The 60,050-nt window shown below is 40.0% G+C and overlaps 2 protein-coding genes across 2 annotated transcripts; one reads left to right on the forward strand and one right to left on the reverse strand.

Annotated features, from left to right (window-relative positions):
- Positions 1 to 15,282: 15,282 nt before the first annotated feature.
- On the reverse strand, positions 15,283 to 27,761 carry slc39a1 (solute carrier family 39 member 1). Its single transcript, XM_083997293.1, has 4 exons — positions 27,525 to 27,761; positions 24,768 to 24,898; positions 22,584 to 22,886; positions 15,283 to 17,373 (listed from the first exon to the last, which is right to left on the reverse strand). Exons 1-4 carry the CDS (start codon positions 27,637 to 27,639, stop codon positions 17,020 to 17,022), a joined length of 903 nt encoding a protein of 300 aa, XP_083853419.1. The 5' UTR covers positions 27,640 to 27,761; the 3' UTR covers positions 15,283 to 17,019.
- Positions 27,762 to 29,140: 1,379 nt separating this feature from the next.
- tmem208 (transmembrane protein 208) lies at positions 29,141 to 42,772 on the forward strand. Its single transcript, XM_083997398.1, has 6 exons — positions 29,141 to 29,353; positions 30,035 to 30,130; positions 37,049 to 37,108; positions 37,205 to 37,341; positions 40,234 to 40,318; positions 41,889 to 42,772. Exons 1-6 carry the CDS (start codon positions 29,348 to 29,350, stop codon positions 42,024 to 42,026), a joined length of 522 nt encoding a protein of 173 aa, XP_083853524.1. The 5' UTR covers positions 29,141 to 29,347; the 3' UTR covers positions 42,027 to 42,772.
- Positions 42,773 to 60,050: the final 17,278 nt, after the last annotated feature.

A 60,050-nucleotide genomic window follows, 5' to 3' on the forward strand; every position in this document is an offset into this window, starting at 1 on the left:
CATTAAAACAACAAATATTTATCTTGGAGACAGAATAACAGGCTTTAACTTTAGCTCCTCATGACAGATCCAGATGTTACAAATCTACACAAACTACTCAACAAACCGATTTAATTGGGCATCTGGCCACAATGACCATTTAGACCCAAACAGAGTCTGAAATCTCTTCCTCCCACAACCACCTCCAACAGTTTTAGTACAGTAGCCTAATGTAGTCAATATAAATATATAGATATAAAAGAGTGAATAATTATTCATTAGTTTGACAGTGTTTCTTAAAGGTATAATATGTAGGAATTCCCCCCATCTAGCGGTGCGGTTGCATATCTGAACGTATTCTTGATGTTGCATTCACGTGAAATGGGGCAGACGTCAGACAGACAACAGACGCTGCATGTAACAGGATAAACAAGCGTCTATGTAAACAAGTGGTCCGCCAGCACGAGGCAAAACAATACAGGCCTGACAACATGTTGTCATGGTGATGTGGTATTGTTTTTTACCGTCTTTCTCTGGTGGAGTAAAATGACATCCGGTTGGTTTGCCGACGGCCGTCTGCCTGACTGCACCTGAATGCAACACCAGTGCCTCCGTCCTTCCTCACACTACACAGTGGTGACAGTTTTAACAGGCCGAGCCCACAGCTCCGCTCAGTTTCCGTGGTTACCTACAGTCACGCTGCCACTCAACGTAAAAAATGGCGATGCAACATGGCCGCCTCGGTTCGGTGCGGCGCCCACTTATGTATTTGTAACGACTTGTAACACAGGGTTTCCCGCAGCGCTTTTCTGTTAAGGCGGCCGCCTAAACTAACGTCTAAAAAAAATTAAAATGCCCCCCCCCCACCCCCCCCACCCCCGTCGGACGATCGCCTCCATTCATCTCCGCATCCTCTCACACACCACAGAGAAGCGCGCATGCATCATAACAGCAGCGCGTGGTGAAACTTAATAAGGCACGCCGAACCACCCCCGGACGATCGATCGATCCGCTCGCGCCCCCCCCCAACACCACCTTAACTAACACATTTTCTGGGGGAAACACTGTAACAACTCATTCTAAGGTATGAGAAAGCTTTGATTTGTATGCGGCTGTGATTCCACTTCAGTGAAATACGCATTTATGAAAGACATATTTGATTTTTGCTAATAAAAGGCCAAATAATACTGGGACTTTAAATGTAGATATAATAAAATAAAATATAATAATAGCAGGGGTAATCCCTACTAAATTTGCCAATAACCTTTACAAATGAAACTGTAGAGGCCCCAAGGCGGAGCCCTGTGAAACACCACAGGCCAAATGACACAGAAAAACCACATTTCTCAGGTAGGAGTGGAAAAAACTGCGCTTATTGTTCATACTGGGTTGTTTTTCTATCAATGTTTGCGGCTAACCGTGAATTCAACAAAAAACTTCAACAAAAAACTTCAAACAAAAAGCAGATTTTTCTACTTATTTCAAGTGAAAATTTGTTTGAAACAAGTGAAAATGATCTAAAAACAAGTTAATTTTTAGGTGATGAGTCTTATTCTAAGTGGAAAGAGATGAGTTTTGACTAGAAATGAGACATTTTGACAAGAAATAAGACAAATATTCTTGGAAAGATTTTGAGTTTTTGCAGTGAATCAAGTAAAGTACTTTACTGTGTATTCTCCAGCACAGACATACAGTACTAAACTCCGGGGTCAGATGTAGGACGGTCATCTATCAGAACAAAGACAGAAACCACAGTCATGAATTGATGATGATAAAATTTCCAGAACACGTAATAAATTCCCTTCATATGAAAACAGACGTGTTTTTACTGAACATAATAACATGACCTCTTCTTGTTTGCAGAATGCTTCATTGCATCAACTCATGGCTGCACACTCACTGAATGAGCAGAGAGATTTGTTTGTTTTATTTTTTATTTTTAAATCTTTATATTATAATTATATTTCATGCAATAAACAAACTCTGCAGACTAATTCACAAAATAAATCAGAGAATACAGCACAGCACATCAACCAAGTGTGCTTCACGTTGTTCTTTTCAATCTGAAGTGACCAATCACACGATGAGTTGCACAGTTCTTCTGTTGATCAAGTCATGAACTGAGAGCCGGACAGATGGTGAGAGTCCTTCCAGATGTTGCTCTCTCCACAGTTTGACCTCCTCCTCTTGCACTGACGGCAGCGTTTGTACTGTGTGAGTTTATCTACGAGGAGCTGACCAGCAGACCTGAGAGACAGAGAGAGAAGGAAGAATAACAGAGGAGGTGTAAACACATGCTGCATCTGTCAGGAAGTAAAGAGACAAAGTTCAAGTGTTGAGCAAATTCTGACGACAAAACCAAAAACACATTCCTTACCAGAAACGAAAAAGGTGCTTTTTACTCTAAACTGAAACTCATCTGCACCGCAAGTTTTCTTTTCTATTGATATTACTGTAATTCACATTAAAGGGATAGTTCAACATTTTTGTCAAATTGGCCCCTTGCCATAATCCCTATAGTCATAGCAGTAGGTTCGTTACCTTTAATTGTCGGTGCAAGCTGTTTTTAGAACGGCGGAGCAGAGCCGTGAGCTGCTCAGAGCTACGCTACGGAGGCTCATGGGATTTCTTGGTTTCCCTCATCAAACTCATCAAATACACAATCCAACAACTCCACAAAGCTCTGGTGGACAAGTTGTGAGCTGCACATTCACCACGCTATGAGATAATAACACAACGTTACCAGACAGAGTTGTTTTAGAGGGAAATACAGAGACTGCTTGATGAAAAACTGTCCCTGAATGCAACGTGCATCAGCGGTTTGCATGAATTACAATTAAAGGTAACAAACCTACTGCTATGACTGAGCTCAGGTCTCCTGGGTTTCCCGTTCTTTTGCTGCTGCTGCTTTGTTTCCCTTTTTCACTCTGAAACTGTAGAAAACTAAAATAATACACTGGTATTGATTTAAATATTGATAAAAAGAGTGTTTCATGTTTAACTTTATGTCTTTTGGAGATCATTTCATCTTCCACTTGATGAACTGTTCACATTAACACACATTTGGACCAGGGCTGCCCAAACTTTTGCATGATGCCTCTGTATATTTGTAAAAACATGAAGCTGTTCCATCTCTGTTCAAGTTGTTTTCTGCTTCTTGAAACAAAATTATCTGCAGGTTCTTCAAATCTGCATCATGGACGGATGTGAGAAGAAGATCTTTCTGTTTTTTGGATTAAAATAAAGTAGCAGAAGTTGGGAAACCTGTTTCTCTATGCATCATAACCCCTCCCCCCCTTTTTACACTGCAAAAACTCAAAATCTTACCAAGAATATTTGTCTTATTTCTAGTCAAAACAAATCTCATTATACTAAAAATAAGACTCATCACATAAAAAGTAGCTTGTTTTTAGACACTTTTTACTTCTTTCAAGTGTATTTTCACTTGAAATAATCTGATAGTGGGGCAAGTTTTTCTTTCTTATTACAAGCACAAAAAACTTGCTTTCACTGGCAGATTTTTCTACTTATTTCAAGTGAAAATTTGTTTGAAACAAGTGAAAATGATCTAAAAACAAGTTGATTTTAAGGTGACGTGTCTTATTTTAAGAGTAAAGAGAATAGTTTTGACTAGTAATGAGACATTTTGACAAGAAATTCTTGGAAAGATTTTGAGTTTTTGCAGTGTATTCTTATATTTACTCCTGTTTGGAAAAAAATTCTTACACTCTTAAGGACAGAGGTAAACAAGAGGTTAGTTCCCTAAACAGCAATTGCGGGTTTACCAGAGTTTTTCCATGATATGGCTATTGTCCTTTTTGCCTGTAGAGAACACATGTTTATGAACATTTTTTCATGATGCTTAAATCTGTCCCTCTGGGTAAAGACCAGAAAGAGCCAATAGGTTCCAGTTCTAATCTAATTGAAAGAATCTCCTGTATGTTCCAGTTCCTCCTGTAGATCTGTTTTCCATGCATTAATTTTAGACTCAGAAGAATCAGGAGAAAACTATTTCAGTAAATCATAAAATTAAGAAATGATGCCTTTTCCAAAAGGATTTTTTGTAAAAATGTTCTCCAGTATTGTTAGTGGGGGGCAAAACATATAATGGGCTTGGTTTGTTTTGATAAAGTTCCTTAGTTGAATATATTTTAAAAAATGTTTGCGAGGGATGTTGTAGGAGCCATTTTTTTATGTTGTGTAAGTATTTTACTTTTCCACAAGGGTGCAGTATTGTTTCAGTTGCTTTCTTTTACCCCAGCAGCCGCCCCAGCTGCTTGAGATCAGGAGATGATTAGTTTGAGTTGAGTGGACACAGCCAGAGAAGTAACAGAAACCTTTTCTTTTGTCAACTTACTTTATCTTTTTGTTGAAATAAACGGGAACATCACCCAAAGAGGTCACCTTCGCAACCTGTCTTTTTTATTCCCTCTGGAGTCGAGTCAAGAACCATCCCAAACCACCATCAGGTGACAGATTTAGTTTTTTATTGAATAGTGACCACAGATGTTATATTTTCTAATCAACTCCTCAAAGGTTAAAATGTTCCCATCATTACCATAGGTTTATATCCTTTACTTGTTTTATCCCTCTATCTGCCCACAATTTGAAACCAGCATCGGCTCTAGTCTGAAGAAGTTGTTGCCCCAGATTGGGCTGAAGTAAGAAAGGGAATTTCCTAAAAAAAAATTTGCTTCCGCTAGTCACTAAGTTGGCGGTCGTTAAGTGTGGAAAGTGTCCATCAATCCACACTCAATTTTCTGGCCGTTTGAGTGCGCCAATTGAGTGCACATAGCGCACTACATTTTTCGGGGCTTTGGCAAAAACATCCGGGGCTTGAGCCCAAGTAGCCATCCCCTAACCGCGCCCCTGTGCACGTCAAACTGTTTATTCTTCGGTATTTCCACAGAAACACCGTCTCTCTGATTTACAGGATGAAGCTGCACGCTCCAAGGTGCTGGACAACATGTCCAACTGTCCAACAACGTCCCACAGTTAAAGTTCAGTGAGCACCACATGTCGACAGTTGCTTCATATCTAATGAGTCAAAAGTCTTGTAGGTTCTGTCTTGTCTTGTTATGACTTGTTCTGTCCTTACTGTCCTCTCCTCTGCTGTCTTGTTTTGTCCTGTCCTCTCCTCTCCCGTCCTCTCCTCTCCTGTCCTCTCCTCTCCTGTCCTTCCTGTCCTGTTTACCTCCTGCAGTCCTGTCCTCTGCAGCCGGTGACAGCCTCGTCCTCCTGTCTCTGTCAGCAGCTCTGTGTTTCTGCTGAGCGGAGCAACAGACCGTGGGCAGGGTGACGGGCCTGATGGACTCTGGTCTCTGGAGCCGGGACAGTCCACCGGACAGGAAAGATCCCTGCAGAGACAACAGAAACACATACAACACTACACTACATATCCCTCATTATTTAAACTATGCAACATGCAAACACATTATGCATTTACTTACATTCTTCTTGGCCAGCAGCAGCAGCCGGGCGCTTCCATCCAGTGTTGATGAAATCACAGTTGAATTTCATGCGGACCTTTAGAAGCACATCAAACCAGATGAATCAGATTTAATGACCAAACCTCCACAATATTAGACACAGTGGAAGGAAAACAGCAGCAGCAGCAGCAGCAGCAGCAGCAGCAGCAGCAGCAGCAGCAGCAGCAGCAGCAGCAGCACCTTGTTGTTCTTGAAGAGCAGAACTCCGACTCCCTGGAAGGTGACGGACACGTTTTGGTCGGAGGCCAAAGCTCTGACGAGGATCAGGAGAGTTTCTCTGACGCAGCGCTCCACCACGTCCCGACTGAACCCACTCTCCTGAGCCACAGCTGCACACACACACACACACACACACACACACACACACACACACACACACACACACACACACACACACACACACACACACACACACACACACACACACACACACACACACACACACACACACACACACAGAGAGAGAGACACACACACACACACACACACACACACACTGCTCCTTTGTTCACCTGCTTGAATTGAGAGACAAATCTTAATCCAGTTTATCTGTTTGTTTTGTCAGTGCAGTCCAACATTTAGCTGCTTTTTTTTTTAATGCTTTATTTCTTTATGCTTTAGGTTTTGTACAGAAAATGCAAATATAGGTTATAGTGAGTTTTTGAGTGTTACAGCAGTTGCCTGGATTTTGTTTTACAGTATTTTTGAAAGGACTGGCTGAGTGTGTTTCTTTGCTGCTGGTCATATTTATTGATGCATTACAGTAATAAATACATTATATATATATTGCATAATTGATTGATAACCTGGAGCCAGAGGCCTGTTCTGCTTCAGACCCAGAGACTGAACCAGTTTCCTGGACAGTAGGAAGACGGGTCGTCGGATCTCAGACAGTCTGGTTCCCACGTTCAGTTTCTGCAGAGAGAAGGTGAAAGTCCCGAGACCAGCCAGGTGGACCCCCTGTTACAGAGGATCAATCAATTATTGATTAGATAGACAGATGGATGGATGGATGGATAGATAGATACAAGAGGTGTTTGTCTCTTCTGCCTCTTTATACTTCAGAGGAATAAACCTTTATTGACTTGTGCTTGATTTTTTAAATAATATTTTACATAAAACATATGAAGATCTGATGAAATACCTCAGGTTACTATGCAACAGTATCAAGGCTGGTTAAATACAACTTACACATTACAGTAATATCTTAAAATGATAGACAGACAGAGAGATAGACAGAGAGATAGATAGATAGATAGATAGATAGATAGATAGATAGATAGATAGATAGATAGATAGATAGATAGATAGATAGATAGATAGATAGACTGACCTTGTGTGAGTTCCTCCAATTCCGCTATTCACTATCACTTAATCTCCTTGAATTGATTGATCTGGTAAATATGATTTTCTACAGTCAATTGTGAAATAAATGTGATGAACCATATGAAATGGTTGATAAATGTGATGAATAGGCCTATATCACATGTTAAAATAAATGAATAGTCTACATTTTGTGAGCTATTTAATAGGCTAAGTGTCACAATCTACTACATTCACTTTATAGCCTACCTTTGATGATGAGGGGTTTAAAGTATCTTTTTGGACTTTTACACCTTTATTTCAAGAGGACAGGTGGAGAGAGAACCGAGGGGTGAGCGCAACACGCAGAAAAGGACCAGCGGGGGAATCGAACTCGGACTCACTGCGGAGAGGATAAAACTGGTGTGGGCTTGGACCAGGTGGAGCCAGCTGATCTGGTTTGATGGAACAGTTCGGGGCTTGGTTTGGAGTTCTCGCTAATTCAAGATTCAAGATTACACCATAAGATTACACCATAGTCGTTCTTAGCGACTTTGATGGAATAGACAAACTACTCCCCCACACCACACAGACCGTGGATGTTGGATAAATATTCACAGGGCTCTCAAGTTTTGAAGTGAGTTCAGAGTGAGATTTTACCAGCGGCAGCGGGGATTTGGTTGAAGTGGGGATGGATGTCTGACAAATGACCATAAATTCATTCAAACAAAAATATTTATTATTTATGACTGGAATAATATAAGTTAACCACGGGCGTCATGCAACCCAAAAATTGGAGGGGGCACAGTGAATGCGAATGTGCTATTGCGCGAATGTGCTATGTGCTATCACTTATTTTGGGCACTTATACAGGACTCTACACTAGTATTTGTTAGTTTATTTTTAGAGCACAGCACAATGAAAAATGTTTAAGTAACACATAATTTAACCTTTAAATAATGTTGAGGGTCTAAACCATTTTTCCTCAAGTTGAACTTGTTCAACACAATATTTGATACAGATGCAATGGTCTTTCCTGCCACTAAATCACAGTAGCATTGACTGATTAGTTGAACGCAGCCTGATGTAAACATTAAAACTCAGTAACCAATCACACAGGCAGCTCCATGTTGTCCCTGTGTGATGTTCAGGGACAGGTCAGGACAGTCTGAAGACAGAGCTCTGAGGTTGAAGTCTATAATAATGAGATGAGATGAGAGACACCTGTGACTGTGACAGGTCTACTCTGTAGCTTCGTCTTGACCACATGTCATGACCACAGGAAACTCCGCTGTTCTCCGCTCCACCGCGATGAGCGCTTTCTTTTTTTAAATTAAGCTCCTACTGTAAACTGGCGCGGATCCGGTGTGTTTATCAAAGCTTGGTCGCCGTGCTCAGGCACCAGCTCGGTTTGATCTGCGTTCATGAAGTTAAGAGGCTGCTTTCAAACTCCTCAGGCAGTGATCAGTGTCGGCGGCTTTTTGACTCGTTACTCACTGGTCGTCGGTGTTTTAGCGATGGTGCAGGCTGAGGCCAGTAGGCTACAACAGGTAACAGTGTTGTTGTCTCTTCACCTCTCTCGTGTGATCAGTGCGCCCTCAAATCTGTTCCACTGTTAAAGCGACGGGTGGACGTCACCGTGGTAATTTAAATGCGTGAGAAATACAATGTGTGGCGTGTGAGCGTGTGAACGGGTGGGAATGCGTGTGTAACGTATAGCCCCCGCATGTACTAAAGCCGGGTTTCCACCGAATCAACAATCTGGGCAGCTCAGCCTACATCATAACAGACGCTCTGCTGTGCTGAATGAATCACCACTGTATCAGGATACGTCATAATTGTAGGCTAAATCTACTTCCGCCCTGTAACTGCGTGGGAAAGAGACCTACTCTACAGTCTCTACAGTATAAAACCCACATTTTCGGTGACAGTGAACACATCATCCACCGGCAGCTGTTTCATCCAGATGTTGCTTAAGATGCTTCTGCCGCTCGCGCTCATCCTCGTCACACTGCCAGGTAACACACCTCCATCATCTAACCACTGACACTTAGGTGCAATAGCCTAATAAAAATAGCCTACTAATGATAATAATCCGGATTATGACTCAGCACTAAAAATGTTACTAATCTATTATTATAGCTACTTCTATCTATGCTTTAGCCTGTTTTTGTTTTCTTCTACTATTTATCCATATTTTATCTGTGTTTTCTTTCTCATATTTATGATTTTACTTTCCCCATAACAACATTATGATGTTCCTTCAGTTCAGTTTTAGAACATATTACCTGTTTTTGTCAATCAATAAAGTTTGATTGATAAATTTCCCTTCAGTTACCTATCTTAGAAGCCCTGCAGATAGTGAAAAGTCTTCAATTTCATTCACAAAGGTCTCAACCTATTTCCATGACATGTTTTTTTTTTATCATGTTAAATAATTTAATTCAATTCGATTCAAACAACTTTATTAATCCCACAAGGAGCAATTACTTAGAGTTGAGAGTAAAATTAAAAATTAAAATCAATAAACTATGCTATATATCTTAATAAATTATTGTTTGGATTATCATTTCTGGAAAGTGAAATATAAATATATATACAGTATATTTTTTATAAAATGAACAGAAACTTTCAGAGCAGATTGTCAGACTTTTATTTTGTAGTCTGTAAACAATAATTAAGAAAAAAATGGGGGGCTCTAACCGATGGGACCTGGTCAGTGCTTTCATTTGCTCACATTTATTTTTAAATTTTTCTGTTCGAGAGCTTTGTAATAAAATAATTTTGCCTGTCATAGTGATTCTGATATCACGTCAGTAACAACCTTTTGTGTGGCTCTCTCAGGTGTGTATCATCCCCCGAGATACAAAGAGATCCACATCATGGCAGGTGAGCTGGTGGTGCTCCATTGCCCTCGTCCCAAATGGTTTAATAGTGATGAGTCCAAGCTGGTGTGGACCGGTCACACAGCCCAGGGAAGTCATGTGATCTCTGATCTGTCACCGGCTGAGCTGATGCAGAGGAACATGCTGCTTGATGGAAGAAGTCTGGTCATTCTCAGGGCGTCGGTGAACCACCAAGGGAACTACTCATGTCTTCTCAGGTAAATCTGAACTATTCATTAAAGCAGAAGTAAGCAGAATATTTGTGTTAATATAAGTCTTAGATAGTTCTATCTTCCGACAGCCATCACTTATATAGAGTGTTTGGTCTGAACCACGGGTCTGTCAGTCACTCTGCTCTGCTCTGAGCCAAGGAGAAAACTTTCCTTGTATCCTACAACCTTTATCCAATGAGGAGAGAGAACGGCATAAAGGGGCGGTCCTCTCTGTGTGTGCAGCCAAGGGATGCGCGTGAATGTGGTCACCGAATACAAAGTTTTCATGGCACAAAAAATGCGGAAAAAAATTCCCTTTTAAAATAATTGGGGGGAGGTGGAATCGTCTACTGCTCCAGCATACTTTCACCTAGAGACTCCATTTAAACTTTAAAACAAGTCCCGTTGATGTGGTTTTCACTTTTGGTTCAATGTGGTTTCACATTTCAATAGTTTTTATAGTTTCTGATCAATCACTGTTCAACGACCATGATCTCTTTTGGAGGAATTTTGAGATCATAATGGGTGTGTATTGCACAGAATGTTGCTGCTCAACAAAGCAGAGAGGATTTTAACTGAGAGCTTCTGAGTGCGGCCAGGTCCCACTGACTCAGTAGAGACCCCTGCGGCACTAGTTATATTTACTATCTCAGTGTTAGCATGCTAGCATGTGCTATTATTATTTGCCAATTAATGCACACAAAAAACAGTTGAGGTCTTTGGAATAGGATCATAAACCAAAACATGGACAAATGAAATGTTTGACCTGATAGAAGTTATCATTAGTTAATATGTATTTCTTGTATACCGTGACAGGAATACCAGCAGCCAATCCTGGTTCAAGCTGACGGTACATACAGTGAAGTCCAAAGAGTATGAGAAGTGGAACACGTACCCAAAGACATGTGACAGTCAACAGTCCTGCAGGCTGCACTGTCCTGCAGTCAATGTCCCTCCAACTATTACCAGAGTCGACCCCACATGGCTCAAGGTAAATTTATACAGCAGGTTTGTCCTGTTTGTTTGTGATTGTTTTATACAGATTTATTTAGAGTTCAGACTAAAAACTGGTCCAGAAATGTAATCTTTCCATCTTGTAGGAGGGTGAGAGAGTGGACAATTATTTCCGAAGTGTTGAAGAGAAAGACAGCGGTGACTACACCTGCACCTGGTCTTTCCTGTATCTCAATCAGACCTATAATGTGACCTTTACTGTGGTGCTTAAGGTCAAACCAAAGGGTAAGAACATCATTTTGTCAACATGTTTAACTCTATTGAAGTTGATATGTTCATAAACTTTAGTAAATCATCTTCTTTCTTTGCACAGAACCTGGGAAAACTTCACCGGACAACACAGATGAGTTTAATGTGACTATGGGTGAGCTACACAATGTTTTTATATGTGGATACACATCAAGACACTTATTATTACCTTCTGAAATTACCACTTTTAATCTTCTGTGTTCTGCTTCTTCCAGGTGAACAGACGGTGATTGAATGTAAAGCTGAACTGCACTCAGAGTTAGACCGAGTGTGTTGGTACAGTGGAGAATCAAAGGTGGACAAAGAAGACACCAGCTCAAGAGTTTTCTACAATATCACAAAGTAAACACTGCACACACACATGCACCAGCTATTACAACAAATTAAGAAACATCATTAACTCAGCACACATAGAATAACTTGTCTTCCTTTCATGATGCTCCTTCTTTTCTTTAGCAGGGAGAAACATGGTGATGAGTGACGGCTTCTCTGGTCTTCAAGTGCTGGAGGAAGATCAACACCTGTCAACTGGTCTCTGCCTCCCAACCCACGACCTCGGTCTCTGTCACTCTGCGCCCCCGCAAGTCTCATAGAGTAACGAAAAAGGAACATTTTTTACTTCACCTTTGTGGTTGCTAACCGTGCTGTGTTCAATCAGCTGTAAACTAGGGATGGGCAGATTGATATTGCAATACGATCCTTCAGTACACTGGTGTGACTCATTTTATTGCATACTTTTTTAGAACATGCCACATACTGCTGTATTTTATGATTTTTAAACTGTAAAGTGTCTTTGAGCATTTGAAAAAGCCCTTATAAATACAATTTTTATTATTATTATTATTTATTATACATATTTCTGGCGGTGAATAGAAATATGGTTTATTGTTGCTTGTTGAATACATTTTGTATTTCAAACAGACTGTGGTTGTACTTATTGATTTGTTGTGCTGGGTGTAATTTTTGTATGGATTTTTATACAGATATTGGTGTTTATGTATTTATGTGTATATGTGCACATGTGATGGTAAATTTATATGTGTGTATATACTGCATGTAGCATGTCAACACTTCATACTTAGAAATTTACTAAGATGAGTAGATGGCTGGGCTGCATCCGTTACTTCAACTTATTTTATGCCACTTTTTGTTGTAGACGTTGTTTGTTGATGTTTTTCTTCTTCTACTTCCATGTCTACTTTGCTTAGATGTATATTATCTAATGTATGAATTAAGTCTTTTTAATAAGGGGTAGACAAGATAAGTTAGCTTCTTTCTGCCCCCTTTCATTCAAGAGTTACAGTATTGTCATTTTTTAAAAGAGTTTTATTTTTTTATTTTTATGCTCGATAAATAAATGAAATAAATAAACTAAATTTTATACTGTTGTTTTGCAGTGTATACAGTATATGTCAAGAACACAGACACTGGCGGACACAAATGCAGGCAGGCAGACAGTATAGGCAGTTATCAAGGTTGTTTATTATTATTTATTATCAGCCTGGCAAGACAGCGTTTAGCACACCACCATGAAGCAGAGTTATCCCTCGGGAAATGAAAAAAGGAGGAAGAAACAGCCTGGCAAAATAATACACGTGACAATATGTTGTCATGGCGATGTGGTATTGTTTTCCCGAGACACCACATGGCAGCAGCACCGAGCTTACCCGCTCCATGGAGATAAGAATGATATGAACGGCTCATTCAGAGCTGAAAGGAACACTTCACTTTGTTGATGGGGGGATTACTGGTTAATGAAAAACAGACTGAAGAACGTTTGAAAATAAGAAATGCACTAATGCTAGATTTAAATATGCACTTTGCTACATTAAAAATGAAAATATGAGGTCAGATTCACAAGGAAGCTGCAAAAAAATAATGTTAGTGACTTCTGGAAAGAAATAAAAAACTATTGCAAAACCATTTAATATAGATGGTGTGACTGATCTTGATGAAATTGCACGGCTATGGCGAAAACAATATTATGAACTGTTAAACTGTGTAAAAAGTAATGTGTTTGTAGTTGATAATGTAGAGTTTAATGATGATGTTATTGTCACTTCTGATGGAGTTCATGAAGCAGTTCTGTCAGATTCTCATCCAGTCTGTGGAATCATTTTAGAACATGTACTGTACTCTGTATTTTTCTTTATTACTCTTATTCTGTCTCTCTCTTTTTTTATTGTGTTTTTATTATGACATGGATCCTCTTGGGTCTGAAATAAAGAATGAATATAACAAGGCCTGTGGTCTGGATAATATTACAGCTGAACATGTTACAGTAAGTTGGCCAGTGCCCTCTGGTGGCTATGTGCTACACAGGCTTTTTTGTTCAGTGTGACTATGATTTCTGTTGTGCTAGTGCCTGTTATCAAAGATAAAGTGGTGAAGCTGAACAGTTCAGATAATTACAGGCCAATAGCTCTGGCCAGTGTCATGTCCAAGGTGCTGGAGACAGTTCTACTGAGTATTGAGAGCTTGAGAGGTTAATTTGATTTTAAACAAAAGCATGGCACTGATTTATGTATTTTTGCACAAAAGTAAATCTTAGATAAATATACAATAGGCAAAATACTACAATGTTCTTGTGCTTCATCAATAATAGCATCAGTAAAATCATGGTTGTTAGAAGCAGAGAAGACAGACAGTCAACCTTCCCTGACTTCCATCTGTCTGCCGGCACTGCAGTGTGCAGCGAGATTAAATATTTGGGGCATATTATTGCTAATGACTTGTCCGACGATAAAGATATAAACAGGCAGCGTCGTAACCTCTATGCACAAGCAAACACGCTGTGTGGTAAGTTTAGCATGTGCTCTGTATCTGTAAAGATCTCACTTTTTAAAGCGTATTGCACCCTTGTACATTGTCGCTATAAACAAGGCAGTATGAGAAAGCTCATAGTGGCTTATAATGACAGCATGAAGCTACTGCTGAGAGCCTCAAGAAGCTCCAGTGCAAGCCATATGTTTGTCAAAATAAATAAATAAAATCCACTGTTAGATAGAGAGGGCCATTCAACTTTAGAATATAGGTCACATGATGAGTGTTGCAGCTGTCGCCTGTAATAAATCTCAGGGCGGATGTAGAGTTGTAGCTGACGCATGCCTGTATAAAATGTCTCCATAATCTAAAACTGACATAAAAGTTGCCTCAATAAGTTTCTTCCTGCAATGAAGAGGAAAGGATTATTTGTTTCTGTAAAAAAAAAGGCAGAAAGAAGCCAGATTAGTTAGCATATTAGACACATGAAAAGCATAGATTTGGTTTTACCTGCATCCACAAATACTAAATGACACTGAGGTCGAGTTCACTGATTCCATACAGTATGTTGTGTATAAAGTAGCACTATCACAAATTCCAATACTTTGTTCGGCCACTAGATGGGGCTGGTGGTGCAGCGTATCAGATATAAACATCCTCGTCCTCTTTATATAGCAATTCTGCATTCTGCATTTGTTCCACAGGCAGTACACCGTTGACTATATTTTGTGTACAGATAGTTATGGCTCCCCTGGATCTATTTATTGCATATTTCAGTTTTCTTTATTGCTATTACTGCTGTATTTGTGATAGTGCTACTTTAACATTTAGTGCATTTATGATAAAATAAATGTTTATTTAAGTTAAATGAAAGAGCAATTTGAGTAAGTTGAAGTTATAATTCAAACACGTCTACGTAATTATGCAAAAGTGTATTTCATTTATTACAACTGGTCTATAAATGTCCAGTTCAACTCTGCAGACCAACGACTGAAATGAAATCAGTGGTCATAAGGCACATAACAGTAAATATACTGTAGGTCTACCTGCAGAATGACAGTGTTTTGCACATTACCAAGCACAGTTAGGTCGGTAGTTAAAGCATTTCATGTCCTTAAATGAAAATTAAATAAGAAATTCTGCACATTTGCACAAAATATTAGCACAATATGTTTGAACATGCCCTAATAATAAACCTGCTGCAAACACACACACCAACTTCCTGCTTTCAGATCGACTCCAGAAACACTGTGACCATCACATGGCCGACTTAAACCAGAACATGTGACTACACAGATGACTAATACCTATAGAATCACATATGTACAGCTACTGGTGGAGTTTCATGCAGATTCATATACACATACATTTTTATGATTACATGTTTTATTTAGTTTTTGTCATGTGTAGAGTATAAACATCAGTTTACAGAATCAGTTATTGATCTTGCATATTGTCCTGATATGTCAAGCTTTTGCATTTACCCACATTTAAAACATTTAAACATTTAAAACAGAGCAATTCACATAAAGAAGTTGCATTTTGTCTCTCATGAGCAAACAAACTGATCCAGACACAGCGGATAACAGACTGGGTGAAACTAGGACAAAGGTCAGCACAATGTAAATAATAACGATCAGCTTACCTAACTAGTGGGCTGTTAAGACTCACATTTTTCAAGCTCAATTGCGTAAATTATCATTGATTCTTTGTTGGAAAAGTGCAAAATGATCCTCTCTAGTCTAGTGTACCAGGGAGTCAGTTTGTTCTCCAGAAGCATGTACCGCATGTTAATATCTTTAAAAAGAAAAAGCAGCCTAAAAGTACATTTAAAAGCATTGCACTAAAATGTCAGTACAGGTACGTACCATAAAAACCTGGGTCAGTTAATAACAAATATACAGAGACCGAGCGTCGTGCAGACTGCATCAAACACTTCAACAACAAAAGTGAAGGCACAAAATCTGTTTTTTTGGAAACAAGAATTGAAATGTAAACATTACACTGATGAACTGCCATGCCTCAGGTAGTTACAGGGTATCATGTGGATATTAAGGTCACATACGGTGGTTTAACATGAGCAGTGATAAATGAGGGAAGTCAGTGATAGTACGCCACGTCTTTTCAATCTGTAACAATGTGCATCGTTGCAGTGTGTGGTTCTGCTTTACATAAAATCCTCTTAAAGGGATAGTTCAACATTTTGGCAAATTGGCCCATTGCCATAATCCCTATAGTCATAGCAGTAGGTTCGTTACCTTTAACTGTCGGTGCAAGCTATTTTTAGAACGGCGGAGCAGAGCGGCGAGCTGCTCAGAGCTACGCTACGGAGGCTCATTATGGGATTTCTTGGTTTCCCTGCATCAAACTCATCAAATACACAATCCAACAACTCAAAAACGCTGTCGTGGACAAGTTGTGACCTGCACATTCACCACGCTATGAGATAATAACACAACGTTACCACACAGAGTTGTTTTAGAGGGAAATTAATGCAAAACCGCTGATGCACGTTGCCTTCAGGGACAGTTTTTCATCAAGCAGTCTCTGTATTTACCTCGAAAACGGCTCAGTTTCGTAACATTGTGTTATTATCTCATAGCGTGGTGATTGTGCAGGTCACAACTTGTCCACGAAAGCGTTTGGAGATTTGGGATTTTATATTTGATGAGTTTGATGAGGGAAACCAAGAAAGAAATTCCTTTAGCCTCCGTAGCGTAGCTCTGAGCAGCTCACGGCTCGGCTCCTCAGTTCTAAAAACACCTTGCACCAACAAATAAAGGTAACGAACCTACTGCTATGACTATAGGGATTATCGCAATGGGCCAATTTGCCAAAATGTTGAACTATCCCTTTAAAATAAAAACATATACAGACATAAATGAGCCCAAGGAGGACCTTTGTGAAACTTTTTAAAAGAATAAAAAACATCAACATCTGTCGTCATGCTCCCTTTGACGTTAAAAAACCCCCAGAGTTGAAACGAACACGTGTCAGCAAGTTTCTCCTTTAACTTCTTCTTTTCTTTTCTCGTTCGGTTTCGTCTTCCTGAAAAAAAGTGGTGTCAGTAGTTGGCACGAAGCGTGTGCGGTCAAGTCGCGTGCGTAGCCTACGTCCTGACGGCTCTCAGCCCAGGAAGGTCAGCGCCGCCATGATGGTGAAGCCCAGCAGGATGAAGAGCACCTTGAGCAGCTGCTGCCCGGGGGAGTTGAGCTCGTGGGGGAGGATCTCCAGGAAGGTGATGTAGACGAAGGTCCCGGCCGCGAGCCCCTCCAGCACGGCCTGGATCAGCGCTCCGGCCGCCAGCTGCGCCTCCACCACGCCGATGCCGATGCCGATGCCCAGCGGCGACATCACGGCGAACACCAGGATGTAGACGCCCACCCACCAGGGGGGAACGGAGCTCTGCACCAGCTTCACCGACAGGCTGAACACGATGATGCTCTTGTGGACGAGTATGGCGATGCAGATCTCTAGCACCTGGAGACACAGAGAGGATTTATGTCAGGAAGCTGGTCAATAAAACCTGGACTTAAAGGGATAGTTCAACATTTTGGCAAATTGGACCATTGCCACAATCCCTATAGTCATAGCAGTAGGTTCGTTACCTTTAATTGTCGGTGCAAGCTGTTTTTAGAACGGACATCAGCTGGTGTCCAGTTGAAACTGATTGACTGATCAGATCTACAGGTTGTTATTGATCAATAACACATAACAACATCTGTTGTTCAGGGTTTAAACTGTTGGTGTCGACATTTCACAAACATTTAATTAGAAAATACTCAATCAATGATGAAAATAAAGATCAAATCTGTATTGATGACACACACACACACACACACACACATATTGATCCTCATTGACAATAAGAATCATGTTCCTTCATCAATATTCAACTTTCTTCTTCTTTTTAAAACATTAATCACATTATATTATATATTCATTAATATGTATTTAAAGGGACAGTTCAATATTTTGTCAAATTGACCCAATTACATAATCCCTATAGTCATAGCAGTAGGTTCGTTACCTTTAATTGTCGGTGCAAGCTGTTTTTAGAACGGCGGAGCAGAGCCGTGAGCTGCTCAGAGCTACGCTATGGAGGCTCATTATGGGATTTCTTGGTTTCCCTGCATCAAACTCATCAAATACACAATCCAACAACTCCACAACGCTCTGGTGGACAAGTTGTGATCTGCACATTCACCACGCTATGAGATAATAACACAACGTTACCTTGTCTGCAGAGACTGCTTGATGAAGAACTGTCCCTGAAGGCAACGCACACCAGCAGTTTTGCATGAATTTACCTCTAAAACAACTCTAAAATAACTCGTGTTTTCTTTTTCATTTCTAGTTCTTACTGTTAAATGTTTTGTCTTTATATAAAGCACATTGAGTTGCCCCTTGGTATAAAAAGTACTTTATAAATAAAGGTGCCTTGCCTTGCCTACACGCTGCTGTGGCGATGCAGGGACAGACACAACTACTGCAGGACAGGAGACAGTAACAAGAAAACCTGCAGATTTATTCCGTTAGACCTAAAATATTAGGAAACTAGAGCCCCAGGTTGAATTTGACTGGAATTGTCCTTTAAACACCAAAGCGATGTCAGGTGCTCAGATGGTTCCTGTTGCTCTGCAGCACATAAAGGATCAACTTCTGCAGCTCAGCAAAAACAAGACGGTGTCCAGTTACTGTAGAAGCTGAATCCAACCAACTCAGTGGAAGCTGACGACCACGTTGTTGTTAAAGCCCTGTGATGTCGGATTTACTATTCTTTGTTCTTACATAATATTAATCTTCCCTAACAGTTTCTTTCTGTTATTTTGAATGGTGTATTTTAATGCACCCAAGAATTGTAAATGAAATATTTCAATCGGATTAATGAGTACAGTTGAGATTGTATTTCACAATCACTTCATTCATGAAATCTAAAGTTATATTTCCAAACAATAAAGCTATAGCGACTATCCTGCCCTCCTGTAGTCACTCTGCATGGGAGTGGGAGACTGTTTTTGACGCGCTCAACAAACGACTGTCCAATGCGCTGGTCCAGGTTGGGTGAGGTTCCCATTTAATAAACAAAAAGATTACAACAAAATATGACTTAATTAATGCAAAAAGAAACTAATAAAGTGCTGTGGCTGGAAACAAAGATATATATAAGAACATGACTCACCCACCGCTGCTGCCCAATGACACGGCGTGGCCAGTACGGCAGCCATCTTGGGAAGGGCAACTCTATCTTCTGCTATAATGACCACAACTTGCTCAGTTTTTGTCCGATTTCAAAACGGTTTGATTTTTTATGAACGTCGATGCAGTTATGATGCAGCATCACGGATCATTTTAATCATGTACTTTTGTTTATAAAAGTAACATTATAGTAACATTATGCAAATAGTTAAAGTACACTGCAAAAACTCTAAATCTTACCAAGAATATTTGTCTTATTTCTAGTCAAAATGTCATTTCTAGTCAAAACAAATCTCATTATACTTAAAATGAGACTTATCACATTAAAAAGTAGCTTGTTTTTAGACACTTTTTACTTTTTTCAAGCATATTTTCACTTGAAATAAGTAGAAAAATCTGATAGTGGAGTAAGTTTTTCTTTCTTATTACAAGCACAAAAAACTTGCTTTCACTGACAGATTTTTCTACTTATTTCAAGTGAAAATTTGTTTGAAACAAGTGAAAATTATCTAAAAACAAGTTCTTTTTTAGGTGATGAGTCTTATTTTAAGTGGAAAGAGTTTAGTTTTGACTAGAAATGAGACATTTTGACAAGAAATAAGACAAATATTCTTAGTTATGATGCAGCATACTTAAAATCACGGATCATTTTAATCATGTACTTTTTTTTGGTAAAAGTAACATTACGGTGACAGTATGCAAATAGTTAACGTAATAGCTACATACTGATTTATTTTTCACAGACTTATGAATCGTTTTTTTTTAGTGAAGATGACTGCATCACCTATCTACTGCACTGTAACTGCAGCCAGAGTCAGAGCAAGTTGCCCGTCCATATATGGCCAACTGTGAGCTACGTGCAATCTACCCCCTTGGTAAAAACCGCATGATCCTAAACCCCATGCGTCACCTGACTTTCTGCACCCGTGTGATAAAGGAAAACACTATACTGCCACCTGTGGAGACCTGACGAAAACCCCGAAAGACAGACAAATAAACAGACGTGGCTCCTATAAAAGCAACAGTGTGTTGTGTGTGTCATCTGACACAGCTATATATTGATGAAACATCCAGAGGGCAAACGGCCCTGACCGTCATCTGACCGGCACCAGTCAGATTCCTGCCAAAGTGTCCTGAAGCTGTAAACTTCTTCTTGTCAATACGAGTCCAACTTTATCTGAACAGTGCAACCAGTGACTACACAGCACATGATGTCAAACATATGAGAACTAAAGAAGATGAAATGTTCACTGAGACTGGAGAGAATGTCCTGGTTTCTCATGGGCCATGTTGGTACAAAGAGCATTAAGCTACTGTACAACCAGCTTATATTATCTTTACATGAGGCTAAAAATGTCATGTGACAAAATCATGTGTGTGTGTCGCAGTCAGGTGTTTTAGTTTAATGTGGATGAAAACAGAGCAGAATGAGGAGTTCACTGTGTGCTCAGTCTCAGACTGTGTGCTCAGTCCATCTATTTATGGGCAAATATATGAATATAATGACTGAATATGACTCTTATATTTCTGTCCATGTCTAAAATGTATCACTTACTGCTGCTGTGAAGCTTAAATTACACTTAATATGAGTTAATTACATTTTTATTGATCAATTATAATAGCAATGTCCAGCTTGTATTCATACAAATGCTGAAAATACAACATCAGGGCTCCAGTCTGCCACTACTGTACATGGAGGAATTTTACCCCTGAAATTTGAGACAGCACAAGTAAATTTGTCATTAGGGACGTCACGATTATAGATTTTCTTGTTACAATTATTGTCAGAGAAATAATCACGGTGTTACAATTGTCATGATTATTAATATGCATTAATTAACTTCACAACACTATTAAAGTGTAAAATCAAATATAGTCAAAATATAATTACATTACTAATTATTAACACAACATATTTTAAGTATCTATTAAAATATGAGCAATTATTAATCTCCCAGGGGAAGTGTTTGAAATATTCAAGTTAATAATTGTCATCTAGACCAAATGTTTCAGTTAATTTTAATCATTTTAGCATTTAAATTCCTACCAGTTCAATGTTACGTAGGTAAATGGACCAGTATCTGTGCATTCACCTTTACTTTGGCGAACATCTGTCAATACAGTTGTAAGTAATCAGTACAGTAATCTTTTTTGGAGAGTGACGGGCCGTAAAAAAAGAGCGAAAAAGTTTTTCAAACATCTTTTGCTTAGGCATACTTTCACCTAGAAACTGTAGATGCAAGTCTTGTGTATTGGTGTACTGATCCACGTTTCGATAGGTCATGTACTTTTTTATCAATCATTGATCAATGACCATGATCATTTTTGGAGAAATTATGAGATTATAATGGGTGTGTATTGCACGGAATGTTCGTGTCAGAGTGGGTGACATCATCAGCTAGAGTGGGAGGAGTTGTCTGAAATCGTCTGAAACTTTTCTCTTTCCACACTCTTCCCAGACACAATTTACACTCTACACGCATGTTTTTTTCCAAATTTGCAGACAGACTTGTTCTGTCTCTCACAATGTGCTCAAAATATCAGAGAGACTTACAGAATTTGAATTATCAGCCTCTAAGTGCGGCCACGTCTGTCTCTGCTCCTCATTGACTCTAATACAAAGATTTTCTGAGAGAAGCAGAACGGACCCCTGTTTTAAACTCGCAAGTGTCTACAAAATATTTACTGTAGAAACACCAAAATTACACCAAAGTGTTCAGGAAGTCCTTACGACGACCACGGTCTGCTTCTTTTTCTGATAGGAGCTACCATCTTGTCAGAATAAGTCCAAATGTGAGACCAGTGCAGAGGCAGAAAATCGCTCTTTTTCTCCACGTTTCTGTCTGTCTCAGCCTGGGGGGTGCCTATCGTCACTGGCGGCAACCACCTCAAGTTGCCGTGGTAACCTCTGAGCCTCAGGCCAGAGCTCGTTAAGGTTTATAAGCAATAATCCACCTGGAGCTCGTTAACATGTTTACAAACACACACATCTATCTATCTATCTATCTATCTATCTATCTATCTATCTATCTATCTATCTATCTATCTATCTATCTATCTATCTATCTATCTATCTATCTATCTATCTATACGCAGCTCCTCCATATCAGTGCTTATAGAAAGATGATCATGTGTCTGTTCAGCTCTGTCTTGACCTTAAGGTCGTGGGTTTGATTCCCATGTTGAGTTATATCTATCTATCTATCTATCTATCTATCTATCTATCTATCTATCTATCTATCTATCTATCTATCTATCTATCTATCTATCTATCTATCTATCTATCTATCTATCTATCTATCTATCTATCTATCTATCTATACGCAGCTCCTCCATATCAGTGTTTGATTCCCATGTTGCCAGAGATAGTAAGTCAGGGCCGGCAGTAGCCCCCCCCGTGGTCCTATCAAAATTTCCCAGAGGAAATTTTCTAGTTTAACTTTAATAAACTTCACTTAAGCACCACGTGAAGTATTTTTTCCTCCTCTTACCTTTGAGTCCGTGTTCTGCAGGCCGATAGCCAGACCCTCAAACACCGAATGGAGCGAGAGTGAGAGGAAGAGCATGAAGGAACGAAAGGGCGAGTGAGCCTGAAAGTCGACGTGGACGTGGTGGCCGCTGCCCTCCAGGTCAGGGCCCGGTCCGTGGCCGTGGCTGTTCCTGTTGTCCGACAGCAGCGGCGCTCTCTCCTCCGGACCGGCTCCCATCTCCCTGCAGTTCAGGACGAGCTTCTCCAGAATGAGGACGGTGAAGAAGCCGGCGGCCATGATGAACTCTGGGAGAGGGAAGCTGGTCTGTGTCAGACCGACATGGAGGTTAAGATTTCAACCACAGTTTCACTGACACAAATACAAACACAAACCGTCCTGTTCTAGTTGCTACTGCGCTGCAGCGTGGGACTGGAAACCACAACCAAATGGTCCGTGTACTTCGCGGCCATTCGATTTTAAGAACTGTCAAAAAACGAATGTAAGCTGGTAGTTCAGGACAAGGTTACAGTTTTTCTCAATCGCTTTGGTGCTTTTCTCACATCACTCTTAACATTTGCACAACAGTTAGTGCATTTCTCAGAACAATTATTGCAAACTGCAAAACCTAGTGGATGACCTGCAAAAGTGCGATACATTGTATCTCTTTCAACCTTATGCCATTGTTTGTAATCACCATTACACAAATGTCTTGTTCTTGTAGCAGAGTAAAAAGGGCTCAGTCTCTTCCACCTCTGTGAGGTTGTCTTGTGATCCTATGTGATGCAGAGTAAAATTACAGTAATGTACAGTACATGTACTGCATCAACCATTATTACTGTAGTGTACAATACTGTCAAAGTGCTTCCTACTTGTAAAATGCTGTAGTACAGTACCGTACTGTAAAGATGGGAAATCTTTACTGTGATTGCTGTAATACATTACAATACAGTAAATCTGTTCTCTAGTGAAGCTGTAAGTCTAAATGTAAATGTAAAAAAGTTCTTGTCCCACTGTATCTTACAGTAATGCCTGACACAATGACAGCAGTGCAGATTGTTTAGTGCTGAATACATACCTGTTGTTCCTTACTGTAAATGTTTGAATCATTGAATTCACAGTGCTTCTCCCAACATGACAGATTTTGAAAACTAGTTCAACAATTTTGTATGTAATGACTCAAGCAATGAAATGAGGACTATTAGTTTTATAGGGAAAGACTATTCAGCGTTCAAAAGTATAGTTCATTTTGACTGACATGACATAAACAAATGATAATGTTGTAAAACAACAGAGAATTGTATGAGAGCAACTGATACATGTCCAAAAGCATTTGCAATTTGTTCAGAGGAAGGAGAAACTGCTACTATGATGTGGACAAATGACTACATGTTGTGGAGGTTGAACTAATAGTTATGAGAACTTTCATTCTGATCTGAGAATAGCACCAAAGCGATTGAGAAAAACTGTAAGATTTCAACCACAGTTTCACTGACACAAACACAAACAGAAACCGTCATGTTCTGGCTGCAGCGTGTGACCGGAAACCACGACCGGAAGAGCGCTTTCATAAAGGTAAACAAATTTATTTTTTCCAAAATGGTCTGTGTACTTCGCGGCCATTCGATTTTTCCTTTAAACAGAACTGTCAAAAAACGAATGTAAGCTGGTAGTTCAGGACAAGTTTCTTCAGAATGAGGACGGTGAAGAAGCCGGCGGCCATGATGAACTCTGGGAGAGGGAAGCTGGTCTGTGTCAGACCGACATGGAGGTTAAGATTTCAACTAATTCAAAACCTGTAAATATTGACAAATCCATTTCCAATTAAATCGATTGTTAAAGGGATATTTCAACATTTTGGCTAATTTGCCTATCGCCATAATCCCTAGTCACCTTTAATTGTCGGTGCAAGCTGTTTTTAGAACGGCAGGGAAGAGACGTGAGCTCGTCGTAATGTTACATAATTATATGTACGTTATTATTTCCTAGCGTGGTGAATGTGCAGGTCACAACTTGTCCACCAGAGCATTTTGGAGTTGTTGGATTGTGTGTTTGATGAGTTTGATGAGGGAAACGTAATGGGAAACCACATGCACCGATAATTAAAAGTAATGAACCTACTGCTATGACTATAGGGATTATGACGATAGCAGAATTTGCCAAAATGTTGAACTATCCCTTTAATTGCATCAATTTTCCTTCAGGTACCTCTATCTCCCGGGCTTCCAGCTCCACGTTGATGTCTGAGAGATAATCTGGGATGATGTCGAGGAGACATGCTGCCAGGAAAACTCCACCAGCAAAGCAGCTGATCAGACTGAGAACGGTGCGGTGCGTTTCTGCAAAGACAAAAACATTCCTCATGTTTCAAACACAAGCGACACACAGAGTCATTCATCCCTGTTTCATCTAAAGTCATGTTTGTTAATGATTTTTTTTTCTCGTTTTCTTTTTTTCTCTGATATTTAATTTTCTTTACTACTATTAAAGGTGAAAAGGGGCGAAAAATTTCCAGTAACTTTCCAGTAAACTTGCAGAAACTTTCCATGGGAAGTTAAGATGGGGAATTTGGGAAATATTCCAAATTGGAATCTTAATTAATTAAATTAAGTAATTTATACAAACTGTATCATTATCCAAACATAAATGTAAATATTTTGTTTTGTCATAAGCAGACATCCATGCAAAATAATACAATTAAAAAACAAGAGCATTTTTTCCACCGAGGGCACTGATCGCTGTGAGCGCCGAACTCCATAGGATCTGAATGGAAAGCAGACGCCCAGAGTGTTAAAAGCGCGTCTGGTGGACACGTTTTGTAGAACTTTATCAAGTTTTAATTCTTATATGAACAATCAATTATTTTACTGAACAAAAAAAACATGAATGTTGAGTAAAATATTACCCATTGAAAATGTTAAATGAAAGGAGCTTGTGCTTTGGGCTCAACAGTGTGTAGTGGCCTCCAGGGTTCAAGAAATCCTCTGTGCATGTGATGTGATGGAGGAATGTACAGTTCATGTAGGGGGGTTATGGCCTCAATAACCCTGGAGTAAGCAGTCTGCATGTGATTGAGGAATAGCATAGATATTCAAGTGTACTTGCATTAAATCTGGTTGTTTTAGCCAAGATCATGCTACAATATACAGCTCTGGAAAAAATTAAGAGACCACTTTAAAATTATCAGTTCCTCTAGTTTTACTATTCATAGGTATGTGTTTGAGTAAAATGAACACTGTTGTTTCAACTACTGACAAAATTTCTCCCAAATTGGAAATAAAAATATCGTCATTTAGAGCATTTATTTATTTGCAGAAAATGGCAACAGGTCAAAATAACAAAAAAAAATCTGGTGTTTTCAGTTTTCAGACCTTACCGTATAATGCAAAGAAAACAAGTTCATATTCATTTTAAAACAACACAACACTACTTTTTAAACTTAGGAAGAGTTTAGAAATCAACAATGGTGGAATAATCAAATAGCAGTGTTTTTTAAATTTATTTATAATCTTTCTTCCTCATTAAATCTGATTTGGTTCAGGTGATCAGCTAAGTAGAGTGAGGTTGTGTTGTGTGATGGCTGCCATACATACATACATACATACATATATAATAAAGAATAAAGAACTATATAATAAAGTTCTTTGAATTGAATTGAATTGAATACATGTAGAGATGAGGCTGATTTGTTAAGAACATTTTGGAGTGGTCTCTTTATTTTTTTCAGAGCTGTATTTTCCCCAATTATATTTACGTTCCCTGTTAAGGACCAACCTTCAATTTTGTAAATTTAGGATTTATTCCTGTTTATTCCCATATACTCCCGTTAATTCCCATCGAAAGTTTCCAACTTTGATCATTCCCGGAATTTTGCAACCCTAACTACTATACAGTATTTAAATACTATCGGTTTCTGTGTTTTTCTGGTTTAGTTTTGCTTTTACGTATGCTTGTTTGTCATATGCTGGGTAGCTTAATTTGGTTTGTAGGACAGGCATTAATATCAGCATTATGCTTCTGCCTGTGCCTTTTCAGTCAGTCACTATGTTGATGATGTTCATAGCTATTATGTGATGTGACTGAATAAAGAATTTCATCATCATCATCATGTGTCACTCTGATTTTGGGCTAAATCTGTGAACTAATGAGTGATTAATAAGCCACTTTACATTATTGAAATGTAGCCCGTCAAATGATTAACCAGAAGCCATCGTTACTTTATCAGCCTGTACTAATTGAAGGCACTAGGCCTAGATCTCAGATTGACACTCCTCTTCCTCCCCTTCTTCCTCCCAAAGTCAAAAACTCGTTGGTTGATCATGTGACATGTCATGAGAGTCAAAATGACTCAACAGGGCGCTCCAACCAACACACACTCGCGTACAAGACAGAAACTAAACTTTCACTTCCATCTTTATCCAGTTCATCATCCTGACAGGAGGCGTCAGGTGACTCCAGTCCAGTCCAGGAGGGTTTGGGGGGGATTAACTGTTGCTCCTAATGAACTCTTACATCTCCAGGTTGATATCACTGACTGTAACATACACTACCAGACCATCATAAATGACATCAGAGGAGGAACTGTCTTGTTTGTGGTTGTGTTATCACATCATTAACAGTCTAAAAGTCACAGTTGATAAAAATCTGAGGATGTTTGTTTCCTTATTTCCTCCTCTTTACCTCTTTATCTCTTTATCTACACCTTCATACAACATGTGACTCAGTCAGCTGCTCTTAAAGTCTCCCAACAAACTTCATTCAAGTCACTTCTGTCATTAGTTATAGCCTAGTTATTAATCTGCAGAAAGCTGCTGCTCCTGGAGAAACTGGGACTTTTAATGTGATAGCTAATTCACCAATAGGCTAAGTGTAATCACGCATTGTTTAGCTGAGATTGATAGTAACTTTAATTAATACAAACTATCTTAAAACACACATACATACACAGTACACACACACACCGACCTGTCCCGTTGGTGTTTCTGAACCATCGCACCCGAGCAGGGATGAATCCAAACAGCAGCGTTAAGAAGAAGAGTCCGACCAGAGCAGCGACTTTCACCTGCAGCAGATACTCCATCCCATAAACATGAACGTTAACATCAACACAGCAGCAGCAGTAGAGAGAAAACCTCCTCCTCCTCCTCTTTCTGTAGCATTAACTGAGACCCGAGCGGCTCCACACCACAGTTTCACTGACACAAACACAAACCGTCATGTTCTGTCTGGCTGCTGCTGCTGCTACGGTGGCCGAGAAGGACCAGAAACTACGGCCGGAAAAGCGCGATTCATAAAAAACGTAAACAAATGGTTTTTCTTTTACTTTTTTTTTTTCAAAAGAAGTGCACAGAGGAGGTGTATGGCCAAACATTAACATTCAAAAAAGATTATTCTGATATTATTGTCAAACACAAGAAATAGACGACGCTCTATTGATTAAATTACATGAATTATTATTAGTTATATTATTATTAGTGATAGTGATAGTTTTTCTTTAGTCGAGTTGTAATGATGAACCATTTTGTTTAATTTCCATTGTCAAACCACGATAACAGAGTACAAATTGTGATTAAATAAAATGTAAAAACGAAACGAAATTAAACAAAAATCACAAAATAAGACTATAAGCTATTGAACTGGAATAAAAAAGTAATTCCATTAAAAGAAAAACATTAAAAAAACAGTTTATATATATATATATATATATATATATATATATATATATATATATATATATATATATACATATATATATTAAAAAAAATCTATTTGAAAGAAAGAGTAATAACAAAACATTTATAAAATGATAACTACCGGTATGTCATCAGTAGGTGGCGTCCTGTCACCAGCTCTCATGTTGGACTATTATGATCACCAACAGAAGGACAATGATGTATGTTCTTATGGTTCTTAGGCTATAAATGTAACTTTTCTTTTTGCCAAATACCACATACACAAATGTAAATTTTCAAGTAAAAAAACAAACAAATTTCTTGTTGCAGAGTTCGAACAGTAGATCCTCTCCTCTCTACAAAACAAGAAAGCTGTTAAAACTTTATTTGTTTGTTTAGCTTTTTATTTCTATATTAGCGCTTGCATTGTTTACATGTTTCTCTCATTCATTTCTTCTTATTTGTAACTGTACAATGTATTGCTGTGTATGATATAAATCAATCAATCAACTATTATTATTATTATTATTATTATTATTTTTAATATTTATTAGAAATACAAATCTTACAAGCAGCAAATTTCAATACAAAATGCATTTTGAAACTGAGCTTAACATGTCAGCATTTCAATAAAGGTTTAACACAGTAACAGAAAAAGCCATGAAATAAAAAAAATAAAAATAAAAATAAAAATGTATATAAAAATTATAATTTGAGGTAAAAATTCAAATAAATAAGTAAAATAAATAGATATTTGATACAAAGAAGGTAAATGAAAATTTACAAACATATCAATCAATTATAAAAAAAATACAAATACCAGCTACTTCCGCCATGGCGTGACGCAGACGGTGACGAGTTGATGACGACACTGCGGTGCGCCGGATGTGTTGCAGCCAGAAAGAGCCAAACGCTGATGTGTTACAGTGAATTTAGAGCCGGAGGAGCAGAGTCCGAGTCGTAGACACACAGATAAACATTTATAAACATTTCTACATGAGTCTGGGTTAGAGTCGCTGCTTTTACTCCGGGTTAGGGTCAGTTAGTTTAGTTCTTTCTTTTAGTTGTGGATGCAGCGACACGTGAACGCAGCACAGCGGCAGAGACAGCGAGCTGATGGCGGTGAGACACACACACAAACACACACACACACATACACACACCTGACTCATTGCATTCACTTTACCTGGTCACTACGACTGTCAGATTCAGCTGAGTTAAACTTAAATTTAACGTGACTGCCCCATTATAGCTAATAATAATAATAATAATGTAGGCTAATAGCCTAATGATGCTGTTATGCAGGTTTGATTGATTATTGGTTGTAAATCTGCTAATACATTTTGAGATGGGTAGTTTTTAAAGAAAAAAAAGTCTAAATTCTCAGATTTCAGCTTTGTAAATGTGAATATTTCTGGTTTCTTTGTTCCTTTATGACAATAAACTGAGTCTCTCTTTGGTTTGTGGACAAAACAAGACATTTGAGGACGTGGTCTTGTGGTTTGGGAAACATATGTTTCAGCATTTTATTGACCAAACAACTAATCAATTAATTGTTTAAATAATCAATAGATTAATCAATAATGAAACTAATCGTTAGTTGCAGCCCTAGTTATAAAGCTATAGTTATAAAGAGTCTAAATGTTGGATTAATGTCCCATTTTAAATTATAAATGACAGTCACTGAGCTCAGGCCGAGGATGAGGAGAGAGGCTGAGGATGAAGATGAAGGCTGAATTACAACTGTGCTGTTTGTCCGATGTGGTTTAATGAAACTTCCTGTGTGTGTGTTTGTCTCAACAGCCCAAAGGAAAAGTTGGCACGAAGGGAAAGAAGCAGATCTATGAGGAGAACGAGGCGACTCTGAAGTTCTACACAAGAGTCATCCTAGGAGCTAATGTAAGAATCTCACTGTTGTGATTGTGTTTGTGTGAATGTCAGCGTGTTGGACACAGGCAGCCGTGTTTGGTTTCACTTTAACATTAATTGACTGAATCCTATCGTGTTTATCCATGTAGCACTTTGAGATGTGTTTTAAATCTAAAGTGCATTACATTTAGGATGAGCTTCACCCCATTTACACTTAGTTTCTCATGTTCCGCTGCTTTATAAATCACAATATGTTAAAGCCCCTACAAGGAACTTTTAATTATGCAAAAGTCTCTAGTTTTTTTGGCACTGAAAATGCCCATATCACTGTCACTGCACAGATTTTGCACAACCCAAGATCTAATTGTTTGTGAAGCTTGGAACACTTTAAAACTTTTTTTAATAGCCTATAATGAAATAAAATGCTTTTAAATGTTATATTGCATGGGGTTACTATTGGTTTTGTATGCTAATGGATACAGATATGACAGATACGAAATATGGACAATATGGATGGCAGTAGGAACGTGAGGATCGAACGTAAACCACCTTGTTCGTTAAAGGAGATATCAGTGGAATGTTTTTGTTAATATAAGTCCTAAATAGTCCTATTTTCCGTCAGCAATCACTTACATGAAGTATTTCAGCCTAAACACGAGTCTCTCCGTCACTCTGCTCTGCTGTAACCCGAGGAGAAAATTTTCCTTGTGGGATACAAGTGTTATCCAATGAGGAGAGAGAACGGCATGAAGGGCTGTGTGTGCAGCCAAGGGATGCGCGTGAATGTGGTGACGTAGCACGAGGACCAATTGATGCCTGACAAGGGCGGGGGCTGCTAACTCATGGTGCGTTCAAAGAAACTCGTACTTTGTGTTTTTCCTTCCTGTGAAGTCATACCAGTTCGATCTGGTACGAGTTCACGGGTCGGAAGTTACGAGTGGCCGTTATAGGGAACTTTCACAGACAACAGGATGGTAAAAACACGAGCTACGGGTTACCTGGAACGCTACCAAGTCGTAGTTGTGACTTGAAGCTGTAACTTACGGTTTCAAAAGCCTGCCTTGAACGCAGCATTAGCCGAAACGGCCGTGAAGCTGATATCTGCTTTAATGTCATAAAAGTTTTTGTTGAAAATGTATCTGACAGTGTGGGGCCAACGTTTCCACAAAAGAAGTATGACATTTTATATTTTATAAACACGTTGGCCCACACACACATAGCCTATAATTTTATTTCTGTTAAATTCAAGCACACAGTATTAAAAGTATCTCGGTTTCATTAACTTAAAGAAAATGTGCCGGCCAAGCGAGCTTCCAAAAAGATCAATATTTTATATATATATATATATATATATATATATATATATATATATATATTACTGTATTTGACGTGCATGTAAGACTATCGTAGTAAACGTATTATGGTCAAACGGTCGTTACACAGATACATTTTGGAGAGCCAGCCTGCTCTGCTGTCCTGCTAGACGCTGCTCTAAAGTAGTTTAAATACATTTCCGAAGTAATTTGCCTCATAAAAAACTTAGTCTGGAGGGTCTTTACGATAATACGTGCTAGAGCTCATGGGAAATGCAGTCTTCATTCCAGCAAAACGCTACCGCTTTTGTCCACAGGGGGTCGCCAAAATCAACACAAAATGAAAATTCTTTGTAGGGGCTTTAAATAATCAATCAAACAGTCAACCAATCAATCAGAGCGGTGTTACCATGTCAGTACTATAGGAGAGATGATACTGCTACAACTTCCAGGGTTCAGAGCTGCAGCAACAGCCACAGGAAACAGAAGAACTTTATGAGACCAAGACGTTTTTCAGTGTCGTGGATCGATTTAAAATCATCTTCTTTCAGGGCGTTAAAATATTTTAATCGCAGTATCAAGAAAAGTGAATGATCCAGATTCTCCCATGAAAACTGTCTTTGACTGATTTGATGTAAAATCTAGTGAAATGACAGTAGTTTTCCAGTTCATTGGTTTACAGTGTCTAATTGTAAACCTGATACATTTTAATCTAATTAGTATTTTCTCAGTTAAAGGGACAATGAGGAGTTTTGGAAAAGCGAAGTGTTTTCACACTACATTTATGAGCCTCCGCGCACCGTGAAATTCTTTGACCGGCGCAAGACAGACTCATGTTTTCATTCATCAAGAATTAAAGTCAGAGGTTGGAAGACGATCACATACCGTCGTAGTTCCCACCATAAACGGAGATTCGGCGGCGTTATTCTCATGCAGGGATGCAAACAGCGCGCCGAAAAGCGAAACTCGCTTTTTTCATGACCAATTAGGTGACTTGTGTGAATCGTTCAGATCCGAAGAGTTTTTGTTTTTGGGAGGGGGGGGGGGGGTCTCAGCTGGGGTCACAGCTGGGGTCAGTAAAATGTTTTTCTAACAGGCTGACAGTGACAATCACGTGAAACTGAGGCGAACTCATTCATGGTTGTCTCTGGTTATACTGATAACTGCCGACCTCCAATGTTGACGCGCGACGTATCCGCGTGGTATCCGCGTGCATTCTGTCGTTTTTCCCCGTGCATGTCCGTTGCTGTGTCAGGCAGGTGTTTCCCACGGAGCTCTGCCCCGTTTCAGAGGTGAAGGAGAGACGTCGCCTCCGCGATGTAGAATGTGTTCAATTAAAGTGAAACTAACACATTATATAGGCCTATATGTCCATTACACACTTTTAGGCCTTAAAATGTCTTAAATTTGTTGAATTATTGTGTTCAAGACTTAAAGCAGAAGTGAGTGATCCGGTCGTTTTCGCTAATGCTGCGTTCCAGGCAGGCTTTTGAAATCGTAAATTACAGCTTCAAGTCACAACTTACGACTTTGTAGCGTTCCAGGCAACCCACTCGTGTTTTTCCGACCTGTTTTACCGGTGAAAGTCACTATAACGGCCACTCGTAACTTCCGACCGGTGAACTCGTACCAGATCGAACTGGTACCACTTCACGGTCGGAAAAATACGAGTTTCCTTGAACGCACCATAACAGTCCTCGTCCCTACGTCACCACATTCACGGCGTTCCTTGGCTGCACACACAGCCCTGCATGCCGTTCTCTCTCCTCATTGGATAAAAACTGTAGGATACGATAAATGTTTTCTCTTCGGCTCAGAGCAGAGCAGAGGGACTGACAGACCCGTGTTTCAGTCCAAACACTCTATGTAAGTGATTGCTGTCGGAAGATATAACTATTTAAGACTTATATTAACACAAATATATCACTCACTTCTGCTTTAAATAAGACAGCTCTTAAATTTTCGTATGCCCACCATGGGCGAGCATTTCGCTCGCATTTGCCCCTAAAAAAAACAAAACATGTGTGAACCAGGAAAATCACAAAAAAGAAAGAGCACAACCTGCGATTGGTCAAAAACTACAAATCCCACAATCCTCTGGCCTCAACAATAACAGTAGTTAGTGTAAGTAAGGCAGAGTGGAGCTGTCGGTGAAAAGAGGAAACAACGCCACGTCTGGTCCTTTTCTATGTTGTTCGTTCACACCGTCACCGTTTATTCGTTACGTCCGCGGTGTAAAAGGCCGTGACGCAAAGACGCGATTAGGCGCGAGACGCGGTAGACGCGACTTTTTTTTTTTGCGACGCAATACACGCGATTCTTTTATGGCGACGGGACCTTCGCGTCTTCGTCTATTTCATCGTGTTTGGTGGGAAGACCCAAAGGGGCTTCCCACACAAACACGAGGAACGCTTTTTTTTCGCGCGAGCTTTTACGCGCAACCAAACGCGAGATACGCGAGTTAACGCTCGTTTTCACTCGTTTAAAAAAAAATTCACGAGCCCGCCCATTTTCACTACAACAATTTTTTTTTTTTTTTCAAAGGAGGTTAAATCGAAAGCAACTGGACTTAGTTATTTGTCTAGGAAGACGTTTCACCTTCATCCAAGAGGCTTCATCAGTTCATGTAGCATCTGACCAGGCTGGGACTGGTCCAACTATCTGGTGTGGAGACTCAGTATAAGTCCAGTTGCTTTCGATTTAACCTCCTTTGAAATACTATGACCTGGACAAATGATAATATGCACAGGCCTACAACAACATTTCTGCTCTCACCAACCATGGTTGAGGTCACAACGCTGCTGTAGCTGCTCTGGAAGTCACGTCTGAGTCCAAACGCCGCCGTCGCTTCTGATCCATGACGGCGAGTTCCGGGCTGATGAGCTACAGAGACTTTAGAGTCAAAGGGGAGCAGCGCGTCGCTGTGTCGGACTGTTTGGATTTAATGAAGAAGCTGCACAGAGTCAGGTGAGCAGAAGCTGCCCCCCCCCCTCACCGTGGAGCCGCTGCTGTCTCACAGCCGCCACCGACCCCTAGAATAAAACACCACCGACCCCTAGAATAAAACACCACTAAGCCGTGGACGGTCGCTGCGTGGATAAAATGCTGACGACCAAAACAGCCGCCACCAGGTCACTGACTGGAGAGTTTTAAAGTCGGCACATGAACGCAGCTCAGTACAGAGGAGGGGGGGGGGACGATAACGTGACGCACAGTATACTGTTATGAGACACATTATGCATCCCAACTGTCTTTTTTTTAGAGGATTTTTTTTTTTTTTTTACCAAGAATGCGCCCAAAAAGAGAGCTGCAGCTGCTGTGCTGTGATGGACCTGATCAGACTGGTGGTGGTCCACAGTCAATCAGTCCCAGATCCTCCACAGCAGATCCCCCGAAAGCCCCCGCTAATAATACATCGACAAGAAATTAAGTGGCAAGTTGCACCTTTTCGTCGGCTTATTATTTGCGGATTTTTTTTTATAGCCTATATAACGTCACTGCAACATGCGGCTCTCAGTGCTTGTCGGTGTTGTGTCTATAAATTGTGAAATAACTTTTCCTCGATAGAAATATGAGACGTGGTCGACAGGTTTCATTCATCCATGTTTTGGCAGACGATACAAATAACCAATGATAATGAGATTTCCACCGCGCCGAACCAATCATGTGGCTGGAATAGAGCCAGTCAACAGTAACATGTGCATTTGTTTGGGTTGCTGCAGATGTGCACATCAGCTGACACCGCCGGTAAAAAAGAGAGAGAGAATGAGTGTTGTCTCGAAAAAAAAACAGTAAAGGAGAAGTGACTGACAAGACGCGTGGTGCGTAATGGAGACACCAGGCAGCTGGAGCGGACCGCGGTCACGGTGCGGCCGCTCTGCTGCTGCTCACCTCAGTGTGTGCGACAACTCATTCATGGTTGTCTCTGATTATACTGGTAACAGCCTTCCTATTCACCTCCAATGTAGACGCGACGTGCGCGCTCGTTACCCAAAGCGGCGCGTATCCGCGTGCATTCAGTGCGACGGCGCTGCCGTTTTCCCCCCCGTGCATGTCCGTTGCTGTGTCAGGCAGGTGTTTCCCACGGAGCTCTGCCCCGTTTCTACGGTGAAGGAGAGACGTCGCCTCCGTGATGTAGAATGTGTTCAATTAAAGTGAAACTAACACATTATATCGGCCTATATGTCCATTACACACTGAATGGGATGTTAAATCCCATGTCTTTATTTCTTCAGTTTATTTTAATAGTAATAATTATGACTAACATTCAGTGAAGACCTAAAAATCAGTATCTCCAAAATTGAAATATTGCAATGGTTTTTATTTTTTTTAAGCATTTTTAATCTAGAAATGTTGGCCTTCTGAAAACTGTCCATCTATATGCACTCAATACTTGGTTGGGGTTGAACTACTGGAAATAGACTTTTCTGTGATATTGTTAATGGTGAGCCCCCCCCCCCCCACGACAATTCCTCTCTTTTTTGGTCCTGACCCGTTTGCATCCCTGCTCATGACTCGCCACGAAACCGAAAGTAAAGAAAGCTGGTCGGCTCGCCCAGCATTTCCACCACCACTAATAATAACAAAATAACAATATATTTATCTAAAATGGGCCCATTAACAAGTGGTAACGTAGATTCATCCACATTAACGTGAGACTTTTTTATAACCAAATAGAAACTCCTCGTTGTCCCTTTAATTGCAGTATCAAGAAAAGTGAATGATCCAGATATTCTCCCATGAAAACTGTCTTTGACTGATTTGATGTAAAATCTAGTGAAATGACAGTAGTTTTCCAGTTCATTGGTTTACAGTGTCTAATTGTAAACCTGATACATTTTAATCTAATTAGTATTTTCTCAGTTAAGTCTTTTTTTTGTCATTGAAATTAAAGCAGAAGTAAGTGATATATTTGTGTTAATATAAGTCTTAAATAGTTATATCTTCCGACAGCAATCACTTACATAGAGTGTTTGGACTGAAACACGGGTCTCTCAGTCCCTCTGCTCTGCTCTGAGCCCAGGAGAAAACATTTATCGTATCCTACAGTTTTTATCCAATGAGGAGAGAGAACGGCATGCAGGGCTGTGTGTGCAGCCAAGGAACGCCGTGAATGTGGCGACGTAGGGACGAGGACTGTTATGGTGCGTTCAAGGCAGCCCGTAACTCGTGTTTTTCCGACCTGTGAAGTCGTACCAGTTCGATCTGGTACGAGTTCACGGGTCAGAAGTTACGAGTGGCCGTTATAGTGACTTTCACCGGTAAAACAGGTCGGAAAAACACGAGTGGGTTGCCTGGAACGCTACAAAGTCGTAAGTTGTGACTTGAAGCTGTAATTTACGATTTCAAAAGCCTGCCTGGAACGCAGCATTAGCCAAAACGACCGGATCGCTTACTTCTGCTTTAAGTCATTCTTCAGAATCCATGATTTTCATTTTGCTTGTTTTGCTTGACTGTATAAATCCTTCAAATATTAAATTAACTGTCATTTCTGATCATGTAAAGAAGCCAAATGGAGCCAGATCATGTTTTTACTTGGAAAATAATGAAAACAATTGTTATGAAATGATGAAACCAGTTCCCTAATTGATTCATCTGATAATCTTTGTGGCTGTGTCTCGTGTCGTCTCTGCAGGCGATATACGCTGCTGTAAATCTCCTGGTTTTCTACAGTTCGTCTACATTTTGGACATGGGTGAGTGCGTTTTGATTCTTAAAAAATCTTAAAATCCAAACATATAATTGTGATGATTTCTCTGTGACACTAAACCGCTGGTGGTGGCTCCTCTAGCTGCTGCTGGTGTTTGCTCTAGCGGTCTACGTCGGCAGCTACCGCTCCATGGCGGCCATGGCCAAGCCGGTGTTTGCTGAGGATGGAAGTCTCCTGGACGGAGGAATAGACCTGAACATGGAGCAGGGGATGGCCGAGTGAGTAACCTAGCAACCACCCAATAATAATAATAATAATAATAATACTGATGGGACTCAAATAAAGATACAAATATAGTGGAAGAGTAAGAGAAAATTTTATCTTTATTTTTACATCAATGGGGCTGAACACTGAAGTGTGATGTAACAACAGCATCAGGTATCAGGAGGCAAAAGGTTTTCTGTCCATTCAGAGAAATACATTTTCAGTGTGTGTACAGCAAGGTTATTATAGTATAGTTTTAAAATGTCATTAGTTTTTTGTTTTTTTATTCAGTTTTTCAGTTTGCTTTTTCTTAAATTACAGTTTAGTTTTAGTTAGTTAAAGCAGAAGTAAGCGATCCGGTGGTTTTGTCTAACTTCCTGTCAGCAGATGGAGTTAGCAGTCCCCGCCCTCGTCCCTACGTCACCACATTCACGCGCATCCCTTGGCTGCACACACAGAGAGGACCGCCCCTTTATGCCGTTCTCTCTCCTCATTGGATAAAGGTTGTAGGATACAAGGAAAGTTTTCTCCTCGGCTCAGAGCAGAGCAGAGTGACTGACAGACCCGTGTTTCAGACCAAACACTATATAGAAGTGATTGCTGTCGGAAGATATAACTATTTAAGACTTATAGTAACACAAATATTCCGCTTACTTCTGCTTTAAAGCAGAAGTAAGTGGTCCGGTCGTTTTCGCTAATGCTGCGTTCCAGGCAGGCTTTTGAAATCGTAAATTACAGCTTCAAGTCACAACTTACGACTTTGTAGCGTTCCAGGCAACCCACTCGTGTTTTTCCGACCTGTTTTACCGGTGAAAGTCACTATAACGGCCACTCGTAACTTCCGACCGGTGAACTCGTACCAGATCGAACTGGTACCACTTCACGGTCGGAAAAATACGAGTTTCCTTGAACGCACCATAACAGTCCTCGTCGCTACGTCACCACATTCACGGCGTTCCTTGGCTGCACACACAGCCCTGCATGCTGTTCTCTCTCCTCATTGGATAAAAACTGTAGGATACGATAAATGTTTTCTCTTCGGCTCAGAGCAGAGCAGAGTGACTGAGAGACCCGTGTTTCAGTCCAAACACTCTATGTAAGTGATTGCTGTCGGAAGATATAACTATTTAAGACTTATATTAACACAAATATATCACTTACTTCTGCTTTAATAGTTTATTTCTGATATGTGTTGTGGGAATTTTCAAAAACTGAGTACTCGCAAACAAGATGAGCGTCTTGCCGTTACAACCTTGAACAGATCATTTGAGGACAGAACCCAGAAAGTGTATTTTCCGACTACACTTGTAAAAAAGAAATAAGAAAATAATACAGTAATGGACAGACGTAAAAAAATAAATACTTTACAAAAGACAACACATGAAAAATGAACATAATACATCCCAGTGATTGGATTTTTCATACCTGAAACGGAGTGGGAAGAAGTGAAACTTATTTACTCCCACCACTAACTATCTAGCTTCCTTGTCATTATAATCTATACAATAAGTTAATTTAACTGGATTTATTCTAATATATTATCAATAATCTTTATCTCACGTCGTACACCCATATATAGTTGGTTCAACAAGTGATGAAGCAGTTTTAGTTTAGTTTTTATTGTTGAGGAATTGACTAGTTTTTATTTAGTCTTAGTTGTGGTTCTTCTTGTTCCCTTTTAGTTGCATCCATCCCATAATGTTCCCATCAGTCCTCATCAGGTTCCATTCACTCTCATCTACCTGTGGGTCGTACTCCAAGTCGTCCCATATTGAGCTATGTGGCGTTTTCTTCCTGCAGCTTTAGACATCGACAAGAAAACTACAACTAAGCTGTAATGTTATCTGACTCTACTTTAGTTTTGATTTAGTTCTTGTTTTTTTCATGGTTTTTTTTTTCAGTTTACTAAATTATTTTCTCACTGCTAGTGTTAGTTTTAGTGAACTATAATAACCCTTATTGATGCGGTCGTCGGCGGTGACGATGTCTCAGACCAGACCGGTGGGTTTCAGCCGGTTTCTCCTCAGCTTCTGATGGATGCAGCAGCGTGTTTGTCAGAGGAAGCTGAGCAGACAGTCGTTGCTGTGGAGACGTTCAGACGACGTGATAGAGTTTCATTTGATTTCCAGATAAAAACATGAGACAAGAAGTGATGTGTGGTTGGGATTTCTCTTCCATTTCCTTTATGTTTTAGTTGGAGTTGCAGTTTTATTTTAATTCATTTGGATCGTTTTCAGTCACTGCACTAATAATCGAGCTTAAAGCTCCAGTGTGTAACTTATTTGGCTTTTTATTATCAAAAATCAAATCTGTCTTTCATAAATCCGTATTTCACTGAAGTGGAATCACAGCTGCATACAAATGAAAGCTTTCTGGTTCCTTAGAATGAGTTGTTACAAGTCGTTACAAATACATAAGTGGGCGACGCACCGAACCGAGGCGGCCATGTTGCATCGTGACCGTAGGTAACCACGGAAACTGAGCGGAGCTGTGGGCTCGGCCTGTTAAAACTGTCACCACTGTGTCGTGTGAGGAAGGACGGAGGCACTGGTGTTGCATTCAGGTGCAGTCAGGCAGACGGCCGTCGGCAAACCAACCGGATGTCATTTTACTCCACCAGAGAAAGACGGTAAAACAATACCACATCACCATGACAACATGTTGTCACTTGTTTACATAGACGCTTGTTTATCCTGTTACATGCAGCGTCTGTTGTCTGTCTGACGTCTGCCCCATTTCATGTGAATGCAACATCAAGAATACGTTCAGATATGCAACCGCACCGCTAGATGGGGGGAATTCCTACATACTATACCTTTAATTCATTGTGTCACAATTGTGCAAAGTTTTAGTTTGTGGATTGAAACACAGAGTTTTTTTTTCAGTTACTGTGTTTTCTGATGCAGGCATCTGAAGGACGTCATCCTGCTCACAGCCATCGTCCAAGTGCTCAGCACCATCTCCTCGTACTTCTGGTACCTCTGGCTGCTGGTAAGAGCTGCTCCGCACTAGGGATGTCACCATTATAGATTCTCTTTGTACGATTATTGTCAGAGAAATATCACAGTGTTACGATTATCACTATTATTATGCATAAATTAATTTCACAACATACGAATGTGTAAAATCAAATTCAGTCAAAATATAATTGCATTACTAATTATTTACACTAAATATTTTAACTATCTACTATTAATATATAACCAATTATTAATCTTCCACGGGATGTGTTTTAAATATTCAAATCATCATTATTAGTCATCTATACCAAATGTTTAAGTTTATTTTTGTTTGCCTTTTTTTAATCACAAATGAGACACTAACATTTAAATTCCTATCAATTGTATCTTACGTTAGGTAAATGGACCAGTATTTCTTACATTTACCTTCACTTTTATGCACATCTGCCTCTGTGTTTGCAACATAATGTTTTTTGGAAAGTGACGATATTTAAAAAGTCTTTACGATTAAAGGTACGATATGTAAGAATGTGGCCAAAATTGTTGCTGCAGCCAAATTCAAAACACAGCAGCGCGTTGTCCCCCCTCCCCTACCCACCAGACTCCAGGTTGCCAGACAGCGACGCGCTAACCTCCGCTCTGCTCACTCAGCCAGTCTCAAAGCAGAGTAAAAAGCTAAATATTCATCAACAACCTCACTGTTTTATTGCTCTGACTCACAGTAACTACGAGCGGAGTTCACGTCACTCAGGTGATCTGCAAGTTATTGTTACATTCACGCTCCGACGCTGTGTCTGCAGCGCTGACACACACACACACACACACACTGTAACCCCGCATCTACCGGAGCCGTAGTGCGTGTTAATCACGCCGTAGAGGAGCCAACATATGAGACGTCTTACCGCAGAATAAACGACGCGAGCCGCTCCGGTTCTCGGCTCCATTTCGCCACAGTTCCTCCCTCTTTTCTAACTTTCACTTTGTAATTCTTCCCTTTAGCTTTAGCGTTAGCAGCAGCTCAAACTAACTAGGCTACATGCTCACAACAGTCAGCAAGCTGTGTAGCCTATTAAACGACAGAGCGACAAGCCGCTTATTTCTACCGTGTGATATCAAGCAAATATGACCAATAACCGATAATAGAACACAATCTTTTTTTTCATGATCTCGTTTTATCTCCCAGCCGTATTTGCAGCTCAGTGGAAGCTTAACTGGCAACCCGGAGGCTGAAATGCCACAGACGCTGTGACAGGGAGAGAGCGCTGGGTGGCGACACAAGCCAACCATAGAAATTCAAAACATGATTTGCGGTCTGCAAAAAAAAAATTTTAATGCGAATATCTTGGCTGTAGGATTGTTGTTGGTGAGTTCAGTATGTTATATGAACATTATTCCTGAGTCTCTGTTACATATTAGGACGATTTTACAGCCAGTTGCTTTAGTTTGCTTACATACTGTACCTTTAATTAATTGTGGTGTTTAATACCTAAGACATCCCTACTCTGGACGATTTTCTCCATCAGTCCTAAGAGACAGCTGCTGTTTCTTCCCGTCTGACCACTTTCCTCTTTCTTTTTCCTTGTGCCTGTCCTCTGCTTCAGGCCCCGGCTCGCGCGCTGCACCTGCTGTGGGTGAACTTTTTGGGCCCGTGGTTCATGGCAGAAAGCCCGTCGGCACCGGAGGAAGTGAATGAGAAGAAGCAGAGAAGACAAGAGCGCAGACAGATGAAGAGATTCTGACGCAGCGCAGCAGACGGCGGAGCAGTATTTTTATAATCTGATTTACAGATGGCGAGGAACTCGTAAGTTATTTAGGAAGAAATTTTGTTATTAAGTTAAACTCGATCCAAATCTGATACTGTGGAATCTTGTTTTCCCGTGTTTTCTTCCTGCTTTTTCTTGTAATCCAATTTTCTCCCTAAATTATGAAATGAAATGTTCCCTACTTAGATAATGTCACGGTCCAAATATCGTTTGTCCTCCAGCGGAGATTTAAGAGCAGATTTACTTTCAGCTCCACCCCCCAATAACCAGAATGAGTCCAAACTGAATTTGTTGCATCAGTGCCACGTTTTTTCGTGGAATGTCTTTTTATTTTGTTTTATTTTTCAGAAATGTCTCTGATGTAACACAATTCACCGGTGATCATTCATTACAGAGCCAAGAGGTTTTTCTTGTGAGCTATGAAGTCTTATAAAATCAACTGGGTATAAATCAAGTTTTAATAGGAAAATGGGAACATTTTTTGCAATAAAAGTCTTTTTTTCTCCCGTTGTGTGGAGTCGATGGTGATGATGCGTCTTCACAAGAGACTTTTTTCACTCGTCAGGTTCTCAGTGTTTATTTTTTCTACATTCTATCTTCATTCATGAGTACTGAGCGATTACTTTCACTTTTCACATGAGGCTTAAAATTTCTCTTAGTGCCTTAATAAATACATTGAAGTGTAAATGGCTGTGTCTAACTGAAAGGTTCTTAATAATGTGAATTTTACATTGTCAGTCAACGTCAAAGTCATACTGTATCATTCTTGTTATTATAACATATATATATATATAATATATTGACAGCTGAGTTGTCCGTCCTTAGGTCAATTTCATACTCTGTCGTTCAAATACTGATCATTAAAACCTTTGTCCTTCCAATCCAACTATTCAAATCACGTAAACAACTTTTTGATTTGGTAATATTCAAGTTCATCCAAATAGAAATTAAATCATTTCAACAGTTATTTGAGTTGGTTAATGTTTGAAATGGGAGAAAATGAACTGAATGTCAGGTTTTCCTCTCATTAATCCAAAAACATTATGAATAGTAGGCGGGACTATCCTTTAATCTCTTTATTCTAACAGTGAATGACAAATGATGCAATGTAAAGTTGAGATGTCAGACACGAGTGCAAAAACTGACGGTAACAGTTTCTTATTTTGTCCAAAGACCTTCATTTACTCTGATATATGACAAACAAATATCAGTTGTGTAATTCTTCCATTTAATGTTTCTCACATGCAGTTAATAGAATCTGTGCAGTTTTCCTGTCGATAGTTGAATTTACATTTACAGTAACTCTCAGCTGCTGTCAACATGTGAAATACTCTGTGACATGGAGACACTAACAGGTAAAAACATTGTTTTTTGGTGTACAGTACTTATCAATTTTGACATTTTGGGCTGTTTTGCTTCTTTAACATGTCTTCTTTCAGAAAAGTGGAAAGAAATGATAGAAAATCCACTTTGAGGTTTTTATTTTACTTTATTTTGTCTTCTTTGTCGGTAGATTTCTTCTAAATTATCCAAAAGTTAACATGCTTGTGGCAAACTGTGCCCTGCCTGCCATGTCAGGCAAATCATAAAAGTACGATTTGCATTAACAATCTATGTAATTTTACAGTACAAGTCTTTAAAGGCTGTTTTCTCAGAAAGAGTTTTTCCTCAGACTCTGAGCTAGAAATCTCCACTTCAGCAGCACTTACAGACACCAAACCTTCCAGTTTGATCCCTTTCTATATTCTGAAGGATTTTACAGAGGGGATTGTTGATATATCATTCACAGCCTCATTTATACAACATTTTATTACTAAAAACAGGGCGAAATTAGATTTTTTAGGGCTGCAGAGTGATAAAAAGAGATATCCAGAATTCTCCTCTGTAAAAACTTCTGACTCTAATATGTCAACAAAATAAAACAAGAATTTTGAAAGTAGCTTTATCCATTGTTCAGATTTCTGCTCTGGATATATATGCAAATTAGCCCATATTTCAATAGATATTGCTCCATTTACATCAAATTTGACAAAACTTGTAATACAAAAAATATTTGTCTTAAAGCAGATATCAGCTTCACGGCCGTTTCGGCTAATGCTGCGTTCAAGGCAGGCTTTTGAAACCGTAAGTTACAGCTTCAAGTCACAACTACGACTTGGTAGCGTTCCAGGTAACCCGTAGCTCGTGTTTTTACCATCCTGTTGTCTGTGAAAGTTCCCTATAACGGCCACTCGTAACTTCCGACCCGTGAACTCGTACCAGATCGAACTGGTATGACTTCACAGGAAGGAAAAACACAAAGTACGAGTTTCTTTGAACGCACCATGAGTTAGCAGCCCCCGCCCTTGTCAGGCATCAATTGGTCCTCGTGCTACGTCACCACATTCACGCGCATCCCTTGGCTGCACACACAGCCCTTCATGCCGTTCTCTCTCCTCATTGGATAACACTTGTATCCCACAAGGAAAATTTTCTCCTCGGGTTACAGCAGAGCAGAGTGACGGAGAGACTCGTGTTTAGGCTGAAATACTTCATGTAAGTGATTGCTGACGGAAAATAGGACTATTTAGGACTTATATTAACAAAAACATTCCACTGATATCTGCTTTAATATAAGTGATAAACCTGGGAAGTTTCATGGTGATATCTGTTAGTTTAATATTTTACCCTATTCACCTGTAGTACTGGAAGCCACTGGCTGCAGCCCTGCAGACATCATCGCCGTCGGTCTGTTTCCAAACCGCTCACATATCTGAGATTAGAGACATTAAAGATTGGAGCTGACGGATCAATGCACAGATGACAGGTTAATCCCCAAACACTGAGGAAATGTCAAACACTTGGCGCACACGTCTCTTGTTTCCATCCGGTGAGTTGAGCTCTTATGTCCTCAGGCACAAAATGTTGTTATTATCAAGTCTGCTAAGTGACTTTATAACAGTCTATGCAAGTGTTGACAAAATGCATTCAGTTATTATGTACATGCTCAGACTGAAAGGAGAGCGAGTGGGCTGGCAAAGCCCCGATCTGCTCCCGACATAATTACAGATTTCTCATTATTGTTCCATCATCCTTCCTCAACAAGCTCCGACCTGCTCACTGCTTCAGATACTACAACATTTTCCTGAATACAATACAATACAGGAAGCAAAAACAGCTCGTTTCATGTTTAACCTTCTTCTGCTAAACGTTCAACATCCCCACAAACCTTTTTTTTTACTCCGTCGTTGCAGCCTTGTGGTCCTACACTGTCTCTATTATAGGGTTGTAAACAAAGTAACCAAAATTAGAGCAGCACGGCATCCAGTTGTCAGGGCCAATCCCAGATGTGGGCTTTGAGAGGAACCATCTTGCAGTGTAATTTAGCGCTGGGGCCACTCACTCACACGTAACCCCACCCCCCCCCTCAAAACTCACATATGTACTGTTGTTGTGTGCAGAATCCTTTGGGGAAGCCTTTGATACGTTTACCTGACACAAAAAAAAACTTGACATTTGACCGTCCTCCTTCATATGTACACTGCAAAAACTCAAAATCTTACCAAGAATATTTGTCTTATTTCTAGTCAAAACAAATCTCATTATACTTAAAATAAGACTCATCACATTAAAAATTGCCTTGTTTTTAGACGCTTATTACTCCTTTCAAGCAGATTTTCACTTGAAATAATCTGATAGTGGAGCAAGTTTTTCTTTCTTATTACAAGCACAAAAACTTGCTTCACTGGCAGATTTTCCTACTTATTTCAAGTGAAAATTAGTTTGAAACAAGTGAAAATGATCTAAAAGCAAGTTGATTTTTAGGTGATGAATCTTATTTTAAGTGGAAAGAGATGAGTTTTGACTAGAAATGAGACATTTTGACAAGAAATAAGACAAATATTCTTGGAAAGATTTTGAGTTTTTGCAGTGTAAACCCTTTATCTCCTTATTCGTGACATAAAATAATGTCTCTCTGATTTCAACGTGTGATTGGTGAGAGTCCTCGTCTTAAAGCTTCTGATATAAGATGGAGAGATCGGAGACGAGTGGGAGAACGAAGCTCTCGTTCACTGTGGCCGTAATGACCAGGGTTATTATAGTTCACTAAAACTAAAACTAGCAGTGAAAAAAAAATGTTGTAAACTGAAATAAAAAAAAAAACAATGACTATTTTTCCAAAAACGAGAACTAAATAAAAGTTCATCTTCAGAGGTCTGACAGAGATTTTCTCCTAAAACCTGAAAAACTAAAAGTTTTCATTATTGTTGTGGCTTTCCTTCGTGGTGTCAAAGCCCATGAGAGGCATGAAAGGCAGGTTTTTGTACAAGAATCAACAACAAGATGTATCCGTTTCAAAAACAAAAGTTTACTTGAGGAAAAATCAATTTACATCCACCACTCCTTCACTCCGTAGAAAAACTATGTGTTCCCTATCACCGCTCTCACTTCCAACTGAGGCCGTATGAAATTCAAACAAAATCTCAATCTCTTTCTACATCTGTCTCCTACAATTATGGATTAATCTGTCGCTTATTTAAACATAATCGACTAATAATCATAATCTAATAAGCATAATCGAATAATCGATCAGTTGTTATGTTGAAAAACATCAATCAGTGTTTCTCAAACCACAAGACGACGTCCTCAAATGTCTTGTTTTGTCCACAAACCAACGAGAGACTCAGTTTATTGTCATAAAGGAACAAAGAAACCAGAAATATTCACATTTAAGAAGCTGAAATCAGAGAATTTGGACTTTTTTACTCAAACCATTTATTCGACAATTAATTTAATAATCGGTTATTATTTGATTAATCGATTAATTGTTGCAGCTCTATTGGGATGCAACTAAAAGGGAAAAATCCCACAAATGTGGAAGTTCATCTTCAGAGGTCTGACAGGGGCTTTCTCCTAAAACCTGAAAAACTAAAACTAAGACTAAATAAAAACTAGTCAATTTCTCAACAATAAAAACTAAACTAAAATAAAAAATCAAACTGAAAAACTAAATAAAAATGTTTAAAACTATAATAACCTTGCTCCTGAGTCCTGACAAGATGAAATAAGGCACTAGAGGCTTGGTGAATCGTTAGGAAAATTTTTGCCTAAAAAAAAATCTTCAACGGATTGAACCCAATATGATTGTGAGAGTATAATAATAAAATGATCTAACAGGAGGAAAAACACAGTGAGTGATAAGCAGACGGGAGTGGAGCTCTGACAGAACACGGCCTTCACATTTTAAAGAGCCAGACAAAACAGGAAATTGGGGGGCATTTGGGCCGCGCTGGAGCCTTTGACCCCTTGCACTGCAGCACTCCCTGTCTTTGAAGTCAAGAGAGAGAATCACAAGCAATTACATGTGATGCAGAGTGCACGAGCTCCCCTTGAACATCCAGCCTCCACTGTGTAAACAGAATCAGAGCTGTGGGTGTAGTCGCCTCACCCTGCAGTCCATCGTCTCTGCTGCTCCGGCCTCGTTGTCACTCTACAAACACCGAGCCAGAGTAGAGGCCCATTGCCATAATCCCTATACACTGCAAAAACTCAAATATCTTACCAAGAATATTTGTCTTATTCCTAGTCAAAATGTCATTTCTAGTCAAAACAAATCTCAATATAAGACTTGTCACATTAAAAAAGTAGATTGTTTTTAGACCCTTTTTACTTCTTTCAAGCACAAAAAAAACTTGCTTTCACTGGCAGATTTTTTCTACTTATTTCAAGTGAAAATTTGTTTGAAACAAGTGAGAATGATCTAAAAACAAGTTCATTTTTAAGTGATGAGTCTTATTCTAAGTGGAAAGAGATTAGTTTTGACTAGAAATGAGACATTTTGACAAGAAAGAAGAAAGAAAGAAAGAGTTTTTGCAGTGAGTCATAGCAGTAGGTTTGTTACCTTTAATTGTCGGTGCAAGCTATTTTTAGAGCGGCGGAGCAGAGCTGTGAGCTGCTCAGAGCTACGCTACGGAGGTTCATGGGATTTCTTGGTTTCCCTCATCAAACTCATCAAATACACAATCCAACAACTCCACAACGGTATTTGGATGTTTTTTTGGTGTGTCTTTTTGGACGAAGAAAAGTGAGCTCCGTTCTCAACCGTCATATGGACATGCAGTGCTGCACGGAGCCCCGCTGTAACTCAGAGAAGCCACGGAGGACTCTGAAACTTCTCCCAGCCCAAATTTCAATTTTGAGTGAACTATAAAAGGCAGCCCAACTGAACCGATAGTAAACAGAAATGTCAGTGCAGCAGCGATGACCTCCTGGTTCCAGCCTCGTCTCATCACGAACATGACGACTGAAATAGCCTGAGGATCTCAAGGTTTGTTTTACTGTTCAATCTGAGTCGGGCCTCGTTAGGACGTCCATATTGAGTTAGGCACCGCCGGCTGCCAAACCCTCACTGGGAAGGTTATGAACTCGGAGGCATAAAAGTCCTGTTCTGTGCTTTTTAAATGGCCTGGCTGCAGCAACCCCATGCAGCTGCCATCTCATGATGAAATACTTCACTGTCAGAGATTGTGAAAATTAACCTCACGTTATTCTTGATTTGGTGAAACATCTGCATGAAATGCTTCATTTGTGGGAACATTAACTTGAGGTGATTCAAGGACAAACTAAAAAAAATCAGAAGTGAAGCAGAAATGTGAAGTTAATGATGAAAAACAGCTGGAGCCTAAACAATTATTTAAAACAAGGTAAAAGTTTTTGTGTGGTACAGGATTTAACTCTTGTGTCTCATAATTGGATTAAAAAAAATAAAGATACAGTGAAATAAATAATATACCTATGACCCAAATGCAGAAAAGATGAAATATTACCTTAACATTGTCATGTTAGTGTAAAACAACCATTACCCTACTACTGTGAAATAACAAATAACAAAATGTGTTTCTGTTTCAAAATAAAAGAGTCATCATGATATGATAAAATAACATTCAATAACACTGATATGAATGTTATAAGATCATCAGTTGTTACTGTAGCAGCCGTTTGTCCAAACAAAGAAAAAGTTTAAAATCCAACTTCAAATCATTAAAATCAAAGGGCCACTGCTGCACCGTAGGTTGTGGTGTACACGGATGGGAAAAATGATAATGTCCAAACAAAGATCCAAAAGGTTGTTTTATTTGACCAAAAGAAGAACAAATAAAAATCTACTGTGCCTCTCCCACTCCAGTAAAAAAACATTTGCCAACCCAGGTGCATGCTGGTCCCTTACCGTAGGCCTATATATAATCTCAGGTGCCCAAATGAAACAAAAAGTCAAATAATGAACAAGAAAACACCTAAACTAAACAAATAATAAACTAACAGAAATCTAATTATAATGAAACCAAATAAATTGATTCAGAATAATCAAATCTAAATACTAACTAAACGAAGTAAAGTAAGTGAATAAATAAGCTCCAACACTAAAACGCAATTACTTTAATTTCTCAAAGGAGCTATTCCCTCAACCCAACCTATGACTAGACATAATACTATGTCATGCATTAGCTTCAGTTCACTTTCTTCTTTGTGATGAACCTGCAACAACAAAAGAGAGAAAGAAAGAGAAAGCAAGTCCATGGTGTCAAAGTTACATAATGTTTTATTTAAAGGGATAGTTCAATATTTTGGCAAATTGGCCCATTGCCGTAATCCCAGTAGGTTTGTTACCTTTAATTGTCGGTGCAAGCTATTTTTAGAACGGCGGAGCAGAGCCGTGAGCTGCTCAGAGCTACGCTACGGAGGCTCATGGGATTTCTTGGTTTCCCTCCTCAAATACACAATCCAACAACTCCAAAACGCTCTGGTGGATGAATTTCCCTCTAAAACAACTCTGTCTGGTAACGTTGTGTTATTATCTCATAGCGTGGTGAATGTGCAGGTCACAACTTGTCCACCAGAGCGTTTTGGAGTTGTTGGATTGTGTATTTGATGAGTTTGATGAGGGAAACCAAGAAAAATCCCATAATGAGCCTCCGTAGCGTAGCTCTGAGCAGCTCACGGCTCTGCTCCGCCGTTCTAAAAATAGCTTGCACCGACAATTAAAGGTAACGAACCTACTGCTGTGACTATAGGGATTATGGCAATGGGCCAATTTGGCAAAATGTTGAACTATCCCTTCAACACACAACCTGTGATTACATTCCCTGAGAGGCAACAATCACTATACTCTCCTACAACACAGAATATATACTGTATATATATATAAACATTTAATTCACATGTATTATGTTTATAGAATAAAACTGGGTCATGGTGCTGAACTTGAACCACAAGGTCCCAGTTTGAACTGAGCTGTTGACCTTTGTAACGTGTCATTCCCCATCACTCTCCTCTCATTTCCTGTCGTCACTTGACTATAATCTTGATACCAAATCTGTTAAATTCCATAAAAAGACAACAACAGACTGAACATCAGAGTAACAGTAGATGTATTTACTGCATCCTCTCCTCTCCCCTGTCAGATTTTAAACAGTCTCTTCCTTCACCCACTTTGACCCCGGTGAGGATCATTGACTGATACTGAGTTGTGATAACAACTAAATTGGGTCACATCAATTCTCTCTCCATTCATTATTTTGTTTGGATATTTGTGCTTTCATTTAGAGAGATTAAATTAAAGGTCCTCCATGAGTAACCACAGCAATTAGTTGTGGCAGTGGCGCCAGCGTCCACATGACTCCAGCTGAACCAGGATCTGTGAGGGACAGACAGACTCCATCGCGTTGGTTTCCCTTCCTCTTCCTGTGTTTTCATCCTGTTACCTTCTTTGTTTTCTTAGATACTGTTCCCCCTGTTCCTCCGTGGAAGTCTAAACAAAATACAATACTCTGAAACTAAACAAACTCACAAATAACATGTCCAACAACCTTGACCTTTGCTGAAATCTGACCCAGTTTTACAGTATGAAGATCAAAGGACTGATACTACACACAAAAAAATGTTGGGTTATCTCTGTAACCCAATTTCTGAGTTATTGGTGTTGGGTTAAGTTTTTGGGTTATTTTTCCAGAGTGTAACCCATTTTCAGGGTTATAGGCTATGAATTTAACCCAATTCCTGGGTTGTTCAAGTAATTGGATTTTTTTAACAGGTTTATATTAAAACATAAGATAATCAATCAAGAAAGGTTTCTTTCTCTTTTGAAGAGGTACTAATGATAAGTAATTGTACTTGGAGGACCACTTAACCACTTTTCAATTTAGGTCTGCAGGGAGCGCTCCAAATTTGTTAACCAGTGACACCACTGCCATTCATTTCTGTGACAGTGGTGTCACTTGGTAGAAAACTGTTGGGTTAAAAAAAAACAATTTTAACCCAACTGCTGGTTTGAAGAAGGACAAATCCATTGTTTGGGTTATTTTAACCCAATGGGTTAAGAGAAAAAGAAAAAAAAGAATAACCTAACCCGTTAGGTTAAAATTAACCCAAAAACGGGGTTTGTCCTTATTTGAACCAGCAGTTGGGTTAAAATTGGGTTATTTTTTAACCCAACTGTTTTTAGTGTGTAGTATTTGCCCAAAGTGCTGCAATACATATTCACTGACTGGAGTTTATGTGAATGTGGCCTGCGACTCTGGTGCAGAACAAGTATTTTTTTGGTTTTACATGTTCAAAAGTAATATTAATGTGTTAATGACAATAAGAATTAGCTTGGAAATATCTGTGTCATACTTGCAGCTACATGGCCTTTGTCGTGTTTTCCTTGATTTTAGGCCCTCAGGTTTACATCTGATCCCAAACTGATATCAAAATATATTCTTTAAAGGGATAGTAGCATTTTTTTTTTTTAAAGTGGGGTTGTATGATCTACAAATAGCCCTCAAGTACTTTAATTGCAGTAGAAGACTCTCTACACTCCTCCCGTTAGCAACGCCAGCCCATAATAGCCCTGCCCAGAGATTTACAACATACAGTGTTGTGAACAGACCCAAAGAAACGGCCTATTTTCGCGGGCTAAAAGAGGTTTTACCTGAAAAAAAATACACAGTTCCATTGTTCACTATAATATAATTTTTTCCAGCCCTTCAAAGTGCAAGAAAAATACAGTTTTTTATTTGGACCTAACCAACTCACGTATCCCTCCGCCCAGGGTTAGCGCCCGCCGATCAGAAGTTGGTTAGGTCCAAATAAAAACTGTGTTTTTCCTGCACTTTGAGGGGCTGGAAAAAATTATATTATAGCGAACAATGGAACTGTGTATTTTTTTTCAGGTAAAACCTCTTTTAGGCCGTGAAAATAGGCCGTTTCTTTGGGTCCATTCACAACACTGTATGTTGTAAATCTCTGGGCAGGGCTATGGGCTGGCGTTGCTAACGGGAGGAGTGCAGAGAGTCTTCTACTGCAATTTAAGTACTTAGGGGCTATTTGTAGATCATACAACCCCACTTTTAAAAAAAATGCTACTATCCCTTTAATGTAATGTTGTGCCCTGAAACAAAGTATTTTCTCCAGCAACAATGTCCCAATGAACTGATTAGGCAATGATCCAGTCAAACCTATAGGCACAGATTGAGGGCTGAACAATCTGCAGTACATAGACACAGGGACATACAGTATGATGCATCTGCTGCTGCTGCTGATAACAACTGTCCTAGTGGCCGAATGGTCTGTCACATGCACCTTCTTTATTTTTACAATGTTTTATGTCCAAGTTCAGACAAGGACCTGCACTGCATGTCACCCCTGTTTCTCTCATTACACTTATAATTACCCCAAATAGGCAACATGTAAGTCTGCATGAGTAAACAAACTTCAGCTGACAACGCATCATCCATCAACCCTGGTTAACTCACCCCATTAAAGGGATACTTCATCCAAAATTGATAATTCACCAATCATCTACTCACCGTCATGCCAAGGAAGGGTTTGAAGAACCTTCAGAGTCATCAAAACTCTTTAGGAGTTCCAGGGGGGGTCCGGCTGGCTACGGGTTTTCATATAATGGCGGTGGATAGAGTTCACTCTTGAATCGTCCAAAACACACACTATGAAACATCCAGATACCTCCATACTGCTCGTCCGTACTGACCCAAGTGTCCTGAAGCCGCCACATGGAAAAGTTGTTGTGAAAAATCTCTGTTTTTATCCTTGTTGTAGCAGCAGCTCCCAGTGGCTGCGTGGGATTTGCTGTGAGATGTTCTTCTGTGTTTACATCAAACATCCAATGGTTTACGACAAAGAAACATCTCGCAGCAAATTTGCGCATGTGCACAAACATCAACAGAGCCACTGGGAACTACTACTACAACAAGGCTAAAAACAGAGATCACATTACATTAATGTTTTCAGAACAACTTTTCATGTGGCGGCTTCAGGACACTTGGGTCAGTACAGACGAGCAGTATGGAGGTATCTGGATGTTTCATAGTGCAGGGGTTCTCAACTAGTCTCACTCCACATTTTCCCATGGTCATTAAGTCGTGACCCACTTTTATAGAATTCAAACCAAGAATTTTTTTTAAAGCCTTTAAAAACTAATTTTGCTCTTTACTGAGAAAAGTGCATTTCACGGCACATGAATGAAACTGACCATGACAACTGCATGTACGGAAGTGAATAAAAAAATATCAAACTGCACAAAATGGAGACCAACAAAATGATATATTTGACTTCTAATGCATCTCTGCATTCAGAGCATGTTCACAAAAGTGAATAAATATCAGATTGCACAAAATAAAGACCCACAAAACAAGGTATTTTCACTGCATTCAGGCCACATTAATACGAAACTGATATCTTTGCATTCAGAGCAAATGGAGCAAATAATAAGAAAGTGAGGAGGAGCATTACAACTGCATGTGTTCACGTGTCTCGTGTGCCTTTCAAAATAAGTTAATTTTCAAAATAAAAGACATGTCCAACATCAGATGTGCATTAAATATTATTTACTTTTTTGACCAGCTGTCCGCGACCCATCCAGAACGGGTCCGCGACCCACTTTTGGGTCCCGACCCACCAGTTGAGAACCACTGTCATAGTATTTTGGACCATTCAAAAGTGAACTCTATCCGCTGCCATTATATGAAAACCCGTAGCCAGCCGGACCCCCCCTGGAACTCCTAAAGAGTTTTGATGACTCTGAAAGTTCTCCAAACCCTTCATTGATGCATGACGGTGAAGTAGATGATTGGTGAATTATCAATTTTGGATGAAGTATCCCTTTAACATAATGACATTTTACATGTCTGGCATTGTGTTCCTGCCATCATTTCAACGCATCAATCCCCGCCCACCTCGTGCTATTAGACATATACAGTATGTATAATGGACGTCTAGATTAATGTTTAATTTCCAGGAAACCCTTGAGTTTTGTCATAAAGTCTTTTCCATTAATTAGTGACTCTGTTTCTCAGAAAAGGAACCGGGAGCGGAGGAGAAGAGTGATTAATGAGCTAACTAGTGCAGCCAGCTGCAACAAGAGCTGCAGTGGTGTGAGTGTGAGAGTCCGACCTGCAAAAAGAGAGAAAGAAAATAAATATGTGCCCTTTGATAAAGAAAGTGCATGGAAATTCACTGAAGGGGGAACTGAGTGCAGGTTCAAAGCCCCCCCCCCCCCTCTGGAGCCAGAGGTCCAGCAGACAGGGGATGGGTGTGTGCTGCAACGAAGGCCGTTAACAAGGAGTCAGTCGGCCTCTTGACTTACTTTGTTCTCTTAACGTGTAACTAACGTTTGTGTCGCTGAAGGTTAAGTTCACATTTGGCTCTGAGGAACTGAACTTATTGTGTTGTGTAAACATGCTATTGTATATAAATATAGCTAGAGTCAGCGTTGAGTTAGTTTCACTTAGTGTATAGACATTGAAAATAACTCTGATGCTTCTTTACACTGAGCTGAACTAAACTGAGATGGGTTAAAAACAACCAACAGAGAAACTGATTAGAGAAATGATGATACACTCATTCCTGTACAGTTAGCTCTTGGTTAGCTTAGCCAAGTTGCCAGTTGTTTTATACTGTAGGTAAATTCATGCAAAACTGTTGATGCGCGTTGCCTTCAGGGACAGTTTTTCATCAAGTAGTCTCTGCATTTCCCTCTAAAACAACTCTGTCTGGTAACGTTGTGTTATTATCTCATAGCGTGGTGAATGTGCAGGTCACAACTTGTCCACCAGAGCGTTGTGGAGTTGTTGGATTGTGTATTTGATGAGTGGTGGAGCCATTCTCGCACAGCCCCTGAGTGGCGCTGTGGGGGAGTAAATGTGAGGACATTTAAGGTGCGCACTGATTATTCCAGGTGTGACGCACAGGAAGTATATTGTTTTTGACCGCAGGCTGGCGGCGTTTTGAGTTCTTTGTTCGGTACACTTTTGTTTTATTGTTTTGAAAATAAATGGATCTGCACATATTCAACCAAGTTTTTGCAGACAAGACTATCATTTATTAGACACAACCGAACGGACAAAGCGGGAGCAAAGAAACATCAGCCGAGGCCGCGAGTGCATAATCAAGGTGCGTCTCCATATCAAGTCAAAAACACTTCTCTGGTGTGAGTTATGCACAAGAAGTTACCCTGACGCCACGGCTCTGTTCAAGTCAAGGCAAGAAAGGGAACAGAAAGGAGCAGCGAGGATCCGCAGACGGCGCAGCTGTGGAACGCGGACACGTCTCGGCAGAGGAGACGCTGGTGCACCGCGTGGGCGCAACCAGCCGAGAGCAGCGGAGACGCCGAGAGCAGCCACGGGCGGCGGAGGACGGATCGGGGCCGGTGCAGTGGACAGAGGACGTGGACTGGACAACGCACTGGAGAGCGTTGTGAGAGGGACCGACGTCGGCCACGGCAGCTGGAGCATCGCGGGCGCATTGGGCGCAACCGGGAGCAGCGAGCGGGCGGCGGAGGTCGGATCGGGGCCGGTGCAGAGGAGTGCAGCGGACGGAGGACGTGGACATCGCATTGGAGAGCGAGAGAGAGCGTGGGGCTGCAGGTCGTGGAGCAAGCGGGGATTGGAGACTCCGCGGCGGAGCGACGCGGTAAAGCAGCAAAGTTACAAGCAACAAAGGAGCAGAGGTAAATGGGGTCGACTCTCCATAAAACACATGGCCATTGAAAATAAAAGTGTGCACACAAAAGACAAACTGAACGTATAAAATCCAAAGCTTTGGTGTTCAAACAAGACAATCAAGACTATTTATGTTGAAAGACTATTGGTGTGTTTTTTGAAAAATGTTTTGGGTTTTGTGTGTGTTTTGAAACAAAAGTAAAATGGGTGAAAAACAAGGTGATGAGGTTGAATTGAATGAAGCAACTGCACATGATGAGCAAGATGCGCCTGAAGATGTGCCCGATGGAGCTGGTGGAGTTAAAAAACGAATAATAAAGCTTACAGCAAAGGCGCTGCTTGCTAAAATGAATGACTTGGAGGCACTGAGGAAATCTAAACTAAACAAGGCTGCTAACTTAAAGACTACAATACAAGGGTTGATGGGTAAACCTGGTTATGAAAATGAAATCAACCAAACTTTCAAGGTGTATCAGAGGTTGATTAATGATGCAAAAGATGCTCATGATGAATTGTTTGAGTTATTGCCTGTGGAAGAAAAAGAAAAACATGACGTTTGGTTCAAAGCAAAACTTTTGAGTGTGCATGAATTTTATCAGAGTGTTGCAAAATATCAAACATTTGTGACTGGCGAAATGGTTGAAAATATTGACAATTCTGGTGAAGTAGAAATAAAACCCATGGACAGTGTGTCAAATGTTGGATCAAATGCCTCAGCTAAAAGCAGCAGTTCAAGATCAAGCAAATCATCTACAACATCCCTTATTGTTGTGCAAGCCAAAGCTGAAGCCAAGCGAGCCGCACTTCGGGCGCGCGTCTCAGCAATGGAAAGGAAACATGCAATGGAAAAAGACGCGGAGTCACTGAAACATGCAATGGAAAAGGAGGCGGAGTCATTGCGCAAAAAAATGGAGAAAATAAAAATGGAGGCAGAGATTGAAGCTGCAGATGCTGAACTAGCAGTGTTACGAGCATATTCAGAGCAAGATGGTATGGAGTCTTATTTTGAAAAGGCAAAGGAAAGAACTGAACTTCCTGGTGTAAAGCAAGCATCTGTCATATCTGTGGAAACTGAATACCTACCTGCTGTAAGGAGGGAAGTGGAACCTGAACACTTACCTGCTGTAAGGAGGGAAAGGTCAGATGCACAACCTCTGGGTACCAATACATCAGCACATATTGAACACATACCTGTCACAAGGGGACAAAGGACTGAGACTGTTGTACATGCACATGCAATTAACAATAATTCTACCTTTCAGATCCTGCAAAAACAAAATGTAATATCTGAACTGCTAATACAACAACAAAGAGCAAGTCAACTTCCACCGAGAGAAATACCAGTGTTTGATGGTGATCCGTTGAAATTCAGGCTTTTCATGCATGCATTCAAATACTGTGTCGAGGATAAAAGTGCATCAAAAGGGGATTGCATCTATTATTTGGAAAGGTACACCAGGGGGCGACCAAGAGACCTGGTGCATAGTTGCCTGCACATGCCTGCAGAAAGAGGGTTTGAGACAGCTAAAGCTCTTCTGAAGGAGCACTTTGGAGATGAAACAAGGATCACAGCGGCCTACATGGAAAAGGTTCATCAATGGCCTGTTGTCAAAGCAGAAAATGTTTCTTCACTTCAGGATTATGCTTTGTTCCTCCGTGGATGCAACAATGCCATGGCTGACCTGCAGGACATGAGAGAACTGGACATGTCTGCCAACCTCAAACTCATTCTGTCAAAACTGCCTTATAAATTAAGGGAGAGATTTAGACTCATTGCATATGACATTCGTGAGAATCAACATCGCAGACCATGTTTCAATGATGTTGTTCGTTTTGTGGAACGTCAGGTCAAGCTCTTGTCTGATCCAGTATTTGGAGATATTCAAACATCAGAAAGAGGGATTCATGTCAAAAGAGATGTGCCTGCAGTTAGACCTAACATGAGGAGAGAGAACTTTGCAACAAATGTCTGGACTGTTAACCAACAACAACATAAAGAAACAAAGGAAATCATTCAAAGCAACAGCAGGTGTTTATTCTGCACACAACGTCACAATGTGAATAACTGTCCAAGGTTCACTAAGATCAAGCATCGTGAAAAGATCAACTTCTTAAAGGAAAAAGGAGCTTGTTTTGCATGTCTTGATACTGGACATTGGAGCAACAATTGTGATAAGCGCATAACCTGTGAAAAATGCAAACAAAGTCATCCAACAGCATTACATGTACATGTTCATGTTAACAAGGTGGATAAGTCAGTGAGCACCAGTGACACATGGGACAATGAACCTGAGTCAGCTGTAAGTAACACACTTGTATCTGCTGAAATCTTTGGAAGCCAAACAGGGGCCGGAAGCAATGGAATGCTGTCAATCCTACCTGTTCAGGTGAAAGCAAAAAACAGCAATAAAGTTATTCAAACCTATGCATTTTTGGACAATGGATCAACATCTACATTTTGCTCAGAAGGTTTAATGAAAAAACTGAACCTGAGTGGAAAAAGATCAAGAATATGCCTGCTAACAATGAGTCCCAAAACAACTGTGTCAACCTACATTGTAAGTGGCCTGGAAGTATCCAACCTTAATGGAGAAAGGTATCACAGTCTTCCAGATGTTTACACCCAGAAAACAATGCCGGTGAGTGTAACACACATAACCAAAACGGACTTCCTCAGAAACTGGTCTTACCTTGATCACATTCACATCCCAGAGATCCCTGCTGAAGTGGAGTTGTTAATTGGAACTAACGCTTCTCAGTTGCTGGAACCATGGGGGACTGTTAATAGTCAAGGAGGAGGACCCTTTGCCATTAAAACCCTACTGGGGTGGGTTGTTGGTGGCTCATGTAAAAACTGGAAAAGTAATAATGAATTGCATTCTGTCTCTGTGAATCGAGTGTCTGTTGAATCGACAGAGCTGCTATTGGAAAAGCAGTATGAGCACGGCTTCAAGGATGCTGAGGACAAAGTGGAAATGTCGAGAGAAGAAGCAAGGTTCATTAAAAGGACGGAGCAACCTGTAAAAGTGCAAGTTGGACACAGTTTAAAGCTGCAACGTCTCACTACTTTAAAAAGGAAAATGGAAAGAAATGAAAGTTTTCAACAAAAGTGCACAAAGTTTGATGTCATCAACAATGGATTTGATAAAATGGTTCCACAAGATAAATTGCATGTTGGTGTTTCCCACACACACAAGGGAAGAGACCCACTTCCAGTGGAAGGAGCTTTGGAACTCCAAGGTGGCCCAGAGATCAAAGGGAAGATCTCTGTAAATGCAGTAAGTGTATAGAGCAGCAATAAAACTTGCCAGCTCACCACTTATCACTCTGATTGGAAGAGAGTGAAAACTGCTATTGCATGGAAATTAAAGGGACGAAAGGCTCAACTGGAACTGAGTCAAAAGAGAAAAGAACTCGTGTTGGTTTCCTTTGCAGATGTCCACCACAAGGACTGGCGTTCAAGAAGAGAATGGAAGCAAGCACAATACATCTCAAACTTGTCTTGGAAAAGATGGTTAAAAGAATACCTTGCCACACTACAGAAAAGACAGAGGTGGACTGAAGTGAAACAGTCTGAAAAAGGGAAACATTTAGACTGTGGGTTCCACCTCTCCCTGAGCTCTTGGGTCCGATCTGTTCGTATCCAAAAGGAAAAAAGAAAAAAAAAAAAAAAGGGTTATTAAAAGACCAGTAACAAAACTGTTTATGCTGGAAGAAAAATGATGTATGATATGTCTATGGTGATATGGTAATTGAAAATTTGCCTGGCACCTGATAATTAGTTAAAATCAGGTTTTGTGTTTCATTACACAGTAATTATTAATTTATGTATGGCTCCACATTATTAATATGTTAATTGTTATGTCTTATATAGCCATAGACAATTAGGGGCCGGTTGTGGTGGAGCCATTCTCGCACAGCCCCTGAGTGGCGCTGTGGGGGAGTAAATGTGAGGACATTTAAGGTGCGCACTGATTATTCCAGGTGTGACGCACAGGAAGTATATTGTTTTTGACCGCAGGCT

The sequence above is a fragment of the Trachurus trachurus genome (assembly GCF_905171665.1).
Source record: "Trachurus trachurus genome assembly, chromosome: 3".
Lineage (NCBI taxonomy): Eukaryota > Metazoa > Chordata > Actinopteri > Carangiformes > Carangidae > Trachurus > Trachurus trachurus.

Excerpts from the sequence above, each read along its gene's own strand:
- tmem208 (XM_083997398.1), top strand. Across the intron at positions 37,109-37,204 it reads CGTCTACATTTTGGACATGG|CTGCTGCTGGTGTTTGCTCT; the intron begins GTGAGTGCGTTT and ends TGGCTCCTCTAG. Across the intron at positions 40,319-41,888 it reads TCTGGTACCTCTGGCTGCTG|GCCCCGGCTCGCGCGCTGCA; the intron begins GTAAGAGCTGCT and ends CCTCTGCTTCAG.
- slc39a1 (XM_083997293.1), bottom strand. The coding sequence starts at position 27,639 with ATGGAGTATCTGCTGCAGGTGAAAGTCGCTGCTCTGGTCGGACTCTTC. Across the intron at positions 24,899-27,524 it reads CAGAAACACCAACGGGACAG|AAACGCACCGCACCGTTCTC; the intron begins GTCGGTGTGTGT and ends TTGTCTTTGCAG. Across the intron at positions 17,374-22,583 it reads TGCAGAACACGGACTCAAAG|GTGCTAGAGATCTGCATCGC; the intron begins GTAAGAGGAGGA and ends CTGTGTCTCCAG.